At 41.8% G+C, this 70,723-nt stretch overlaps 5 protein-coding genes across 6 annotated transcripts in view; 4 read left to right on the top strand and 1 right to left on the bottom strand.

The window, feature by feature from the left end:
- Positions 1-6,104, top strand: part of LOC128504979 (B2 bradykinin receptor-like) — a 14,095-nt gene extending 7,991 nt beyond the window's left edge. The window contains exon 2 of the mRNA XM_053475257.1: positions 3,783-6,104. Coding sequence (XP_053331232.1) covers positions 3,787-4,887 — 1,101 coding nt within the window. The 5' untranslated portion in view covers positions 3,783-3,786 and the 3' untranslated portion in view covers positions 4,888-6,104. The remainder of the gene's footprint in view (positions 1-3,782) is intronic.
- A 4,740-nt stretch (positions 6,105-10,844) lies between these two features.
- ATG2B (autophagy related 2B) lies at positions 10,845-36,719 on the bottom strand. The gene is made up of 42 exons (XM_053475261.1): positions 36,264-36,719; positions 34,543-34,705; positions 32,386-32,535; positions 31,602-31,704; positions 31,367-31,529; positions 30,660-30,839; positions 30,301-30,397; positions 29,644-29,826; positions 28,896-29,050; positions 27,796-27,901; positions 27,028-27,289; positions 26,556-26,706; positions 26,344-26,436; positions 25,975-26,163; positions 25,511-25,784; positions 25,309-25,411; positions 24,744-24,939; positions 24,109-24,251; positions 23,542-23,696; positions 23,164-23,336; positions 22,900-23,050; positions 22,241-22,443; positions 21,921-22,001; positions 21,282-21,388; positions 20,472-20,564; positions 20,228-20,298; positions 19,976-20,043; positions 19,464-19,634; positions 19,160-19,301; positions 18,280-18,482; positions 17,760-17,989; positions 17,338-17,446; positions 16,952-17,146; positions 16,711-16,812; positions 16,135-16,213; positions 15,557-15,746; positions 15,073-15,142; positions 14,431-14,513; positions 14,085-14,206; positions 13,843-13,997; positions 13,224-13,373; positions 10,845-12,021 (listed from the first exon to the last, which is right to left on the bottom strand). Exons 1-42 carry the CDS (start codon positions 36,423-36,425, stop codon positions 11,791-11,793), a joined length of 6,207 nt encoding a protein of 2,068 aa, XP_053331236.1. The 5' UTR covers positions 36,426-36,719; the 3' UTR covers positions 10,845-11,790.
- Positions 36,720-37,064: 345 nt separating this feature from the next.
- Positions 37,065-38,438, top strand: GSKIP (GSK3B interacting protein). The gene is made up of 3 exons (XM_053475301.1): positions 37,065-37,195; positions 37,454-37,714; positions 37,889-38,438. Exons 2-3 carry the CDS (start codon positions 37,457-37,459, stop codon positions 38,048-38,050), a joined length of 420 nt encoding a protein of 139 aa, XP_053331276.1. The 5' UTR covers positions 37,065-37,195; positions 37,454-37,456; the 3' UTR covers positions 38,051-38,438.
- Positions 38,439-39,896: 1,458 nt separating this feature from the next.
- On the top strand, positions 39,897-49,609 carry AK7 (adenylate kinase 7). The gene is made up of 18 exons (XM_053474610.1): positions 39,897-40,018; positions 41,494-41,679; positions 41,972-42,080; positions 42,301-42,395; positions 42,903-43,013; positions 43,551-43,634; positions 44,235-44,323; positions 44,526-44,616; positions 45,123-45,200; positions 45,628-45,777; positions 46,040-46,168; positions 46,394-46,502; positions 47,030-47,158; positions 47,469-47,537; positions 47,693-47,890; positions 48,021-48,241; positions 48,733-48,891; positions 49,500-49,609. The coding sequence occupies exons 1-18, from the start codon at positions 39,932-39,934 to the stop codon at positions 49,536-49,538; spliced, it is 2,133 nt and encodes a 710-aa protein (XP_053330585.1). The 5' UTR covers positions 39,897-39,931; the 3' UTR covers positions 49,539-49,609.
- An 890-nt stretch (positions 49,610-50,499) lies between these two features.
- On the top strand, positions 50,500-66,595 carry PAPOLA (poly(A) polymerase alpha). Of its 2 annotated transcripts, XM_053474608.1 has the most exons (23): positions 50,500-50,659; positions 53,054-53,218; positions 53,399-53,465; positions 53,960-54,041; positions 54,408-54,517; positions 55,459-55,512; positions 55,822-55,933; positions 56,375-56,464; positions 56,554-56,692; positions 57,256-57,328; positions 57,695-57,815; positions 57,938-58,022; positions 60,228-60,281; positions 60,616-60,735; positions 61,690-61,799; positions 62,025-62,146; positions 62,444-62,583; positions 62,802-62,890; positions 63,463-63,677; positions 63,913-63,966; positions 64,052-64,111; positions 65,341-65,382; positions 65,588-66,595. In XM_053474608.1, the coding sequence occupies exons 1-23, from the start codon at positions 50,652-50,654 to the stop codon at positions 65,681-65,683; spliced, it is 2,208 nt and encodes a 735-aa protein (XP_053330583.1). In that variant the 5' UTR covers positions 50,500-50,651; the 3' UTR covers positions 65,684-66,595. The 2 variants fall into 2 exon arrangements, with proteins under 2 accessions (XP_053330583.1, XP_053330584.1); XM_053474609.1 differs by lacking the exon at positions 65,341-65,382.
- The last annotated feature ends 4,128 nt before the right edge of the window (positions 66,596-70,723 follow it).

Below are 70,723 nucleotides of genomic sequence, written 5' to 3'. Positions count from 1 at the left end.
CCGGTGCCCTTGCCAACAATCATTGTATAGATCGTCATCTGTAGAGGGGCTTCTATTCTCACTCCACAAATGGATCTTTTACTTGGCCCATGATATATTCATATTTTCCTTCTTGTTTCTCTTTTTTTTCTTTGCCTTCTTTGGAATTTCCGTTCTTGGTTAACCTTTTGAAGGATCAAACATCGAGCAAAGTATTGTTTTAAAAAAAACAAAAAATCTGCATATCTTAAAAGAAGAAATTGGAGTAAAGACCACAATCCTTCTAAACAGATTTAGGACCCTCAGCTAATACGACCTTCCATCATTTACGTATTAAAGATACCGTTCCACTTAGAAAAACATTTATCATCTAGTTTGTTAACAATAACAATTTCAGTATACATACAAAGTCTGGTTGCCAGATTTTGTACTGTCTCTGCAGGGAGATTCTCGGGATGTGGATCCTTAGAATTATTTTTCTCCAGGTGTGGTCACCCTAGCATTACTCTGCCTGTCATCAGTACACGGATATGCCTTCCTTGATCAAACAATGTGGTTTTCATCAGTCTAAAAGCAAAAGAGATTAGCCAGTTTTACAAGCTGGGTCTATCCGTAAAATACACATAATTTCATATAGCCACAAAAGGCATACCTCCCAACTGTCCTATTTTTCACAGGCCAGTCTCAAATTTTGGGCACTGTCACATCATGGGAAATGGGAATCATGGGCTGGTTAGGGAGATCAGAAGCCTGGACCAGCCAGTGGCTGACATTGCCACACACTCACCCCATCTGCCTCTTCAGCAGCAGATCAAGTGCTGCAGCCTACATCATCAAGTGGCCGCTGGACTTAAAGCGTCAGGGGCGCCTTGACATCTCCAGTCTGGACCTGTCAGGAGATCTCCACTGACTGGCCAACCAAGGTGGGAAAACAGCACAGGCTTCGACCAAAGCTGTGTGGTGGGATACAAGGTCCTGCCCCGCCACGAGCCACATCATCACTAACTATGCCCCCCAATGAAACTGCCCTGAAATCTTGGGGGCTATGCAATAAGGATATCATGTAAGAAAATACATTTTAAATATATGTTATATAACGTTAAACACTTTGTTTTTTGGAGGGAAATAATTTTAAGAGTTGTCCTCTCTTCGTATTAAAATATATAACTTGCAATACATTTGAACATCTGGTTTCCTCCATACGTGAAATAAATATTTACTAACGCTTGTGATTCAGTCACTTTTACTTCCAGTGAGTCACTGTGGAAATCTGCAAATCGTAGTTTATCTGACAACTTCTTCGCAAACTGTTTATTCCGAATCAAGGCATATTCACTTAAAATAGAGTTATTTGTTGAATTCGATATTTCTCTTCCTCCCTGTGTTTACCATCCCTTGTCATATCAAAAAAAGCCATAAAGTACACAGCAAATAAAATCATTTGGTTACTGCAGCATCCGCTGTTTGAGGTAGCCTTCATATTTACACGATTAATCAGCGCGGTACTAAGTCCCTTCTAAAGAGCTTGTTAAACTGCGGACAAATAAACTAATGGAGATTTATTGCTGTTGGGTTTAGGAATAACAGCTTCAAATAGTATGGCTAACCATTCGAACCCAGAAACAGGAGATATATATACATATAAGTGGCAATTATGCCTAACACACCAGGCTTTGAGGTTCCACCTCAAATGAAAAATTGATATCTTGTGGAAAGTGTAGAAGTACGCCACTGGAGTACCTACATTTCAACCCAATTACTGAGCTTGTTTCTCCAAGAAACCGAGGCTTCCCGTGGAATTCTAGAACACAGTTGGAACTCAATTCTGTATACATGTCTTCTACTCAAATTTCGACCATTTAGGGTTCCAAGCAGTTGCTTAATCTGCTTATACGGTAGCGCCACCCCTGGCTAACATAAATGTGAAGAAAGTGGCAGCTACAGTTTTGTAGCCATGGAAAATAATTCACAACTTACACCAGACATACATATATTATGGATATCAGGTCTCATGGCTGGATGCTTCTCCATCTTCTAACTTGAACCGCCATCTTGCATTATGATGGGCGGGTGCGACCATTCTAGCAAAGCACAACCGTTCTGATCACTTTAACCAAAAAACCTTCAGTTTGACCCATTCCTATCCCACCATTTAATTATTGGTTCATTGTCTCTTCGTTTGTACTTTTCTTGTTTTCTGAACAAACTGTTAGTAGCCCTCCTCCTCGTTCTCCTTTCTGACATTGTTCTTCTGGAACCAAACAAAACAAAATTTGCCCTAAAGCATGAATAATATGGTGTGAGGTGAAAGACAGTATACATGAACAGTGCAAAGATTCCCTTTTATTTATTCATTTTTTGTTTCATTTTTCCTTTTCTTTCATTGAATCGGTCAGTTTGAGGTCTGGCGTTTATAATTATTATGAAAATGTGTAGGTTTGCGGGTTTTTTACAAGAAGGTTTTGAGTATATTTCCGTCAGCCAGTTTGGTCACAACATTGGTATTTGTGTCTCGTTCTAGAACTGAGTTTTATTTTCATTTTAACTCCAAGAACTGGTATATGCCAGAGGACAGGAATGAAGAATTAGCCAATAGGTTGGCCCAAATTCCTAAAACTGGAAGGAGTTTCCGTACGGAAGTGTTGAAATCCTGGAAATGTTTATAATATCCTCCCACAACATGTCTTCTTCATCACGGCTCTACAATTTGTTTACAGTAGATGATATTATTTGCATTTACAAATACCACACTATCACATGACTGGCAATGAATGAGCATTTCAGGATGATGTAAAAACAATCTGGCAAAACTTGCTTTTAGGAAAAACTACAGCTTGGAAAAAAATAAATTCAGTACGGGGGAGAGGTGACGTTCCAGCTGATTGACAGCTCATTTAAATAAAAACCCCTCAATAAATCAAGCCAAGAAATTACTGCCCTTCAGTCTTGACTACCTCCCGCCACCACGAGTCCCTTTAAAGCTACGTAGAGCCAACCCATCAGCCTAGATCTCATTTTCAGCCCCTTCTTCTTAAAAAGGGCTGAATAAAAAAATAAAAGAAATAAAAAATAACATTCTTGGTCACTTGCATATGGCCGCCAGAGGGTTATTGGCGTTGGACTCTATCAGCCGGTACAAGGCATCGTGGTACCATATTACAGTCTGGGACAGTGTACACTAATAAAGAGATATTAATTCCATATAACAGCTTGTGATATAGTAAGGTAAATGCAGGTCACAGCACGGCCATGTTAATATTGTCTGTAGAGAGGAGAAAAGGCACACTAGTGCCAATCCATAAGTAGGTGCTAGGGTATATCCCAATTGATTCATTAAATATATAATATAATTAATTAAAAAATTATATAAATCACAATAACTATGAAGTGATGCGTACCTGGAATCTCTATTAAACTCTAATAAATCGTGGGGGAAAAAGCAATGAGATGAGGTGGTAATGCCCTTTTTTGTTTCAAGAAGTGACCCTTAAAATATAAACCCCCAAGGACAAATCAGGTTGGAAATCTAGGTTTGGTTTTCAGCAGAACATACAAAATGAGGGGTTTATTCATTATTATTATTTACGACTTTTAGGTCGCAATTCAAGGATAGTCTGGTAGTCGTTTTTTTCCATTTAAGAGATTAAAGCTGGCTTTTTCTAAGAATCGCCTTGCATCAACATTGCTTATTATCTTTAACTGCTATGTTGGGAACAGTAGTAACCTCTATCTCTTTAGTATTCCTGATTTTATTTTCTTTGCTTTTCCAGTTGTGTGAAAAATCTTATCTTTCTGTTTCGCAGGAGAATGGAGCTGTCAGGAAACGTTTCGGAGAATATCGTATTAGGAACCGGTATCTACAACGTCACCCAGCTTTCTGAGGCGGAGGATGCCACCTGCACAGATTCAGAAAGGTTTTCTTGGATATTTGCTTACCAACCGATATATATGTGGGTCATTTTTGTCCTAGGGTTTCTAGAAAACTCGTTTGTCATTGGTGTGTTCCTGCTTCATAAGAGTCGTTGCACGGTGGCCGAAATCTACCTTGGAAATTTGGCCGCTGCGGACTTAATTTTCGTCTGCGGCTTACCGTTCTGGGCGATCTACATTTCCAATGAGTTCTACTGGCCTTTTGGCAGCTTCCTTTGCGTTTTCATAAATGCGCTGATGAAAGTTAACAACTACGCAAGCATTTATTTCTTATTGATGGTCAGCATTGACCGATATTTTGCGTTAGTGAAGACCATGTCGACCGGACGCACGAGACGGACCAGTTGCGCCATGTATAACTGTTTGTTCATCTGGATCCTTTCTGCCATCATGAGCATGCCCAAAGCTGCATTCAGGGTTGTCCGGTTTGTTCCAGCATTAAACACCACCGCCTGTATCATCGATAGCTCAGCAGAATGGCATATTGCCTCCAACATCTTGCTTAACCTGATTGGCTTTGTTGTTCCGCTAGCCGGTATCTCATTTTGCACGTTCCAGATCATAAAAGCTCTGACGAATAATTCAATGCAGAAGTTCAAGGAATTTAACACGGAAAAAAAGGCGGCGCGCCTAGTTTTTGCTGTCGTCTTTGTGTTTTTTATCTGCTGGCTGCCGTTCCATTTTTTTACCTTGCTTGATACCTTGGATTACCTAAAAGTGTTCCCCGAATGTGCGATCAATCAAGTCCTAGATATAGGCACTCAAATTTCAACTTATATTGGCTATAGTAACAGCTGCATCAACCCTCTGCTCTACGTTATGGTGGGAAATCATTTCAGGAAGAAGGCCGTGGAAGTCTACTACCAGTTTACCCCAAGGAAACATAGACCAAGAAATCTATCCCTCCAGACAGACTTTTCTGCAGATACTGTGCGGACTTCGATTTCGATGGGGCAACCGAATCGGAAAATATTTTGATTTGGCCGTTGTGCCTCCTGGCAGGAAGAGTTTATTCATTAATGTACATAGACCATACACTGACGTTAACTTGGGACAGTTTTTATATATTTACTTTCTTTTTCTATCTCGTCTTTATAACTTTACCTTTCAAACCATTGGCACTGAAAAGCAAAACATTGTAAAGACTATTCTAAGAGTTACTCTTTGCAAGTCACTATGTTCCGACATGCCATTGTCACATTTAATAGTAACAAAAACTGGTAGCCCCGTATATTGGCATCTAGAATTGAGGGTTGTAGCTCCTAAAATGCTTGATCGTAGGCATAAAGAGTCTTTTTCTCTAAAAAAAACCCCCAAAAATCCTAATTTATTGTCCCTGATATAATGGTCTCTTTTTACAGATTTACCCATCAGTATTGTTTTGCTTTTGATAAATCCTCTTGTATTTTGCAAATGTTTCAAATTAAGAAGTATTTAGCTATGGTGTCCAAATACTCCTTCTGATGGATTTTGCAGATGACCAGGAACATTGGAAAATATTTATAAACAGTGTTGCAAAGTGTTCTACATGAAGAAATCAGCAGCGTCTCCCCCCCTGTTTCCATGGTGATTGCACTACTTTTTAAGACTTTACCCCAGAACTAGTCTTCATAAATTTGTTTGGCCAGTGCCTCTTTGAAGAAGTGTCACAGTTGACCTGTTGAGTGTTCATAAGGCAAACTATCGATGTGGACACACATGCAACATTGTAGCGATTGTGGATGGTTGGACATCCATACGGGGTTCCGGAATCCAATCTATGCCAAATATAATGCAGTAAGGGATATGGACAATAAGGGGTGCTGAAGCTCCCACCGATGGACATTGATTACTTAGAAGGCTACTCGAGAAGAAATAAAAGTGCATTTTGTAAATAAGGAGTTAATGTGCGATCTTGTATAAGCTGCAACTTAAAGCCACCATCCGATGATGGAGGAATGAGGTATATGCAAATATATTACAGATTTATTATATTGTTAAATCATTATAACGTAGTTGAAACATATTGCGGGCAGATGTATTGCACTTGTTTGTACGTAATTAATTTAAAGGCTTGTTTTATGTATCTCCCATCTGCTTGGGGCCTCCAAAGAGCTAGATTTTTTTTTTCATGCGTGACTTGTGTATGACATTTATGTATAATGTTAATTAGGTGTGTGATTAAATTAATGTATATATAAAAAGAATGCATAATGTTTGTTGACTCAGCATCTGGTACATCTGATCTCCGGTTGTGACATACATTATTTTCACAAACATTGCATGGGCACTCTGTATCTGAATTTCAGAGCCCGGAGCTTGGAAATCTGGCAATGATGGAGTAACACTGATGATATTCTACATGCCGTTGGGTGCGATCTACCTTATTTTGTATACATTGGTGCACTCTATATGGGGTTTTTTTCCAAAGACCTGTGAGATGGCTCCATGCCAACTGGGTTGGACTAAGAGAAGATACTCACTTATCCAATGTAGTCATCTTATTTGTCTGCTTGGCTCAATTTAACTCAGTCAGAGGCCGACCAGGTATTTGCCCTGTGTGCCAAATGGCCAGTCCAGGCCTGAACATATCTGTAAAATTCTCTTCCTAAGGTCCTGATAGCAACACGGAACACATTAGAATGGAGTCACCTGCACCGAGATGCCCTATCCATTAGCAATTCAGAAATTGTTAGAAGTAGCGGGTATATCGGAGGAAGAAATATACACACCTGATTCATGTTTTTGCTCATAAGCACCAGGCTCATCAGGGGTAAAGGAGGTCTAATGGCTTACGGGTAATATATATATATATATATATATATATATATGATACAAAGGTTCTACCCTCTATGACTTGAAGGCTGACTGTTGTATGTTTGGTCCTTCAATACCCAGGCTCAGTAGACCATTAACAGACAAGTTAAGGCTATCAAGAACCTGGCTATGAGGGGCTACAGCCCCCTGGAACTGCCGACCTACACCTAGTCAACCTAGGCGAGAATGCGCCACTGGAGAAACGGGGACTATACCCAATGCCAGGTGCTCCTAATATCCTGTAGGATGAAAATGGGAGCTTAATATCCATTTTGTTCCTCCCAAGTTTAAAAACTCTCATATAACTTGTAGCAAATTATCATTCCGAACACAGCAGATAATGTGTACTAACAATAGATACTATAAATTAATTTTTCTTAATGTATTTTATATATCTGGGTGAAAAAATAGAACATAAAAATGTTGCTTTTTAAAAGAACATAGAATTTAGCATCTAAAAATAATTACTAGAAATTGTTCCTTCATTTATTTTTTCCTTTGCAAATGTTATCAAGCTGTAAGTGGTGTAATTATCCCGAAGGAGAAAAGAACATTGGGTTCCGTAAACAAATTGCATTATTCCGACCAACTGGCCGTGTCTTTTTAGGTAGAGAAGTTGGTAGATTGGATTTTCTTGCTGTCTACACATGTTCTCAGAACTGTGCCATAAAATCTTGGGTTTCCTACAACGAAATATGCAAATCGCTTTGATCACAGTCAACATCTAATGAAAAAACAACTAGTAGGGTGACTACAACCATGTCCAACCCTATAAGCGAGTGAGATCACCCCATAGCTGGGCAGGTTGGGAGGTTAGGCCACTTGCCCTCCTTTTTCCGAATAACCACCTTGTAACGGTAGCTTTTTCACTTCACTGGATCAGACAGCAAAAATCAGAGGATCTCCCAAACCGGCTCATGCTCCCCACTGCCTGCAAAAGTGGCACAGTGTCCAAAAATTGGGACTGTCCCACGAAACCTGGGACTGTTGGGTGATATGTCCAAGTGCTTTCAGTTATTCCTGGAGAGTTCCCATTTATACTTAATCACCATAACAACAAACTGGAACATTCTTGCTGGTTGGACCATTGGAACTGTTGTTATAGCAACAGTAATAAGACCATTAAAAAAAATAAAAATAAAAAACTTTGCACATTTGCATGGATGGCAATTCCCGATTTGTTTTAATTACTCTGTATTCAGCCCAGGGGCGTACCTAGAGTATTTGGCACCTGGGGCAGATCCTGTATGTGGCACGCCCCCCCCCCACTTTAAAACTGCATAGCTTCTATCGTTATATACTGGCACAGAAATTGAAGGTGGTACAGCATTACTGTTATTATTATATACTGAGGCAGACATTGATGGTGGTACAGCATGACACCTATCACTATACACTGAGGCAGACATTGATGGTGGTACAGCATAACACCTATTACTATATACTGAGGCAGACATTGACAGGGTACAGCATAGCACCTATCACTATATACTGAGGCAGACATTGACGGTGGTACAGCATAACCCCTATCACTATAAATTGAGCCAGACATTGACAATAGTGCAGCATAACCCCTATCACTATATACTAAGCCAAACATTGATGTGGTGTAGGTCTACCACTTCATTGTCTGGCTTAGTAGTAAGGATGCACCGAAATGAAAATTCGGGACCAAAACTGAAAATTCAGCATTAACTTGGCCGAAACTGAAAATGACACCCCCCACCATAAAAAAAAATCTCACAATTTTATTTAAAGTAAGTAACACACCAAAATTGGACAAAAAAAACAATAACAATATTAATATATATATGATTGTTAACAGCAATCACACTCCTATCATGCCCAGGCATACCCAGATTCCAGCATGTACTAGCTGATTTGGCATGATAGGAGTGTGATTGCTGTTAGCAATTATATATATATATATATATATATATATATATATACACATATATATATATATATATATATATATATTGTTATTATTATTGTTCACATGTGAACTCAGCACTGGAGGCATACAATCAGACATACAAATCCTCCTCTCCCTTCTCACTATCTACCCTCCCCCTCTCCCTTCTCACTATCTACCCTCCCCCTCTCCCTTCTCACTATCTACTCTCCCCCTTTGTAGTTAAAGGCAAAAAGGTTTTGGACTTACCATCCAGAAGTCCTGCGGTGGGAGCACGCCGCCTCCATCTTCCTGCTCTGCCGCGGTGTGTGCTGCTTCACTGCTGTGCGCCGGTATATGACGTCATGCTCCGGCGCTCACCATGACATGCCGGCACCGCGACAGAGTTAGAGGCCTCGTGAAGGAGACTGAGGGGCGCCGAGTAGTTGCTAGGCACCACTCTCTCTCCTCCGTGTAAAAAAAAAAGTTACGAGGCTGCCCGCGGAACGCCCCCCTCCCCCCGCTCGGTATGCTACTGATTCAACTACTGAATTGTATGAAATGCAAATAGTTAAGATTGTCCCATGTATATACATCAACGCCTGTTGGTACCATTACAATAACATAGCAATGCGAATTATGTAAAGTGAAGCCTACTTAGAATACGACGGCCGGATATTACATGGGATTTGAAGTATTACGGGAACAAGGGGTTAAAGCAAACACAGACAGCCCTCGGCTAACGTAGAAAAAAGCCGATTTGCGCAAACAATGTATGGAATTTAAGTAACAATGCATTGATTACTATGGTGATAAGTACTCTTTGGACCAAAACTGCTGTTTGTAAATAACCCCCTTTATATTTTAGGGCTGTGGTTATGATCTCGTATCGCCAAATTAATTATTAGCCCCCGGGGCGATGGTGTTGGAACAATTTGTTCCTGTGCAGTATGTGGCCACTTGGCACCCTCTGCTGGTTGTTATTGGAAACAAACTCAGAAACTGCATGGAGCTTGTTCATGACGAGCTGCTTTACGAACAGTGAGGTCTACCTCAACTTTGTCCGAGGATCTGTCACTTCCTGTCCGAGGATCCGTACCCTTCCTGTCCGAGGATCCGTCACTGTCACTTCCTGTCCAAGGATCTGTTCCCACATTAAAGTTATTGATGGTTGATAAGTATAAATAACAGACTTCTTGCAGTTTCCAGTTTACTTCCTCTAACCAGGGCTTTGGGGATACTTCATGTTTAAAACGGAGATAATTATTCTCATTCTGTATTATAAAGCACTTGGAGCAGCCATCTTCGCTTCCTGTTTTTGCGACTTGCATTACTCTTGGCAATCAAGCATTTTTCCGCAAAAAACATACATCACATAGAAGTAGGTTTAATAATGAGGATAGCTTACAATTTTGAAAATATTTTGCCAAATTGAAATTAACTGTGTGACAAGCGAATTATTCAAAATTACAATAGAAGCCGAGATAATCATAGATTTATTGTAACTCCCAGTACCATCATCCTTTCAATCTTCGGAGATTAAACAGGATTTTACAATGAATACACCGTTCAAACAAAGTGCTAAATAAACGCTTAGTCTCGACGACGTGGAGCCAGGAAAGAAGAACAGATCGCGGCATTCTACTAGAAATGAAACAAAGGATGATTCTTGCATAGGAACATACATGGCTTTAACAGGTAACATGTGTAGCATATATAACCCATAGCTGGCATCCCAAGTCCTTCTGGTCCCCCCAAACATAGAAACACACACGCTAGTGTTAAGAAAACCAAAAAAAAAAGTTAAAACATTAACTTTTAAATATAAATAAAATTGGGAAAAAAATAAAAAAAAATAAATAGATCATCATGGGTCAAAAGGAAAACGAGAAACCTCTACAACTGGACGTTGGTGTTGATGGCCATATGGAGGCCAAGTTGGCAACGCAGCCTCTATTCTTATAGGTTTATTTGAATTGCCCCATCATTTTACACTGGATCGTCTAACCCCCCCCCCTTCCCTTTGATTATTTGGTGAAATATGTATATAATTGCACCCGGCAGATAACTGGGTACCCGAGGTCTTGTTTCTGTTGACGACCAACTACTCACGACACTATCAGCCACCCGCTGGGATTAATCTGGCCTGCCATGGATCTTGCACGACTTAGTCTGCATGCAAAGAGAGCTCTATTTTTTTCTTAATTTCTCTACAGATGTTTTTCCCCACAAACTGTACATAATGTCACCAAAACACAGTTTTTATTCACACTATAAACATGTACAATTTACAGACAAAAACAAAGGACAAGGATGCCAATGTACCGGGGCTGCTTCCCCCCCCCCCCCAGATCCAGCCACCTAAACATCTACTTACGACATAAAACAATTAACTAAGTGCAATGCAAAAAAAGAAAAGGGAAAAAAAAAACTTGAGATCCTTAAACAGACGCTCCTTAAACTTCTTCAAGAGGAACAACCGCTCCTCAGAGCTTTACAGTAACCGACTCGATCTATGTGTTACATTAACGTTGTTTAGGTGTTTGGCCGTTACCTTTAACTTTTAATAACTGTTTTTAAATGGAGTCAAATCTCTCATGTGCTTTATACATGACCCCGGGCTCCACTTCCCAACCGACCAATGTATGTTGCGCCTAAAATAGTTTACATTTTTTACGTAACTTGTGAAAACGAGCAGGCATTGAAACGCCTCAATCCTTCAGAGATTCGATTTGTGGTTTGCTATGGACCCTGTAGATGACCTTTATTAAACATCTGTTAAACGCAACACATAGACCGCGTCTTACACTCTAATAATCGAATAGGTGATGGTTGTTCTGTGTGTCAAATTGCAGAATAGGTTATTAAAGAGATTTCTTTTTTCTTCTTTTTCTTCTTATTCATGTTTAGGAAATGCTGCAAGCAAAGAATACACCACCAGCTGAGAAGGGTCCAGACAAAGCCGGAAGACAGTTTGAGAAGCAGACAGAATTAGCCTTTTCTTCCTTCCCTAATTCCAACAGTCTGTCAAGTTTCAGGAAATTCTCGATGCGTTTTGTTCTCTTGACTTTTGTACGTTTGCATGTCCTGAGCCAAGTTTGCCGAGAAACCCTGATCCATACCCAGCAGAAAGGCTTCATGTCAACATGAGCCACAGACCCTCTGTCCACCTATACGCCGCCCGTTCCAATCTATCCTTCTTCTAAGCGCCATTTCTGTGACTCCTCTTCTCGGACATCTGGCCTGATCTGATTCCGCATGCCGCCCAAGACATTGGAGGTTGCCTCCGTCGCAACTATTAAGGGTTTCACCACCGCTGGTGGGATCTGTCTGAGAACTCCTCCGACGGCGCCAGTTACTCCTCTGTTCTCATGCTCTCGAGCTGCCGTTTCATAGATTGTCTGAGCTGTATCAGTTATTCCCTAAAACCATAAATGGAAAAAAAAGACCATCAGCTGAACGGCAGAACATTTGTGAAGCGCTCCTTTGCTTTAAAATGAGTCCAACGTCTGAAATCACGCTTACAGAAAAGGGGTGTGTGTGTGCTTACGTGAAATATATCTTATAAATAAGAAAAGTGTAGGGAAGAATACTCACTTTGGAGACTAAAAGAAAAACAAATGTCTTAAAGTAGCTGCTGTGGCCTCTTCCCAAGTGGACTCCTCATAAGTGGTTACACTGGACTATCCAGACATCCATCCCTGGTCTGCATGCTTTCATCCAACTACTTCTCTAGTTATCACTAATGTCTGCCATATCTCCTTCTCTTACAGGTATGACCATAACATATTTGATTTGAACCCCTCATCTCCTGCTGTTACCCCTGTTTTCCACCCGGTATGTCTTTATCCTGCATGTCTCCATACCCTGCTGCTCTCAAAGGGTTATATTTGGTGCCCTCTAGTCTCTCTTAATTGCATTTGTTAACCAAGGTGTGAAACGTCTGCCTCTGGCATGCAATCACCTTATCTGACCACTTGCGAGGCAGTCCTATAAATTCCCAGGCCTCACTTGGAAACAAGTTCCATCAGACTTTCTGCCTCGTACGCGACTTTCAAAACCTCTCTGAAAACCCACCTGTTCAGGGAAGCGTACAACATTCCTTCCCATTACTCCCAGCCATCATCAGAATCAAAGCCATCTGAACAATCCACAGCTTCAACACATCATCGGAACCAGATCAACTCATCCCCATCCAAGCCGTCCTCTCCTATTGTCTCACTCCCCTCAACCACCGACTAGATAGTAAGATCGCAAGAGCAGGGCCCTCTTCTCCTTTGCACCAGTTTGTTATCGTATGTGTTATCGTATGTGTTATCGTATGTGTTTATAAATTGTTCTACTGACTGTAACAGCGCTGCGGAATCTGCTGGCGCTTTATAGATAAATGTAATAAAATAAATATATTTGGAGAGCCATACCTCTGACCTATACATATTTTTGATCAAGGAACATGATTATTGTATTGTTAGTACACAGAACATGGGGTGGAATACCAGCAAGCAATGACAACACAAGCTACAGGCGTGTTCAATTCCAAACATTCCCATTCACCTTAGAAAGCCCACATTTTATAAGACAGAATCTATATTCCTAGATCTAAAATATAATAATGTACGTTTACCTCTTTAACCACGGTGTAAGCCTTGGCAACACCTTCCCTTAAATCTACAGGCTGATGTATCATCCGGTGGTGAGAAAATCTTTTTGCTTTCTTCAACTCCACGGGACTCGGGCCGGGGGACACCATGTCGTACGCCGTCTCCGCTGCAGCCTGATGAACACAAAATAAGCGGAATATAAATCAGTTAACACTTCCTTGAGTAAAAAGCAAACATAGTTATGACGTAGTCCAATAAAGCTCCACTAATGAAGAATGCATATTCTATGAGTACCTAAATAGTATTAGTCTTTAGCAGATGCAGCACTAGAGCTGCAGTGCTCTGCCCATCCATGGACCTGCTTTCACTCCACTTTTGGCTTAGACAGCCAATCAGAGGCGGGAAAAGCAACGTCACGGAAATCAATGGGAGTGCTTTCTGTGCATGCGCAGGGGAGATCTCATTAGACTCCCTAGAACCAATGAGCCAGCACCAGAAGTGGCTGGTGGTAAATATAGTGCGAGTGCTCTGGTTGGCTGGAGACGTGACATTACCTGAATGGTCCGTATAACCCTATTGGTTGGAGAAGTGACATTACCTGAATGGTCCGTATAACCCTATTGGTTGGAAAAGTGACATTACCTGAATGGTTTGTACAACCCTATTGGTCAGTTCAAGTGCTGCCATGGCGGTGGAGGTTCCAAATGATGCTGCCCCTCTTTGAAACCCTCTCACGATGCGGCCATCTTTCCTGTACTGCTCTATTGGCAACCAAACCAGGTCCTTTAGACCTTGGACTAAAAAAAAAAAAACATCTGAGTACCAGAATTCTCAACTCAATAACACAAAATTAAAGGCATTATTTAGGCTCAAGCGTCCCTCACCAAGCTGTACCAGGGAATGCATCGGACCCACACCTCCCAAAATGCCCGGGAGCTGATGTTTCTTGATGTCCATGAGCCACTCGTTAATGGCGTAAGAGAATAATTTATCCACCCCTAATAACCTGCAAGAGATTAATGATATAATCGGAAAATGTGCTTCTCATTCAACTTCTAAAAAAACTTCAACGTTACCATGAAATCTTTTGTACAATATACTTCTGTATAATACACCGATAATTTAGAACAAGATGTAAGAAGCATTGTGATTATACTTAAGATTTTAGAGCAACAACTTCAACAAAATACATTTGAATTTCGGTGTGAAAATACTATTTTTTTTTGTTACCCATGTCGATAGCAGAGCCTCTTCAGTTTTAATTCGGAATTGTTCAGCTGAGCGAGTCCAATTAGAATACCAGTAAACGTACCCTGATAATAAAAAGTCACGTGCTAGGATGAAGACACACTGGCAAGAATAAGAATACACTTATAGAATTAAAAACATATGTATTTTTTTCTCCCCATGGTGGGCTTTAAAGAACACAATTACAAAGAAAATAGTTTCTTGAGAAAAAAAAAAAAAGCCATGGTCTGGATTTAAGCATTTATTAATGGGATTATAATACGTTCTTTGGCTTTTCTATTTTAATCAAAACAATTAGGAGAGCGGGCTGCCCAAAAACTGTTAATTATTTTAAATTTTGCATCGAAGCACATTAGAAGAAAAAATAAATATATAATTTTTTATAGCTGCCAAAACGCTTTAGATACATCTCCGCAGAACCTTAAGTCTCTGGCCGTTCTAGAGCACCAAAAGGTCAAGGAACGTGGACAAGTGTCAACGCCGCTTCCTTTGGCATCAATGACTGGAGCAAATTAGAAAAATGATGTTTTTAACAATCCTAAAATAGGGATTTATTTACATTAGAACTAGTAATAATAGCAATGCCTGGAAAGGGTGGAGATCGTCACTAAAACAGATACACACCTGGTCCATTGAGACGTGTTTTCCGTGATAATCCAACCTTATGGGAACTTCTGATGTGAATCGGAATTCACTAAAACAAAACATTAAAAAAGGGAGAGAGAATAATGACTACTGTGTATTTAATAAAATACGGGAAGTATTAAGAGGAAAGGGAAACATTAAGAAGAAAGTAGGAAAGGGAAACATTAAGAGGAAACGGAAACATTAAGAGGAAAGCAGAATATTAAGAGGAAAGGAGGAAAGGGGAATATTAAGAGGAAAGGGAAACATTAAGAAGAAAGGAGGAAAGGGGAATATTAAGAGGAAAGGGGAATATTAAGGAGGAAAGGGGAACATTAAGAGGAAAGCAGATTATTAAGAGGAAAGGAGGAAAGGGGAATATTAAGAGGAAAGGGGAATATTAAGAGGAAAGGGGGAAAGGGAAACATTAAGAAGAAAGGAGGAAAGGGAAACATTAAGAGGAAAGGGGGGAATGTAAATGTACCGGAAGAAGATCGGCTGATCGTTGAAGGTTGAGGTCTCTTCCATGTTGTCATACACCACTTCTGAAGGACAGACTTTGCCGTTATTACCCCATTGAGTTTGCCCCAGGAATGAAATGACTGGATTTGCTCCTTGGGAGCTGAGGTGTTTTGGCAGACTGCACGTCACATCTGAACCGGGTGCTCGTTTTACTAAAAGAACAAACCAATCAGACAACAAAATTAAAATCATCAGAGAATCTGCCCCCAATCATGTTGTGGCCCTGTCCGCTGCTCTGGAATCAGTTGAGTTATTTCTGGGCTGTTTCATGTTGTAAAGTAGGTTGTAGAAGCTACAGAGAGGCTTTGAATTTATCTAGAATCGTTCATTTAATATTTCATGTAATAAAAAAAATCTGCACCACAATTCCATAGTTTATATTGTAACTGTTATGATATTGTGCTATTATTGTGTTATCTGTTTCTGAATTCTCACAGAATGATTTGACAAAAAAAACAACAACAAAAAAATTATTAAAAAATGCTTTACTAAGTAATACACCTAAAAATATTACATATATAGATATATATAAAAGTTTACCTTCAGGGTCTGGCGTAACCAACATTTCCACTTCGGTAGAAAGACTTGTAAAAAAATCCTTCAGAAAAAATAAGGCATCCTTGATAAAATGAGAAGAGATAATGATTATAAAAGATGTTTCATAGGAAATAGACCTTGTTTTTGAAGATAAAAAAAGCAATTTCTTGAGCAATTAAAATATAAAGGAGTCAGAAATCCCATCACTCCTGTGTTCCAAAGTTACAGCCATTAACAAGTGACCCCAACATTTGAATATATATATATATATATATATATATATATATATATATATATATATATATATATATATATATATATATATATACACACACACATATACACACACACACATATATATACATATATATATACACATATATACACACACACACACATATAATCTCCTAGACTCTATTTAATTTGTAAAAATATGAATTGTTCAAAATACAGGAATAAATTATGAAATTGCCTTTTGCTTCTCTTTTGAAGCAGGTTCTTGCTACTTTGCTTGTGTGTCAAATTCACCTGCTTGATGAATGCATTTTACGTAACAGAAAATAAGGGCTTTTAAAGAACCTGGTCAATATTCAGACGGAGAGGCATCAGCGTCACCCTCAGACAACATTCCTGCGGAGAATGAGCCGATTCCGGTCGCACGTGTAGAGCTTTCACAGTTAACTGCAAGAGAAGAACATTTTCTCAATAGGGGACATCCCGAGGAAACATATATCTTTCCTCTTGGACATAAAATCAAGTGCTGTATACAGTGGAATCCATCTCCTGCAGAGAAATAGAAGATTTGGGGAGCGCGGCTTACCATGTTGGAGTGCGCTTTCCTTGGCATTTCCTTGCTGCTGTATAGGTGAAGGAACTTATTCATTTGAGACGAGGCCAAGCGGTCCCGGATCTCCAGATCTTGCACTATAAAAATCTGCCTCGATGCCGGCTGTTCGGGTAGCGGAGGTACCTGTAGGAAACCTCCGTGTGGGTAAACCTCGTGCTGGAACTTTATCTGTGGGGCAGAGACCGGACACGTCACGTTTACAGCTCAACAAGATCTTCACCCTGATAAAGTACGCAGATCCAGAGGTTATCAAAAGTAACATCTGATAGATGGAAGGGCCGGAGTCGTATAAACGGACGGAGGATCCTCATTTACTGTACACACAGAGGATGCGACAACAGACAGAAACCTCATCTCACCTTGGTAAGCTGGATTTCCATCAAAAGATCCTGGTTCCTTCCACGGCCTCCGCGTGTTAAGGTGCTTGCACGCCTTGTTGGGGTACTTGACGGAGAGCTGTGAGGACTCCTTGGGGGGATGGATGTGCGAGTATATAGAATATTATCCGTGTATCATTTAAAAGGCACAACACTCACACGGCTGATCTATATTCTATGACGTGTAGCAAAGGCACATGCAAACACATTTTCATGGTCCAAGGCTAGTCTATGTCTCGTTGGGACGAGACCTCTCTCTTTCTGCTCTCCCCTGCACTCCCCACCATGTCCCATGGGCTGGCGGGTTTAAAATATAAGTACGAGTATATGTATATGATTATCTTCTGCTATCATATAACATTTTATAACAAGTAGAAGATTTAAAACACGTGGAAGATACTTACATGTAGTTCTTAGCCGGCGAGGCAGGAGGGAAAGCGCTACCGAAATCTCTACCCCCGTAAAGGTGCCAAACGAGTGAGATTTCCTTCACGACGTAACGGACGACGGGCGTGGGGAAGTTCACCGGGGCTTTGCTGCTGTCCATCTTGTGCTTCGGAAAGCTGAAATGGTTCTCTTTAATCACGATCGGGTCATCCACAAGCTTTCTCACAGATGGCTCTTCATCCTTATCCTTAAGAAAATACCCCTCGTCATGGATAGATAACAGCAATACGTATAAGGGGGCTTTTTTCATCTCTACAAGGCCGCATCCAGCAAGTATATCCACCGTTGGGCAAAACTTTTGCAGACAGTGATTTAGTACATAAAGCAGAACATTAGATCTTTAGAATAAGGGTGTGTTTGCTTAAGGGGCTTCGAAGGCCATTCTGGACATAAATATTACTACTGGATACCAGACTGTTTCTACTGCAAGGAGCATTCATCGAATATTTAAATGGCTTCTCAGAGCCCACGTCCTACCGAAACAGCACTTTTTGGGGCGTCCAGAATACAGAAGTCGTCGCTTTCAGAAGGGGCGTCCAGAAGCGCGTCGCTTATGAGATGGGGAGTCGCGGACGCAAACGTAGGGCTGGACTCTTCCGACACGTTGCCGCTTTCATCAGGGAACAGGAAGAGATCCGAGCACGGCTGCTCTTGGGACTCGGGTCTACCCTCTGAAATGCCTTGATGAAGCAAACACAGTTGTAAAGATATATAAAGGAGTCAACGGGAACCTGGCGCCACTCACCCTCGTATTCTTTGTACACAGGCTATTTGCCATTATATTTCCTAAAGCTGCCCTGACGCATTATTAAAAAGTGGTTGAGCCAATCGGTGGCAAAGAACAAGCCGGAGTACCAACTCGGCCCGGAGTCTTTTGCTTCTCCTTACTACATCGCGGAAAATAAATCAGGGAAATTGAAAGTTGCTGTGCCATCTACTTGGTTTAACTTAACAGTTTTGCAGCATTACAAACATCATTTCTACCACTGCTTAATGTCCAAACCCCTTCCAAGTAAAATATTGCCTTATTCATAATCTACACGGAGGATATTTATCATAAAACCGAAAATAAGGCACAGATTTTTAAGAAACAACAGGAGGATTTGCCCACCTGGCCCTCCATAAATATTGAAGACAACGAGGGCATTGGATGTGCTGGACCAAGTGCAACGTGGGCAGAGGTAACGCTCCATGTGCCCACGCAAGATGAAAACGCTTACAGAACACGCCAAGGAATTTGGGCATGGTCAATCCCCGTTTTTTTTTGGTCTACCAAATATATGATTTATTTACAATCTCAGCAAACACTGAAATGTGTTAATTGAGCTTAATGTACGGCATGTGTGGCCACAGTTACCGTTAAGCTGGGGTTTTGCGGGAGAGCCCGCGTGATGACCGTCTGTATCTTCCATGGCGTCGCTCATTAAATCTCGCAGGATCTGCTGGTCAGCCTCGGCCAGCATCGGGCCCCGAGACGCACGTCCACTGCTTGTGTCGGCCTGAAAAAGAAACACGTGGAGACCATTTTTAAGTTGCTTTAAGTCTCATTTTCTACATCCAGCAACTAAAGAATGCCTCCGCCCGCATCTATGCAATAAACGCAGTACATGTGATAAATAGCATGCAGCTTTATCTATATCATAGAATTAGGGGTCCCCTGCCTTTTTGCTCTTCCGGTGGGGTCCGGGTGATGTTTCGGTTCTGGCCGGTGGGTTCAGATCGCCGTAGCTGGCAACGTACTGGATCAGATTCATTAACGCGGCGCAGGAATCGGAGCACGTTCGGATATGAATCACGTCGCTGGAGCAGTGCATCTCAAATCGGGGTTTGTACTGAAGAGAAACAAAGAACAAGGACTGCAAAGTTATCTATTTGAAAGGGAATTGCCATTCAGAAAGTAATCGCAAGTTAAAAAGTACTTTTATTAAAATAATATAAATACATTTGACTGTAATCCAACACACCTTTTGATGACTATAAATTAATTATTTTTAGCTCAAATTCAAAATGGTTTTTGATAAGAAGAAGAAGCCCATTTAATGTTAGTATTTTAACGATGAGAAGCCACACAGAGCTGCATTATGAGACATTATTACAAAACTAAGGGGGGGGGGACTGTTGTCTTAATTGTGGATAACCGACAAGAATTGGGTGAAAAACACCAAATATTCACCTTTTCGCCAAATTTTATAGCTTGTATTGTCAGTTCAAGAAGCCCCATGTCCACGACCCGAACGTAATCTGGAAAATGAAATTATTTAGGATTTGAATCCATTTTCATAGCGTACAATAACACGATCAACACAAAAAAAAAACACCATAGAGTCACAAATCAGCGAGTCCAGTTCCTCGTTGCGATTACAACGCTGCGGAATCAGATGACGGCGCGCAAATACCGCCATCGGTGACCTATGGGCTTCCTCACCTCGGCTTAAATTGACGGCCACGGCGCTGCACTTGTCAGATAAATGCAGGGCAGCTTCATCCAAGATGATTCTGAAAATCGAGACGACAATCAGGACAAAACGCTGCAGACAGACCTGCTCACTTAATGTTTACGCGAAGTGGAATAACGCCCACAGCGCCACCTGCTGTTCGCTGGACTCCAGTGCTGGAAATCACAGGCTTATTTTTGTGATTTTTTTAAAAATAAATAAATGCGTCGTTACCGTAGGTTGGTAGAAGATTTGTCCAAAGAAACGCTGCACGAAATACTGAAGGTTTCTACGGTGAGAAGAGCTCTTGTGGGCAAGAACAGTGGCCTATAATTGAGAGGATAAATATAACTCAAATACATATAAAATATACATTTTCTGCCCCGAGGGTGGGTCCTGAGGTTTGGGTTTAAAAATAAGTTATTTGGCTAATTTATCTTTAATTAATACAAAGGACAAGACAGAGTGGAAATGTCCACATGAGCTGTGTTCTTATTATTTTTTATTTAATAATATCAAATGAAATTATAATAATATAATGATAATAATAATGAAAAATAATAATAAACGTAGGAAACATGTACCCCCCAGCTGTTATATATATATATTTTATACAATATGGATTACGGTATGTAGATAAAAATTGACTACCCTCGATGTCAACTTTTTTGTATATATATATATATACACATATATATATATATATATATATATATACACATATACATATATATATATATATATATATATATATATATATATATATATATATATATATATATATATATACACACATATATATATTTACTAGGAGATTTTTGATTTATTTTGTTAAAAGAATGAGGTTTTTAGAAGACAATGATGGCAATAGCATGATGGGATAACCCTAGAATCCATTATAAGATTCCTGGACGCCCAACATAATAGCGAGTGCTATTTTATCAATTCATTTCATAATGGTGTTGGGTCTTCTACATGATTTCCATTTCCAAATGCTGGAATACTTTTCCCTTTTATCTATTGGACATTTTGACATTCCGTTACCTGTAGTCCAGAGCACAGTTCCACAGGTGAATATGGAACGTGGTAATAGATGCAGGGGGGTTATAACCCAAGACGGGCTCGTCCGAAATATTCAGAAATTGCAATATCTACAATGACGAAGAATAGAAGGGAAAAGAATTAGCTTGCTTAATATTCATCAGCATTTTTGTAAAGGCTTTAGAGGAGAACTTCATGGAAGTCGCTAGGTTTATAAAGTTGCTTGATTATAAAAAGGACATAGGTGCTGATATTTAGCTTTCTATCTGTATATAAAAGGTCTTTTATTATACTTTGTCCTCATCTTGCCTTTCTATTTAGGGTCTGACTCTTTTTCTCTCACCCCTACAAGAATACAGTTTCACTAAATTACAGACACATTATTTTTGGCAGTCCAGATAAAGACCCCTTCCGCAAGCTCACAAAGCTTTACAAACAAAGCTTATACGAGCAAAGAAACTTGTCTTCTTATGAAGAAAGAACTTTTCCTTTGGAGTGCCGGTATGGGTGGGATTAGTCCGGTACAACGATGGAGATTTTACATTTCTAATAACAAGATGATAAAAGCCCACCTTGGGTTTTGCTATCGAGTCGGCTATTAAGGCTATTTACACGTATTGTTCAGCCGTGAAGCTGCGTTACCTGTTCGTGCCAGGTAAGGGCAGACGGAAGTACTCGGTGCTGGAGAGTGGCCCCGCGGAGTCCGACGGCAACAAGGAATTCCTAGGAGAAAAGGGGAAAGTATTTGGTTAATGTCCCCCGTGAACTGCAGACCCTCACAATCCCACCATTCAGAGGAGGAGAGGGCCGGTGCTTTACATTATATGGACTCCACAGAGGAGCGTGTGATATATAAACTAAGAAACAAGCTCTAGATAAACCCAATGCCAGCAGCATCCGGTTGGGCAAAGTATTTCAATATTTAGATGCTTCAAGGATACGTTAGGAATGTATGAGCCCACCTTGGTGCTGCTGTCGGATTTATCAGACTGGATTTTCACGGCTACGGTCAGCATGCTCAGGGTGTCCATCCCCACTCCGTTGGCGGCAGCGCGGCTGGAGATCCCATCCTCTTCAGAGGAATAGATGGTTGGTTCAAGCCAATGGGGCCGGGTGATGGTGGGCAACCGAGCCTCGGTTGGCAGAACTGTTCCTTCTAATATGCCTGTGTAAAAAAAACATTGAAAACATGAGCATCCAATTCATCCATTAAATGTTTATCTCTGAGAAGAAGGATACTATAAAAAATGTTCGCATCTGTCTGTGTTTTCTGGTGTGACCGCCACTAAGGCTTTTTCCCCCCATATATCTCCGAGCTCTATTCAACAGATCTGTCACTAAGGTCACCTGGCCGTTTTCACACGCTCCTGCCCCTTTAAGTAATGTACCGCCATGTCCTAGAATACCATCCCATTCATACAGGTGGGTGATCAGGGCTATGGTCCGGCATACACGGGGGGTTGGATGTGGGCTTATGTGTGAGCCAAGCTGGAGTCACCTGTCATGTATTGAAAGTCCTCATGTACTTTTATATGGACGTTGTCCAAAGTACTGGAAGGAAAGAGGCAACAAGAACACACACACAGACCAGCACCTCTGTATATAGAAGGACTCTTTTTACCTTGATGGTAAAGGCTTAGACAGTTTGCATGGAGACAGACGTAATGTTTATCTTCAAAACCTTCGTATCTGGACACGCTGAACAACGAGCCGTTGTTAAACTCCAGCCAGAATTCCCCGTGTTTGTTTTCCATTACGCTGCCGTCCACGTGCTGTCAAGACGGCAGAAAGATTTGTCATATCTACTAGTAAATGTATTCATTCATCAACGTTTTCTTATTCTGCAGCTTGGATGATTCAGGCTCTGGACGGGTTACGGTTTTACCTTTACATCGGTGAACAGAGAGACAAGTCCATGGTTCACGTTTAGGAGGACGGAGAGGAAACTTTGAGAAGGCTTGTTCTGCAGGTCCATCTTCTTCTTCCTCCGAAAATGGTAATTGGAATCCAGAACATGATCGAACTGCAAGGGCTCCTCATCCGAGCCGCTGTCCTCATCTGTGGGAAAACACAGCGCTTAACGCCTATAACCTATTTACACTCGGAACGATGTGGCCATAGGTAACGTTGCACTCAAATATGGCTGATACTGCACACTTAGTGATTAAACACTAAGTACAAAATCTATACAAAGCCTAGCGTAGCTCATATCTGGAGAAGACGGAGACATTCAATTTGGCTCACTTGGGTAGGACGACCTCACCATAATGAGTGGCTGATTTAAAGTGGCCGCTGTCTTTGGTAAAGGTGTTAATGAGCTGGCTGGCAACGGACAGTCCTATTCCGTAAGACAAGTTTTCAACGGTTTCCACGGGAGACGGTGCTGTAGGTTCCCACAACAGTAAATCGTTGCTTACCCTGGGTAGGAAAAATCCTTTATTCATTATAAAAAAAATAATAAAAAAATAAAAATAAAAGGCTATCTTGACTTCAAACTACATGTATATTTTAAAAAGTATGTGTTATATGACAGGTTCTTCTAAGGTAAACATACAAGCAAATAATTTCTTCAGTCTTTGCTACGATGTAGATCTCTAGGGTGCCAAACACCTTTCAACATCTGCGTGAGATCCATCACCTCCATTTGTAATTTCCAATTCTATCAAGGAGCTACCTACCAAGCACATGCGCCAGATATCCAGATCCGCACCTGTGGTCTAGTGCTTTGTGTTGCACCCAGTTCCTTCATCCAAGACCCTTTTACTTGATCCCACAAACAGAACATGGCGCCATTTCTATAAACCCCCCTTAAAGATCAGTACCAACTCACCTATTATACAGCTTTTCATAGAAGTCTTTGTTGGGGAGCATTAGGAACACGCTCGGCAACGTCAGCTCCAGGATGTAGTGGGAATTACCGATTGCCTTCTCTTGGAACTCGGTCATTTCAACCGCATCGCCGGGCATCACCATCTGGGAATGAAAAGCCGACACCACCGATAAATTACAGAGAGCACACGCTACTAAGGAAAACACGGTGGGAAGTCTGCATGGGGGGGGGATATATAAGGGAAAAATAAGGGGCCTATGGCTTTAAAGAACTCTCTACAAAGATTAAAATGTTAAGAAATACAGGATTATAGCCTATGGAGGGAGCTTGCGGTTCCCCTCCCTAATAAAGACCAGCTCTTTGGGGTTAGCCGCTTCCCCCTGTTCCTTGGGTCATCTTCATCCCACTCTACGCTATTTAAGACTTGACCTGTCACTATGCCAAGACTGGGGGAGAGCTCAGGGTAGCCTGCCCCGGGAAGCCCCCGAGAATACGCATGCACAAGCCATTCAACACATAAGAAAACCGACAAAATGATCGGTTAGCCAATACCCTTTTTAGTGTTTGATTACATCGAAGCTGTCATTCTGTACGAAGCAGACAAGCGCAGGAAAAGTAAAGTGAACCCTGAATACCTCCTCATTCTCAAACATGACTCTCCGAGAGGAGAAAGGGGAAGGCTCCGGCCGTTTCAAGTCACACACATCTTTTAAAGAGTGCGAAGCACCTTCTTCGTCCTCCTGAAAACGCCCGCTCTCATCATCATCCTCCTCAGCAGCGACTCTCTCTAGGATGGAGTGCACAGTTATGGGGTTGATTTTCAGTACAATCCTGAAAGAAGAAAAAAAAAAAAAAGAGATAAAAGAATAAAACAAAAAGAAAAATAGACTTTCAGCAAAGAAACACAGAATGTGATGGCAGATAAGAACCACTTGGGATGTGGGAAAAAACAAAAGGAACACTTAAGTTACTAAATTTTTTTAAATATTTTCTCCTATATATTATGCGAAAGAGAAAGCATTTTTTAAAATTATTATTATTATTAATGTACTTATCTCGAACCACAAACATTTATACACACTACTGTCTAAAATAGGGAGATAAATATTATCAGGAACTAATCTATTATTACTATAGGCATTGTTTTCAAAGAAATAAGAGGAAAGAGATGAATAAAAATGATTAAACAAAGTCGTGTACCTTAGCCAGTCAAAGTTATCAGAAGCCACCATATCGCCTCCTTGGCTAGCGCATACTCTGAGGAACGGGATCTGAGGACTATCATTATCCTCTTGAAAGGCACCTTAAAGCCAACACAAAATGCAGAACGGATTCAGTGTCCCATGCGAAGGTCTCATGTGAAACTATTGACCTAACCACATAAACCAAGACGTTACCGTACCGGTTAACTCTTTGAAGGTAAGTTCCAGTTTCGTTTGTTCGGGCGAAGAACCGCCAAAGATCTCGGTTTTAAACTCAACGTCAGACGCTTTTAAGTGCAGGATTTCCTTCTGGAGAGATTTCTTGAACCACGGACCTCTCTCCTGGTCCGATCGAAGGTCGGGAATGGGGAAGCGCACGGCGAGATTCAGCACCGGCGCCGACATCAGTATGGAAAAGCGGGTGTTGGCAGGAGAGCGAGAGTCATCCAAAAAAACCTCGGCAAACGCTTTGTGCTGGAAGAAAAATGGACACACGGGATACAGAAAGAGCTGTTTAAAGGGACAGCAAGAATCACATGTAAACACGGATCACTAACATATCCAAATTAATCTGCACCACGAAAAATGCCTGTACTATGACAAACAATCCGAAGCCAAAGCGGCTTCTAAATCATGTAATCGCCCAAAGATAGCCAGTACTTACCAGGCTAATATGCTTGTTGTAAGAGGAGTAAAGATGTGATGTCATCATTTCCACCGTACCCAGTTTCTGAGCTTGTAGCAGGGAGTTCAATCTGTCCACGATGCTGATATCCAACTCGCAGAACGCCGGAGCGAGCTGAATCTGTAGCTCCGATCTTTGAGGGGCAGAGCTCAGTCTTCCCGAACTACCCTACAGAGAAGCAAAAACCCACGTTAACACCACCGAATTCCTTTAATACCCATTCTCTATCTGAAACCGTTTATAAATGGAACAACTGGCCTAACGGTAGCAAGCCCAAACGGCCGATGATTTTTCACCTACTTAAATCAATTGAAAAGATTCTGGTTTTACCTGGTTGTACCATCTTACCTGAGGTCCTCTGCTTTCAGTATGTTTATAATGGAGATGGACACATGGGGAGGGACACGAATCAGACCCTTTATCATCCTGAAATTTTAGCAGCTTTTGGGGAAGAAATAAAAAGAAAAAGTTTCTTCATCGACAGAACACCCAGAAGGTTTGCCTTGGTTTAAACCTCTGATCCATCACATACAACGTAGAGAGAAAAAGACGATACGTACCTCCGTGTATTGTGGGGGAAAGGACTGGGAATCACCGGGGAAAAGGCACTCAAGAAGTTCCGTTTCCCCAATGCACACGTCTGTGTTGAAACTCCGCAGGCCGGACCTTTGACGTTCCTCGTGAGCAATTTTAATCTCTCTTCCCATGAATCTGGTATATACAGCAAATAACACGCAAATTAAAAAAATCATTAAAAAAATATCTATAAAAAATAATAAATAAAGGACGATTTTGGACTGCAAACTCACAAGAGCAGGACCCCCTTTCTCTAGTACCTTAATCTTATTGTCAATCTGTATATTGTCCATTTAAATGTTAGTTTTTTTTTTATTTATTTTTTTACTGTCCCTCTATTGTAATAGCGCTCTGGAACCTGATGGCTCTCTATAAATACATGTAATTGATTAAAATAATGTGAGGAAAATAAGGCAGTAGGTTCAGAAAGCAGTGTAACGTTGGTTTATCCAGTACCTGAGATGATCGTGAGAACAAGCCCCGGCAAAGACGTTTCGTAGACCGGAGAAGTCGTCTTTTGCAAAAGACTTTGGATCCATTTTTTCGATGTGACCGAAGAAATCAACAGACATGGGTTTGAGGCGGCTGGGGCTCGACGTGGTTTCCGTTGGGGGCAGCGGGTCAATATGGAGCACGGAGACCGACAGGGACCCTACGACCAGTCTGAAAACCAACTCGGGTCGGGATTCATCCATTGATGCAGATCGGGTGGGAAGCGCTGCAACCAAAGACAACAAGGTTTCAATCTAGTAAAACATTTGGGTCAAACATAAAAAATTAGTTGCTAACCAGCTTCTAAAATGAACGGCAATGCACCAAACTGCTAATAAATAGGTGGTGGTGTGTCCTGGAACCTTCAGGATGTTCTAATCAAACCAAATCACAGACCTAATCCAGAGCTTTCAGGTCTTCTGACACATCAGCTGAAGTAAGACTGGGGATTCTATACTGTGGACTTCGGGATGATCGGGGTACTTACTGTCCACCACAATTCCCTGAAACTAGTTTCATTAATACATCATTTTACATCATTTGATTCCCTTTAACATTGAATTTAACAAATAATAAGGTCATTCGGGTGCTATTTTACTTTTTTAATTAAATGGTGAATTTTGTGTAAAGCAGCCTAACATATTCTAAGTTTAATGCCCTGTCATTATTTCGGTTTCTGGCTAGGAAATATCCCTGGGGTTTGATTGCAAATAAAGCTAGTGAACTACTTACCGGCCCTTCTGAGTGTGTTGTGATGGGAAAGGTGAGGTTTAAATGGTGTCCCTTTAACTCCAAGTTCCCCTAATTTGCTGTGCTCATGATAGTCCCCCCATGTTCCCTTTGGGCAGAAAAGAGAAAAAGTACAGGTCACCTTGTATCGTGGAATAAACAATATTGCGCCGTCTAGAAAATCAACCAATTACTATGAAAAATACACTTTTACATTATATAAATATATATTTTTTGTAAGTATATATTTGCGTATATATACATATTTTTTGTGTATATTTATATATATTTTTTTTATTATTTTTATTTTTTTGTGTGTATATAATTCTTTTTATTATGATTTTTATTTTCTTATGTGTATATAATTTTTTGCGTGATATTTTTATATATCTATCTAAAATGCTTTGATTTTTTATTTGTCCAATTTATCTGTTAACATCCACTACTTTTTACCAATTTGCCTCTTTTTTATATTGCATAAATAATGAATTTAAAAAGACTTAAAAAAATTTAAATTTAAAAGACAAAATTAAAGTTTAAAGGTTAAAGCTAAAAACAAACTTCCAATGTAATTCTTTTGACTATATAAAAATTTTTTGCATTTGCGAAGGTGTAAGAGGACGTCCTGAACGAGTGACAAACGCCGCGTTATCTAAAATGATTTAATTACAAATGTAATTGGCAAAAGCAGAAATAAAATCATGCTGTAACATGCGGTATTTTGTGGAATGATCGGCGTTTGGAGCAAGGTGTGCCCTAAGAACGTCACTTTTTAAACTCATGTATTATAACATCTAGACCTTTTCTAGACCTGTTTTGGGGGCATTTGGTTTAAAGGAAAGGGACTATTTCACCTTCTGCACTTTGGCATCCATATAATGGATAGCAAAAACATTACAGGGGTTTACCCTGGAAAATGAATTAGGAAAGATTACATACCCAGCTTAAACGTTTACAATTCTGTTAGCTGTACCTTATATTCTAAACAATACGGTATTGGTTTAAAATGTTAACAAAAAATGACATAACTGTGACTTTATTTTGTTTAATGGGACCTAAATGCCATTAAATAAATGCAGGGAAAAGAGATGTGTTGACTATACCGTGGCGGTGCCCAGCGGTGAACCGGCAGGGGTGGTAGTGTATGTGCTGCTTAGAGACAGATCTAAGTCGGCTGTTGGCGGATCTCCAAGGGGAGGCAGAGAGGCAAGACTGTGGGACATGTCCATGTCTGCCATTGAGAAGAAGACTTCTTCATCTGGGTGCGGAAAAAAAAACATTTTGCGTGAGTTTGCATTGTAAATAATATAAAACAAAAACATATAAATAGACTCAATAACAGGGCATATATTCTAAACGATAAAAAAACTAAATATGGTTTGGTTAATTTTCATTAGAATAAAATAAATACATGTAAAAAAAAAAATCACTAATTTGGAAGAAAAAAAGTATAAATTTATATATATATACATATATATATATTATACACATACATATATTCACACACATATTATAATATATATATACACACATACAATATAAATGAGTATCATGGAATTGATACCAAATGTATACAATGGCTATGTTTAACCCTTTCTGATCCACTTCACTGGCAATTCCAATGCTCTGGCATTCATACATTTTTAACTACTCGTGTGATCAAAGCAACATGATACATGAATGAATCCAATCTGCAAAGATTAAGGATACGGTTCACCGAAAGAACTAGAATGGAATAATTTACTTTTACTATACAAAATGTCAACGTAATTAACGTCTAGGTGGAAGAGCACCTTTAAGGTAAGAGTGAAAGTCACCTACAGTCGGCTTAGAGGGGGAGTTGCTTCGTACCGTGACTAGAAGGGGTTTTTGCGGGGTCGGTTTCGTAGAAGCTGTGTTCAGCTGATGTCCCTCCAGAGAAAGGCTCCTTTCTTAAATATCTCTTCAGCTCCATCTGAATGCGAAACTCGTCCTCTTGCTGCATCGGCCGGTTTTTTCGGTCTTTATTTGATAATGCCCCCCCAGCTGCACTTTCTGAAATAGAAAGCATCCAGTTACACTCCCTTACCATAATATTCGACACAATCCACCCTAAAGAATGGTATTGAATTCCTTACTTCTCCATAAAAATAGTTATTTAATCCAACAAATAATTATTATTGACTTGACAGCTTTTAAGCAGGCGTTAAATAATCATCCACCTGTCATACGGTAAAGACGTTAGCTTTATTGGTTTAACTAAATGGCATTCCATTGCAAGCTTTTGAGACTACTTAGGTCTCTCCTTCTGGTATCCAACCCTCCTGGCTTCAATATACCGCTGATTGAACCATACATTTACACAGAACCGGTCAAGCTCTTCACTTCTTCATGTATAGTGACACCAAGAAGCTGAAAGCACGGCTCTCACGTTAACTCAACCAACCCCATCGTGTTACCACCGACAAGACGATTAGAAATTCATCATTCACTGAACAAATCCTCAAAGGCTGGCTGTGTTCACGGTACCTTGCCCTGAAATTGTTGCCAACATATCCAGAAGAAGGTGGACTTGCCGAGGCGAGAGGAAGAGATGGAACGAGTCGATGCGTCCGTCCACATCGATCTGAAGGAACGCAAGAGGAGGAACTCAAGAAGTGGTCAACGCACACGCCATGGGGACATGCTGTCAATCTAAAATCAGGCTTTCTAAAATCACTTTCTGACAGGTCTGCTTTAAGTTGCTGCTTAGCATTTGGTGGTAGCCGACCTGTTCAGGTCTCCGCAATGGTGGCCACGGCTTTGAGACTATCTGGACGTAGTCTGGGGTCACAAGCATTAAAAGAAAAAAAAAAAAAAAGGGCGTGAGGTATAATGGAAACATTCACCTTTGCACCAGGGAGCACGTCATTCTGCTTCAGAACGAGTCCCAGTTCTATTTTGCCGAGCAGTGTAGCGATTTGCACCGGGTCTGAAGGAGCCACTTCGGGGACGGTTCTTGTGAACTGAGGATGCGGCTCAAACGCAGGTTTTGGGTTCCAGCTGGGTGACAGTTTGGGCTCGGTTTCCTTTTAGATACAAAATAAAAGTCATAATGACCTAGCTGAGCAACATTTGGAACTTTCAGGCGCTGAGGACTATGACTCCAAGGTGCACAGCCGCCATCATAACAGCTGCCTGAGCATCATGGGAGAGACTTACTGTGGGCCAAAAAAAAGTCCTACAAGAGGTCACCAGAGCAATCAAAGGAATAGTCCTGTTTAATGGACCATTCCATTGTTTGCCATGGAGGACTCCAAAGTCAACAATAAATAGAACATATTCTTATACCCTTAGGATCTTATTTCAATAGACGGTGGTGTTTAAGAGAGCCCAAAAGCTGAGAGCCATGGGTGTCCAAAATGCTGTCTCGGGAAGGTACTTCCTGTCTTGGGAAGGTACTGCTGAAGTTCTGTCTTTGTGGGCAGCCATGTGTTGGAAAAGATAGTAGATCCCAAAAAGCAGAGCTTTGGAACATCTAAACTTCCATACGTGGCCAAAACAACATTCCAATTCATTCATTTGGGCCATTAAACCTAGTGAAGAGACTCTTTACCGCTTGTGAAGAGGAGTACAGAGGAGAGGACTTTGCAGAGGCCAGGAACTCATCCCAAAAGACCGTAACCCCGCTGAGCTGCAGCGATTTATGGGCGAATGCAGACGGCTGGTGTACGTCGATGCCAGAGTGTTCATCTGCCGACTCGTCGGAATATACCGTTCTACGAGAAAGATCATGTGGTTTAGAGATTAATCATCGAGTTTCTGCGTCGCGGTTCACAGGACGCCCTTACCTGCTAATTCGGATTTCAAAGGCTGTTCCCGTTTTGGAATTTTCAGGCACGTTTTCTATTCTAAACACGGTGTCAACAAACGTGACTCTGACCCGTCTTAAAACTGGAGCACAACAAAAATAAAGACCAATTAAGACAAGGAAAAACAATGTTGGCCATACAATAGAACAGTTTGGAAGCATGTTGTTATGTTTATGCAACTTAAATATCTGGATACGACTAAAAGACCCCCGACCGGTCCCCCCATTTGCCCAATTCACTTATAAACATACTTCTGCTGTCTCTATACACGTTATTCCTACTTATGGGGCTGTAGAACCCGGTAATCCCCTCATACCCAGCAAACATTCGGAGCTCCTAGAAAAGAGGGGCATCAGGAGGGAAAGAGGGGCATCAGGAGGGAGAGAGGGCCACAGGGATCTGGGTCCCAATAGGGAATATGCCACTAGATAAAGGAGTAAAAGAAGCTGCCACCACTACAGACCTGTCTCCCTAGGAAGAATAAGTCACCGCTAGGTATCCCCATAAGTCCAGCGCCCCGGGCACAGACCAGTCATTTGGCACACTAGATAAATGCCCTATGGGCTGGCCAGGGAAAAGACCCATCCAGTCTGCAAGCTCCTAACTTCAAAATTTTGATTTTCTGCTTAAGTTCTCCTTGTATTTCGTTACTCCCCAATAAAGTAGCCGCCCGGATCAGAGCGACGTGTTCACGAATATTACTATCAGTGTACTGCATGTACAGTCAAAGGGCAGATTCTGTACCGTTGCCCCTTTTGCTCACCGGTTTCGATGGTTTCCGCAAACTTCTCCAGACCCTCAAAGGGTTGAGACGTTTCCTGCTCGTCTGTAAGCTTCTGGCTCAGACACTCCTTGGCGAGCTGCATACTGCTGGTCATGAAACTTGACCAATACATCGGCTCGGAGCCCGAACCTGCCAGGCAGACGCAAAATAAAGTCACAAACTTCACTCCAATTAACGAGTCAAACTCAGATTTGAAGTAAGCTTCTTAACCCCTTCAATCCCCTATAGACGTACCGGGACGTCCAAAAAACGCCTATTAATAAACCCCTTTGGACGTCCCGGTACGTCCAGCCTTTCTTGCAGCATCAGGGACACATCCCTGCCGCTGCACGGGAGACAGCCTGGACTCCCCACTGACAGCAGAAGCCGGCATCGCCGGCTTTCTGCTGTCCGATCTCCTGTAACAGCTTCCGGCATGAAAGCCGGTAAGCTGTTACATTTCAAACTGCCCGTTCGCGCGATCGGGCAGTTTCAAATGCCCGATCGCGCGATCAGGTATTCCCTTCCGGGTTGCGTCACTGCTGATGTAACCCGGAAGGTCATCGGAGGGCAGGATATGCCCTGCGGGGATATCCTGCCCTCCGACGAGGCACAAACACTGCGATCTCTATGCACATCCGTGAGGACTTGCATAGAGATCACAGTGTGATCGGTGCAGGGGGATCGCGGGGAGGGGAGTGAGAAACCATCTCTCTCACTCCCCCTCCCGTCCTGAAACAGAAAAGCAGAAAAAAAAGTCTATTAATTTAAAAAATAATAGTAAAAAAATTATTAAAATAATATAAATAATACTAAAAAAAATAATAATGTGAGCTGTGATGTCATTGTGACATCACTGGCATGTTCAGGAGGTCCCTAAGAGGAACTCTAACCATTTTTGTGTAAAAAATATATATATAAAAAATAAAAAAAAAAATTAAAAAAAAATTAAAAAACCTTACTTCCCATTGCCCTAGCATAACATCAAGCCAGTATAACCCTCCTGCCCCCGTTCACAACCCTCAAACCCGTTAAGCCATAAAGATTATACAGAAATTGTACACCTAATAGTATGCTCCCTGGTGCTGGGAAAGTCTGGACAATCTATATAAATTAGATATTTCTGAAATCAGGACACCTGAATTAATAAACTTGGCGGGGATTTTCCATCACTTTACCTAATTTTGTGAGGATTCAGAGGGAAAATAAAAAAAAAAAAAAAAAAAAAAATCAGGTTTTTTTTCTAATCTTCGCTAGTTTTTACTAAATTTCTCATTCTAAATTATCAGCTAATCATCCAACTATGGTATCAAACGAAAGCTCTATCTCTCCTTGAAAAAACAATATATAGTTTATATGGGTACACTATTCACAGGAAAAGAGAATCATCGCTAAACCAACATAGCGCAAAAATGGCAAAATTGCTCTGGGCTTTGAGGTACCAAAAACCCCCGGGATTGAAGGGGTTAAACTAAGATTAGTCCAATAATAATAATAATTATTTATATAGCGCCATCATATTCCACAGCGCTGTATAATAATGTGGAAAGGTTCTTTCAAACAGGGGTTGAAAACTACGAGCCAATTAAGGAGGAACTGTCCCATCGTCTGTGATAGGTGGGGTGTTATTTTTTTGGGGGGGGGGTTATTAAGTATTTTGCTTTTAACCCCTTAATGACAAAGCCCATACATGTACGGGCTCAAAATGCATTGTTTTCAATGGGTTTAGGGACCGCTCATTGTCCTTAAGGGGTTAAAGAGACACTCTGGCCATCAGATGCACTTTAATGCATGTGACAGCTAAAAGGTCCCTTTAAATTTCCATGGCGTCCCTTTTGCAAATACATGGGGCGGGCGAATTCCTCCAGCTCCGATATCCCATCCGCCAAAGCCATGGATCACCCATTTTAATAAAATTTGACGATGCCTCGGCCGGCGGCGACCCGCTTCTCTCTGTAAAGCTATTATTACAAATGGTTTAGGACGAGGCAGCAGCTCTCAAATAAAACAGAGCGTCCGTCCGCATCACCAAGCAGCTCGTACACAGCTTGTCCTTCCAGTTACCCTTCCTTGGGGCAGCTCACCCCACAAATGTACTGTAACGACTCTGATGCACATAATCCTTCCGCTCTCCGTAATATATTTGGAGTTACTCACGTGGCCGCGGTCTGGGTCTGAACACCAACTCCAAGCCTTTCACCTCCAGCGCGCAGTGATCCTGCAGCAGCGAACCCCACGGAACGGACAAGGAAATGGACTGTATGAACCCTTCGCTCACTTCCAGGGGCACGTCTGCCGACTCCATTATTTCGTTAAGGCTCTGAAAACACACAAAGAGGAGACCGTTGACGCAGGATTTCTATTTTTTGCCTAATTTGTGCCGGTTTTTAGCGAACCAGAATATATATAAGAAAACATCCCTGGCTTAATGTAAAAACATTATTTCCGCTGGTGGGTGAAGGAGATGTACAAATAAAACACATGCAATGGAAAGCACAGTTTGTCACGTCAGGGGTTAATTAGCATAGACGGCCACCGGGGCGGCATGCAGATTATTCAGTGACATCACATCATCGTCATCACATCATCATCTGGTGTATATACAGAAAACACAGGGGTTATGGTTATGGGGCACTCCTAGTGCAAACTGGTAAAAGCAGTGCAATCGCCATAGCAACTAATGGAATGCTCTTGTTGACAGATTCGCTATTGGAATATTATCATTAATAATAATAGTAATAGTAAGTAGCAGGCACTGTAGCTGTGATGCTATGTAATCAGTATCATTATTCACACCAACTTCAAAAAACATGCATTTTTTTTTCTTCCTAATAACTGAAAAACAGATCAAGTCACATCTGTGAATAAACACGGATCTAAAAATATCATCACGGCTGGAAAAAGATATCCGAGGGGTTTGCCAGCCAAAAAGAAACAAGTTGGGGAGGGGGGAGAGTTTATTGCCAACCCCATCTACTCCGTCCATCAATCAGACTTCCAATAAACATAGAACGTGGCGGCAGATCGGACCCATTCAGCCCGTCTGGTCCGTCTGTTTTTCCTGCTGTAAACACTCAGACCTTAATCGGTCGTCGGTCTCGTCTTCAGGAGTTAAATTCCCTTACTGTAGCCTCTACCACTCCTGCTGGGAGGTTGTCCCACGTATCTACCACCCTTTTACTAAAATATGCATGTTACAAAATCAGAAAATTCCACTGAAATAAAAAATATGAAAATAATGATAGACTTCTATTGACTTGACCCAAAAGACGCAGTTTTTATTATTTTTAACCCTTAATACTTTTTTCCTCGGACAAGGACGGCAACCGCCATCGCTGTCACTGCAAACTAAACTCATTTTGGAATCTGTCGCTTGGATCTGTTCCAGTAATCCTCCTCTACAGGATCTCCTAATTAATTAATCTCCTTCTCGAGATCTCTCTCGCCTTTCCTGCGTTGGAAGTATTTTGGACCGAGGCGGGTTTTAGCGCAGGTGGTAACGTGACTAACGCGAAAACAGATGCATCGCTGGAAAACAGATTCTATTTCGGATTTGTTGCTCAATGGACTCCATTAACACTTTAGATTCCAGTTTCAAAACCGGGGTCATCTTGGGCTATCTGACACCCGGTCCAACGGGCTTATAAAAAAAGGGTCCCTAGGTCGCACACTATCAACCAGCACTCCGTGGGTTAAAATAACGCAGGGCGATGGATACATTCTGTGGTTACCCCCCAGTGGGAAATGACGGGGTTAATGGCACATGCCAGTTATTTGGATCTGATGAACGCTGTGACACTAAGGGCCAGGTGCTTAGGAAACGGGCCGTGGAGATGAGAGGGCCCATGGCCCCATGCATGCCTATGTACAATGCCTACCCATTTGTCCAGGGGCACCTGTGCCAGGGAGCCGGTGCCCTGGTATAAGTCCAGCGTGAGCTGCTCCAGGCTGAGCTTCTCCTGCAGGAAGTGGCCCAGGTATCTCTGCAGCAGGTACCTGCAGGCCCTCTTCTTGATGGACTCTGAGAAGGGCCAAGGCATGGCTGACACCGGGGAGTGAGATCGCGGCAACCCCACTTCACTTGGTCACTCAAGAGTCCACTCGGGGCCTAGTAGCAGCCGTCCTCCCAGGTCAGCAGGGTCAGGCTTTTAGCATCTCACTCCAGGCAGCACGCGGGCCCCTGGCTGCCCCGTCTCCGGCTCTGTGTACGACGGCAGCGGGACGCTGGGCTTTGCCATAACACCCGTTAAGGAGCAAAGACACCCACGGGGAATACACCCCCCACCTCCAGCCCACAAAACCGGCTCAGCTCCCTGCGGACTTCAGACATAAACAATGACGTCAGCTTCCTCACGGGAAGTATATGCCCAGGCAGAAGGCGCCATCTTTGAAACTGGCAGCTGTCAAGTTTTGCTATAATTGTTTGCTGGTTTCCTATATATTATAAGCAAGACAGTTGTGACTATTATTAAGTTCGTTTATATGTTGGAAATAGTACACAGGTATTGGGGTGCTTTAGCAAACATGAAAATAACTAAGCCTATGTTAATGTAGTCTTTAACGCGTGTTGTTCATATGTTATTAAAGTTTTATTTGTATAATATCTCAGCAGAAACAAATTCTAGTACTAAACTGACTCCTGGCGACGGAAGCTGGAATGTGGTTGGGGACTCTGGTATTTGGAACTCGGCAAGGAGGACCAGACTTTGCACAGTGGCGGAAGTGACGACATTCTAGCTCCATCCTGCCAAGGTTTGTGTTAATTGCACGGTAGCTGCGCATCAACCCAGGAATACATTTTTACTGCCAGGTAAACAACGAAGGAGATGATTAGGTGTTCGGAAGACACAGAATATATGGGCTATAATTTATAAGAGGGAGCTTTAATTTAAAAGAGGGGAGATATTAGAACGAGAGGCCATAACTTACATCTAGAGGGTGAGAGGCATAGATGTAATGTATGGGAGTATTAATTTGCAGAACATGAGGTAGATACGTAGCACAGCATCCCAGCAGAAGGTGGTAAATGCTGTTACAATTCCTTCCTTCCTTCCTTCCTTCCTTCCAGACCATGGAAGTTGACTGCAACCCGATGGAATTGCCCATTAACCCCATCTACGACCAAGATCCTGAATTCAACGATCTGGAAGGGACCGAAGTGAAAGACATGAGGCTGGAGGCTGAAGCCATCGTAAACGACGTCTTGTTTGCCGTCGGGAACATGTTTGTCTCCAAAAACCTGCCGTGCGCGGAGGACGTGGCCTACATCAACGTGGAGATAAAGGAAGGAACCAGATACTGTCTTGAGCTCACGGAAGCCGGCTTAAGGGTAACTGATGCTGATATAAGCCATGTTTATCCGTGAGAGATGCATAGCACTGCGTCAGCGAAAGGGCAGAGATAAAATAATGGGGAGGAATAACCCGATCAATAGGTTTTTGAGTGATGCCGTCATTATAATGTCTATTAAAGACGTTAACGCTGATGTGCTCTTCTCTTTCAGGTGGTTGGCTACTCCTTCGATCAGGTGGACGAAGAGTCTCGCAATCCCTACCATGAAACTGTTTACTCATTGCTGGACACCCTCAGCCCGGCGTACCGAGAGGCGTTCGGAACCGCCCTACTCCGGCGGCTGGAAGCTCTCAAAAGAGATGGACGGTCTTGATTGCTTAAGCAACTTGATCCAAAGTATCCGTCCTGGATTTTGGAAGCTTGCCATTCGTTCCTCCGCATTCTGCTGGGTGCCGGCATGTTTGTGATTTGCTCTAGTGCGTCTTGGCGCTCTCAAAGATTTAAATGCTTTTTACTGTCTTTTCTGGTTTTTTCACTAAAGTGGGAATCTGCGGGACTTTTGCGGTCTCAGCTTGCCAACCCTGGTAAGTTTTTCATCTACATGATGCCTAGTTTAGTCAGTTAGGACATTAACTATGCATTATGCGGGGCCGAGCCTCTCGCAGGAGACGCTGAATGGGCTCGACCTGTCATACTGCATTGCTGAAACCGCAGATGTCTCCCGGACCCGCTTTAGTTAATAAACCCCCTTTTGGTGTGTCATGTAGTGTAACGGGTGCCCTATTAGCTTCGTGAGGTTATTAACTCTTTTGCAACTTTGAGGAAGTCGGGGGAAAGTTCTCTGTACTGGGACCGCTATAGCATGATGATGATGATGATGATGATGATGATGCCGCTGCGAACGCTTACATGTAACTGCATATGATGCGGCTCTATAGATTTCATACTGCATGTCTGTAACGCGTTTGCTTTCGTCTGCGATCATATATTCATACCGGGAACTTCCTAAACAAGCTGACCCTGATGCTCTTGAAATATTAACCCTTTAATGCCCACCGTAAAGATTCTAGGTAGTGACTCGCCAAATGTGTTGCCCAAATGGCTCTGATTCAGATCCTCGTGGAAGAAAATATTATTATTTAAAGATACAGGTTGTTGAGTTTCCTGCTTTCGAGCGGAGGGGGGTGGGTATCATCCATAACATATGGGGCATTAAAAATAACATTATCCAGGACAATAAGGATTTTAATGCAGCTCCCCACTGTCCTTCACCCTTCAGAGACAGCTGAGATCATTGGAACAGTCAGTCCTGAGAGCGTTTAGTCAGGGGGAGGGCGATGTCAAGAAATCCAAAGTTTGGCACTTTCTTAATGGTTATACTATAAAAATGATTAGAAAATCTAATTGGATATTTTTAATAGCGATTGCCCTGCTAAGATAAGACGCTGTAATCATGGATTTCGCAGTAACAGTACAGTATTTATGAGATGCCCTCTGTGTAAAAGCTCTGCTGCAGCAGTCCCACTGATTGTATTTATTGACAAACTTAACCCAAGCCTGGTAATTCGCATAGAATGTTTCGTTTTTAACAGTAACACACGGAGGGGGATTTGTTTTAAAAAGTATACATGTATCTGATGCTAAATTGCAAATAAATTTATTTATACTAAATTGTTTTGTGAAATGTGTCTAATTATTACGCAAAAAAAATGTTAATCTGAGCGTCTTAAGTTTAATTGTAATAAAAGTGTGTTATTAAAGCTGGCCTTCCACTGAAAAAATACTACGTTGCTGACGCTACCCGAAAGAGTTAAGTATTAACTATTCTGACCCTGCGAACGGTGATAGAAATCCCTTCGAAGCGGAACATTTTGCGGTCTGGCTAACCGTGATGGGAGTTGCAAAAGACACATGGAGTGCCTGGGGTATACCTTGCTCAGGGGTAACCAACCTGTGGTTTTCTGCCTCTGTGATTTAAACTGGGGGCTTCATTGGGGTTTTTAAATAAAGTTTTAAATGTTAAATGTGGAGCAGTTACTATGGAAACCAAACAGAAGGTTCCAGCCAATTGCTCTGCCCCAGTGCGTCTGTTTATAAACATGGGCCAATGTGCCCATTCCAGCCAATGAGAGCGCAGGTAGGATCCAGGCGTCCAAAGCGCTGCCTGTCCAAAACCCGGCTGAGAAGGACCCCACATGGCAACGAACTTGTGTTTGCATAGCAACGGTGTCAGATACGGCTCTAAGCAGGTAGAATGGCGGAGGAACGAGCAAAATCGCTACGATCCAAACGGATCTTCATCAATCACCTTGATTCATACGCAGCCAAGAACATTGGCAAGGTAGGCAAAGAACTATTTGTTTCATGGCGGGGTCCGGCTGTACCAGGATGTGGTTGGAAGGAGTCCTCACTGACCCACATGGACAAACCAATCCGCTTCCTGCGGGAAGCCGGGCGCCTCAGCTGCTGCAGAACCTCTTGTGACACCATCTGGGGAGAATTATCATAAATGCATGTGCATCTGCAGCAGGCTTAAAGTCTATAGTTTCTGAATGAGTTATAAATCTGCCCTCCCTCTCCTTTTGGTTGGCAGAGGATGATATTTGCCCCTATAGTATAGCTATAGGGAGAGACAATTGCCCTAGCCTTGGGCTTGGAAGGGGGAAAATGCCCTTGACTTTAGATTGGGAAGGGCAAATAAGGTTAGCCGTGAGAGAAAACTGCCCCCGAGTAATAGAGATAATTGCTCCCTAAGATGATAATAGAGTATCCCCCTCTGCTTAGAATGGAAGGGGTTAATGCTCCCTTCCGGTGCATTTACTGCCCTCGCCCAGGGGTCCCTCCTGTTTTTAAACCCCCTTTTTTAAATAAAATTATATTTTAAGAGCAGAATAGAGTTAGAATAATGTGCTGTTCATATAAAAATAAGTCCTTTTCCTATCAGCGACACTGTGAACAGTAAAGATCCCCCGCCGTTAAAGTTTGGGGTCACTGAGCTGTTATCATGGTAAACAAGGACATTTCTAGCTGTAAAACACACAGAAAAGGCTTCAGATAAGAGCAGCCCAGGAGACAGATGGCCCCCTCCCTCCTAGAAACGGCCCTTACGAGGGTCCCGGTGGGTCCTTGGGACCCAGGCGATACTTTGACGGGGGCGGCACTGCGTCTCTGTGGCAAGTGAGTTGTGTGTGACTGTGTATATCCGTGTCTGTCTGTGTTAGTGTGTCTGGGTATGTTAGTGTGTGTCTGCTATGTATGTGTATTTGAGTATGTTAGTGTGCGGGGGGGTATGTTACGTTGTGTGGGTATGTTTGTGTATGTCGGCTTATGTGTATGTGTCTTGGTATGCTAGTGTGTGGGTATGTCAGTGTTGGTGTCTATGTATGTTAGTGTGTGTGTGTGTCTGGAAATGTTACTGTGTGTGTCAGTGTCTGACTGTGTGTCCAGCGTGTGTGTGTTAACATGTCTGGTTGTGTTAGTATAAGTGTCTGGGTGAATACGTGTTAGCGTGAATGTCTGTGTATGTTGGTGCGTGTCTGGGTAAGTGTGTGTTCACGTCACTTCACAATAAGTTTAATTTTAGTAATCGTGACTGGGTGGTTTTGGTGGGCATGGGGGGGGCAGTATTTCACCCTTAGACTCAGGCAGCACAATGTCCTGGGCCATCCCTGCTCCCACCAGCCTAGCCTGCTACATACAGCCTGATAAAACACGGCACTTCTTGATGCATCAGTTTCCAAGAACATTTTAAACCCTCTGATAATCAGAATGTTCCTTTGATATGTTTGTGATGACTGTTCTGTCTCTGCTTCGCAGTACCTGTCTGCTTGTGTGGCCGGCGCATCGCTTGAGGAACCCATCGCAGAGGGCGAGGAAGAAGATGACAAATCAGTCCAGGAGGACACGTCATTCAGTAAACCAAAGGAGGGTCTCTTTCAGATCGTTGGAACTCTGTCAAACCCCAACGGTGAAAAGCTACATTTTCCAGTAGAAACATACAAGGTATTTTCTATCGTTTTTGTAAATGAAGTTGGAAAAAATATTTCTCTTGCTCCCTGAAGCACCAGTTCTTATGATGAGTAATTGTCTATAATGAAGAGGTCCACTATCACCTGTGCTGAGTATTCTAGATGGTATGAAGATAGCCAAAGAGCCTAGAACATTAGATGCCTGGTCTCCAGAACACAATGATACTGGGTCCGCTCCTGGCGACACCAGTGTAACGGGGAGAAAGGAGGGGACGCTTGCTGAGGAGTTACTGTTTACCGCTAACTTTATGGGGTTTTTTTTCCAGATCTCGGGCAGGGATGAGCTATTGAGTCACCTTCTCGAGTGCGACATCATTGTTTACAATATTACGGAGGACGAATCTCAGATTGACGAGGCTTCTTGGGCGGCATCTGGTTAGTACAGGGTTTCTTGCGCCTGAGCAGCAAAGTGTTTGATGGTCGCTCGGGGCTGGTCTATGGCGGGACTTGCGGAGCGAGTTGCGTACCTGCTCTGCTTTTGGAACCAGTGAAAAGCTTCACATGAGCTCAATCAACAGTGGCTTCTTTTCCCGGAAGTCTTGTGCAGTTAAGGATCCTAAAGAAATGTTGTCCTTTTATTCTTTCTTTCTTTCAGCACTTCATACTGAGCTAGAGCGATTTGAGAGCCCCAAAATATTTATACTGATATCTACTGTCATGACCTGGGCCCGGAGTAAACCTCTAGATCCAGTAAGTACAATGCGTAGTTTGTTTTTGGTAAGAGGATATTTGTATCTTTGAAGCTGCTGTCCCACTTGTGCTGCAGAATTTATAACTAAATGCAGCATTAGATATAGCATCTCCAGTACTGCTGAGTGGAACAGCAACTTCGAAGGGAAAATAAACCTCAGTATTTGATTTTGCACTCATCGTGACCTTGCAAGTAAAGCATGTATGTAAGTATACACGGATCTCCATCTGTAAATAGTATGCTCAATGCATGACTTTGCCCCTTGGTCATTGACAGCATATCGAACCTTATTTACTTAACATTTAAATTTTTTTTGTGTCAAATAGAACTTTCCTTTTCTGCTTTACCTCGAGAAACCTGTTAAATTGCAGATTTTTATTCTAGGCCTTACACTGCCGTTCAAAAGTTTGGGGTTACTTGTCAGTTTTGACATGTCCTCAATTACATCACGCAGAGTCCTATTATTCTTGTAAATACATTAATGTTTATCATTAATTTGCCTAAAGGATGATCCTGAAATTCCTTTCACTGAAGATGACTATCGAAGGAGAAAGTGCCACCCCAATTTTAAAGATCACATTAGTGCCGAAAAACTTGTAATTAAGCTCGGGAAATCGGTGAGTATGCAAGAGTGGTATTCACTAAAGTCACGGCTACATAAACCGGGAAATGTTGGCAGATCATCTAAAATTGTTGCTTTCCTCCTGGACTTGTAGTGAAGAGATCGTTTGGCTGCATTGTTTAGGTGACATTGGCCCTTTGGTAGACCAGCTGTCCATACCTCTATATAGCGTCAGTCCTGAGCTCATAAGAGATTGTAGTACTGGATACGACTCCATACATCATGACATCTATAGACTTAAAGCCATGTGAGCAACTCAGGGGACGATTCTTCATTCTGATGGTCAATACCTAGTTGAGATTTGCTTTCATATTCAGGCGCTCTATGTGATTAACGCATCTTGGAGATTTTAGTTCCCAGTTTTCCTAATTAATATTTATTTTTCTTCATCAGTTAGAGGCACTGTACCTTAGATAAAACATCAATTGCCCTTTCTAGTATGGTATGCAAACAAACATTAGCAGCTTATTAGCAGTTGTTTTAATTATTACTAAGAAGGATTTAGTAATACTCTTTTTTTTCTTCTTTGCAGAACAAAGGCAGATTCTCGACGTATGTAATTGCCTCTGCGCTTCCATACGGGGCAGGAGAAGGGATTCTTCACACGTTTTTCAAAGTGAGTGATATTAGGTATAAGTATTTATTCTACCTGTAACAGGTAAAGTAACCTACTGCTGAAGCTCTTTTCTCAATAAAGCTGCCTCTCCTCTGGATAATCTGGTCATCTGCCAACTTTTGGCCATCTAGTTACAAGCGGCCGCACACCTAAAAGACCAAATCTGCCTCTTGAGTGATAGCAAAGGTAATAGTTTTCACTCAAGAGGCAGATTTGGCCCTTTAGGTGGCGGCCGCTTGTCCTCATCCAGCCAGAAGATGCACGGCAGCAGCCGCTGACCTTAAAACCCCAGAATTTAAGTTTCTAGGAACTATATTATTATTTGTTATCAACCTTTCCAAGGAAGCATATCAATCTCTGGGTGTCTTCCTACCTGTAGCCATCTGCCCGGCCTCAATTGCCCTTGTTGGCCATCAGCTGTCTTCTATAACCCTACCATCACCGCCATGCACTAGAAACTCTAACATACCTGTAAGATGTGGCTGCAAACTTACCTCTGACATCTGTACAGCGCTACGGAATTTGATGGCGCTATATAAAACAATAAATAATAATAATAATAATAATAACAACATCTGATGATTGCCTTTCCTTTTCCAGGAAGCTTGGCTCGGAGAAACTTCAGCACTGCCTGTCTTTGGAGAAGGTTCAAATTACATCCCATTCATTCACATCACTGATTTGGCGAGGTAGTTTTAACAGTATAACCTTTGAATTTGCGTAAATAGTTCCTAGGTATATTCTAACCTCTGAAAAAGCTGTAGGTAACTGGCAGTTAAAGAGAAAAACCCCTCTGTAAACTCCTTAGGCTCCTTAGGCATTCTGATGTTTAAAACTTGCGCTTAAATTGTTTTTTAGCTATACATTTTTTTTTTTTTTACTTTGTTTTAGCGTGGTGCAAAATATTGTAGATCAAAGACCGAGAACTCACTACCTTGTAGCTGTGGATGATTCACTGCACACCCTGGAGGAAATTATTAAGGTAACGGTGCCTTTTAAACCCATGTCATTGAACATTTGATCCATCTAGAATAATGAAGCCTATTTAACCTATTTAATTGTACCGTTGCACGTACATGTGCGCCAGTCATATAAAAGAAATCTTTCAAGTATCAATAGAGCAAGACGCTAATATTATATACACCATATAATGTTGTGCTATGCAGATGTTAACCTATACACTGTGGTGGGTCTTGTCATCAACCATTCTTAATATTAAGAGCACTTTAAGTTGGTTGAACACCCAGTAGCAATATTGATGGCTGTATATTCCTTTAATATCCATGGCACCCAACTAACTAAAAGTTTTGCGCACGGAGGCAAAAGTTGTGGAATGAGACGTGTTCGAAGAACTCATTGTTGAAAATGAAAAGGCATGTTTTGAAGCTCTGATGATTAACGCCATATGGATTTTAGGCGGTGGGTTGATTGAAAATCCACTTGCACATTATAATTCCTAACTCATTCTTCCATCGTATTACTCGATAGTGTATCAGCGAGCATCTCGGAACAGGAAAAGTGCAGAAAGTTGCCAAAGAGAACGCGTTCCTCAGGAAAGACTTAACGGTGCGTAATATATTAACTTCAATAAAAAAAAAGTACATGAAGAGTGAAATTATGGAACATATGTATTAAATGTACATATAGAACACCTTTAATCACTTCCAGTGGTCAGAGTGTTTTTTTTATTATTATTTTGCTTTTAAGATAATGACATTTTGTGTCCAGTGACTTTTTTTTCACATGTAATGATCAGTGGCATATACTGGCCGTGGCTGACTGTCCCTAGGGTGGTAGATCTGGTACGTGGCAACCTCCTCTTCATTATTGGGCTCGATTGCCCAACAAGTGGGCTCCTGACGCAGCGCCGCTCAATGGGCCGGTTGTATAAACCAGAGATCGACCTTGGAACTGGTTAATGTACACTATGGGGGTCTGTGTCTTGTATAGCTTGCACCATGATACTAAACACAAGTCTTTGTGTGACTTTCAGCAACTAAATATTGACCATTTGTTGGTGAATCTGAGGATGGAAGCTGTTTTCTTAAAGGAGAATTTCAATGTTAACTGGGTCGCGCAGACCGGTCTGGTGGAAAACATCGAGTCCGTGATCCGGGATTACAAGGAAACCAGGGGGCTTCTGGTAAACCTAATCTCAATATTTTTACTATTTACTTCATTTAAGTATGAACACTAATGCAAAAAGAAAACAAATGTTGGATTTCCGAACTCTTGTTGGTGAGGACTAATATCCGGCACAGCGATAATGGATAGGAAACGACTATCCTTATCAAAGTCTTTTATATGGTCTTCATGGATCTTCCCTCGTTCCCTTAGCGTGCCTGCCCGCCGCTCTTTGTCTCATTCCTACTTATATACACGCGCACATGTCATATCTCTTTCAGCCTATCAGGATCTGCGTTCTTGGTCCGCCAGCCGTTGGGAAAACAACGGTGTCCGAATTATTATGCAAACATTACAAACTGCATCACATCAAAATAAAAGATGTGATCGCGGAAGCCATTGAACGACTGGTAAGTACGCAAGGGGAATTATACTTATTCGCAATTCCACAAGCGGCCGCCGTCTGTCAACGCTGGCAACTGTACCTCTTAAATGATCAAAACGTTGGTAGTGTTTCAGGTAACCTTCATTTAAAAATGGTAATCGCAACGCGTTGTGTTTCTGAATCAGCATTATCTAACGGATCACTTTGTTTGCCAGAAACTGACGCTCTTTATCTTGTTCTGTGTGCCCAGGAAAGGCTGGTGAAATCTGCAGAGGAGGAAGAAGAGGAAGGGGAAGAAAGTACAGAGAACTGGCAAGAAATCTTGGATGGAGTGAAAGAGAACATGGAACAGAATGGAGGTATTGAACGTAGCTCGCTGTGCTTCTGCTAGTCTTAGATTAAAGGGACACTCCAATGCCCCAGAGGGCTTACGTTGTAAGTACTTTCAAATGCATTATTCAAAATGTAAAAAAAAGAAAATGGACTAAGAGAGAAGCTGCAGATGCAGAGCTGCAGCTTCCCATCAGCTTCATCGTCTGATCTTTCATACTGTTGATTGGTTGCCTGAAACAGCCAATCAGTGGAAGGAAAGTTCTCCGATTGAAATGAATGCGAACACGTTCTGCACATACACATGCGGTCTCGTTAGACCCCTTCCCGCAGCGTTCAGAGCCAGTGATGAAGCAGACTGGTGGTAAGAGTATCGTGTACATCGGCTCGGGACATTCTAAAGAATTCCCCTTTATGTTAAAACAAGTAACACTAAGTGGCCCACTAAAAGGTATCACTACGTCCTGGGGCCAGTACACAAATATGTTTATATACTCATTAAGGTTATCATTCCGTATGCTTGGCGTTACATCCGTATAAATGTTATATTCTATAGGACGCCTGGATGACAGCTACGTCATCAAGTTTGTAAGGGAGAAGTTAAAGTCCATGCCGTGTCAGAATCAGGGCTATGTTCTTGACGGTTATCCCAAGACCTATGAACAAGCAAAGGAGCTTTTCAACTGTAAGTATTGTCACTGTACACATTTCACAGTCCTTTCAAAAGTAAAAGCCATGTCATCCAAATAAGCAATGTATATGTATTCTAAACCCATTTTATGTATCTCAACTTCATGTTCTTATACTCTGCATGTTTTTTCTCCTAATCCAATATATCCCTGATATATCTTATTAACAAGGCGATCTTATTGCCTTCTTTGTATAGCTAATCTGATAACTTGGGTAAACATTGACGTATCGTAACTTGTTCTTGAGGACTTTAATGCTGATTGAATGAAAGGTGCATGACTATGTATCTTATTTGTGTTTCCCAGTGGAAGAAGGGGGCGAGGAGGAGGAAAGCAGAGGAAAAGTTCCTAACTTTGATAAAACCATCACCCCAGGTTTGCGTACAAATGAAGCGATATTATGAACTTGTATCTAGATCCACTTCTCGTAATATCTCGCTGGATTTGACTCTAGCATCTATTAAATTGGTGTCTGTCCAGAGATCAAGGCATATTTTAAGGCTAAATGTTCAGTTTTCTTTAATTTGCAGATTACGTTATTTCATTGGATGCCTCTGATGAGTTCCTTAAAAAGCGAGTAATTAACCTTCCAGAAGACATAGTAGCGGGGACGCACTACACTCAGGATCGATTTCTGAGAGCTCTGCTCACATTCCGGGACTTGAATACCGAAGACGAAACCGTCCTCAACTATTTTGATGAGGCTGAAATCCACCCACAGCACATAGGTAGAATATCCTTTTTTGGGGGGGGAATAATTCATTTTTTGGGACAGTTTAAAGGGGCGTCTCCCATACTAGTAATAGAAAATGTTGTTGGAATTCCTTTTTAACGTTCAACTTTGGTCTTTTTTTGTAGATGTATCTAAAGACGATGACCCTCAGTACAGGGAGGTGCTGAAGCACATAATTAAGGAAGTGGGAGAACCTAGAAACTATGGTTTGACACCCGAAGAAGTCGCAGAGCTAGAACTCAAGGCAGCCGAAGAATCTTTGGCCCGGGAGGCAGAGAGAAAAGCCGAGCTGGAGAGGAAGGAGGCCGAGGAGGCTGCAGAAAGGATGGCACGATGGGAGGAATGGGTATGGCTTTGACCATCGTCTGATGACCATTGGGAGAGTTGGTCTCATGGAAATAAATATTAAATATATAATACGTGCAGCAGGTTGCTGATGTGTGGGGGGGGGATGTTTTTTCTATTGAAAGAAATTTTTGATGATAACCACAGCTGGAGACATCAGTACGGGGTGCCTTTTTAGAATGACCATTAGTGGAGGCAAAAGGGTGTGACTTTTTTGTGAGGTTTAACCATTTTTCATACATTTATATTATATTTCTAATATTGGATTTTTTGTTACACATACTCTGCAATCTATTCCGGTAAATAATTTATACATGCCGTATATATATATGTAGCCCCAAAAATATGGGCCAGTCCATGGGTTCTTCTGGAATTCAACATGTTAAGGACAGTAACATCAAGTGCTGATTATTGCGTTGGTTGTCATGACATGTTTGTGATGATACAGCTCCTCGCCTTACTGCGTGGTTGAAGACATTTTCTTTGTTACAGAACCAACGTCTTGAAGAATTAAAAAGACAAGAAGAGAAACTCCTGGAGGCCCAGTCTGTTCCTTTACGAAACTACCTGATGAGGAACGTCATGCCTACCCTTATGCAGGGCTTGAATGAGTGCTGTAAGGTGAGACCAGACGATCCTGTTGACTATCTGGTAAGTATTTGGGGGGGGGGTAGTCAGGGTTGGGATGGAAAAGATGTGACCAGCGGACAGATCCAGATAGCTAAACAGCATTCCCTCAGCCCAGAGGTAAAAGGACTGCCTGAAGGGTAGGCGTTCAGCTGCCATACCACAGGCCTGTAATGCATCCTGGTTTGGACCCCAGAAATTTTGGGGGTCTGGCAAGACAGTACTGTTGGGAGGTATGCTAATGGATAGAGGATTCTCGGGTAAGTTAAATACCTGGGGGAGCTTTGCCTTCAGTGTCTCCCCAAGACCTCTCCCTTCCTTGTCCTATGAGGCTAGGAAGGGGGCCAGCTTAAGCTTTAAATATTTAAGGTGCATTTATTTAAGGTTATTAAGTGTAAAGTACACGTAATAAGCTTAGCTACAAATGTAGTCGCAATGTTACATAAATAACCTGATAAAGCCCTACTCCCCAACCGCGTCCCTGTCCATTCCCACTAAAACATGCGGCCATTTGAAATGTTGGAGGATACGGTATAACGGTGTTTAAACTCCCGCGGCGTCCTAGTGGATTCACCTTTTTCACATGATATCAGAAATGAATTATTTATCAATGCCTTTTGTTTTTTTTACAGGCTGAATATCTCTTCAGAAACAATCCCGACTTAGAATAAGGGCATCAATTAGAGCGCGAAGTAATAAAAAATGATTTAATAAAACTGTACACAAGAAAAGGTTAACTAAATGTCTGTGTTTCTGAGTCTTTCTTGTGACTGGATAGTCTACTAAGTGTCATAATCCCAACTTTATCTGAAAGCGTGGGTACATCAGGGGAGAGCTGGTCTATAATTCTTCAAACAGGGCCGATCCGTGTTGGACCATCCCACTGGCGAAGGAGGGAAGATGTAGGGGTTTAAGTGACCCCGTGGTAATAGTGACTGCTCACACAGTGTGAGCAGTCATAAGGAACAAAGCTGTACGAGGCTGTGGAGGTATGGCGGTGTGATTGGGTGTTGTATGTATGTATGTGTGTTTTAGAGTGTGTATGTGTACGTTTGTGTTTTAGAGCGTGTATATGTAAGTGTGTGTATTAGAGTGTGTATTTGTAAGTGCGTGTTAAGGTATAAACGTTTCGCTCCACTGATCGACTGCTAGAAGCAATGAAAGCGCTCTCAATACAATTCACAGCCCTTGGGGTATAGAAAGGGTCAGGTGCATATGGAGCATGTGGATGCCACCCCCAAAAAACATTCTGAACTCCTAGAAAAGAGGGGCATCAGGAAAGGGTATCTGAAGCCAAAAGAGAGACGCTTGGGAGGTGTGCTTGTGACAGAAGCTACCCAGCAAATCTATAAATGGCACATGCTGCTAAACTTTTAAAGAAAACACTTCAATCCATTCCAGACACAAACGCTGGACTACTGACAGCTCATTGGGTATAAAGCGGTCACGTGCGTAATATGAACCTTCCGGAGTGCTGCTTCCGGCTGTTTGTTATAATATGCTGTTGCTAAGCAACCACTTAGCTCAGAAAACTGAAAACTACATTCCCCGTTAGGCTGTGCGAGTGCGGTTTGCTCTTGGCACTTGAAGTCCAGCCCCTTACCTTGTGGCGCAATAGACGTTACGTGAACGTATTCCAGAACGTTGCTGTGGTAGCGACGGGCGCCATGTTCGGGGAGATGGGAAGCGTTTAGGCGGTTGGAGCGGTTCTTTGTTGTTGTCGGGTCCCCATTTCCCGCTCATGCTTCGTGGCTGCGGCCTGTGACTGGCGGACCGGGGGCACAATGCCTCTGTAAGTATAGACGACGGTGAACTGGGCGCCTTGAGGTACTCGCGGGGCCTTGGCTTCGGCTGCTCGGCATCCTGCCGGCTCTGGCCGTCCTTTGTGTAGCTGGGGCATTCGGACAGGCACCCGGGGCAGACAAAGCAGGCTACAGGGGAGATCATTTATAGGGAAAGCTCCGGAAGCGAACCCAGACGGGCTCCTGTGTCACCAGGCCTGAGGGTGACGTCATTTCCAAACGGTACTCGAGCTGCGGGTCATGTTTACTGTTGCCATATCGGCCATTTAAAAGGGGCCATGTACACGTTATCTTTGGAACGTTAAGTTTATTGAATTTTCCGATCTTAATGCAAAATATGCAGCAAATAAAAGTGAACAAATTTGGGTAAAGTGTGTGCAAGATTATTTAGCGTTACATTTAAGTCAGATTAACGAGAAGTTGCTCATCAAATCACAGAAATTGCTGGCAGATCAGACCCGTTCGGCCCCCGTCTGTCTGTCTGTCTGTCAGTCATTCCTGCTATAAAGACTCTTTATTTGTCGTCGCTCTTGTATCGGGTAGCCGTATACCTATATATTTAAGTTCTATTACCCTCTAATGTAAATCGGTTAGGGAGTCAGTTACGCCGCAAACGATAACGGGAAAGGAGGAGAAGCTGATTAAAATAGCAGCCACCCATGAGCGGTGAATGTGCTGGAGGATGCTCGGTGTGTGGGTTTTATGCTCTGTTGTGAGACTGTCCTGAATCACGCAGCATTAATGTCTCTTTAATGGGAGGTTTGGCATCCTCACTCACGCTGCAGCAGCTACGATCGAGGATCCTTACCTTGGATCCACTTTCTAAACAAGTCCAGCATTCATGAATACGGTGCCTGCTTTGTTCGTCCGCGTGAGTCATTGAGGAGATCGTTTCAGGTGCCCCGGTACACCTTCACCTTGCAGTGACTGCCGGCCTGCGTTACGAGCCACCGGGTAGCCTAACTCCAGTGTGTCTGCGGCTGCATCGTTCTTGATGGAACTGGCAGCTATCCGTGGTTCTTAAAAGGATAGCGGGCCATTGGCACACAGGAGTGGTGGGAGTGATAAAGGGCCGTTGGAGCACGGGAGTGGTGGGAGTGATAAAGGGCCGTTGGAGCACGGGAGTGATAAAGGGCCGTTGGAGCACGGGAGTGGTAGGAGTGATAAAGGGCCGTTGGAGCACGGGAGTGGTGGGAGTGATAAAGGGCAGTTGGAGCACGGGAGTGGTGGGAGTGATAAAGGGCAGTTGGAGCACGGGAGTGATAAAGGGCCGTTGGAGCACGGGAGTGGTGGGAGTGATAAAGGGCCATGGGCACACGGGAGTGCTGGGAGCGATAAAGGGCCATTGGAGCATGGGAGTGATAAAGGGCCTCTGTATGCCTATGAAGAGATTCCATTAAAATTTCTGATCTATTTCATATAGTTTTAATAGACTGGCTTTTCTTTTAAAAACAAGGACATTTCTAAGTGACCCCAAACCTTTGAACAGTAGTGTAGTTCAAAACTAGATGGATTTTGTTAAGTCCAAAGTTTAGCATTTACGTTTGTTACACGGTAATTGTTTTGGTCACGGAATATCGAGGTAAAAGATGAATGTACGCATCTCGCTAGATATCTATCGCTATTCTGAGGCAGACAATTGCAAAACTACAAGTCCATTAACTCTTAAGTATGATGTATGAGCGGTACAGAAATAATGTTCTTATGTAGCCCAACAAGTTCTGCGGCGCTGTACAAAAGGGATTGTGCAAAACGGCGTTTAAACAAAGGCAGATGTTGCGCATGTCACGCACATTAGAGTGTATACATCTTTTATTGCGCACCTTTAGGAACCCTATCGTAATCCATATAGCTTGTGTACTGATATAGTTGCAAAGGATGCATATTAAAATACTTTGTCGGTGCTTTCGTATACGTTCTTAAACATTGTGCAGCTTATCGCACCTTCTCCGTGGATGCACACAGGGATCCTGTCGGACCCTTTGGGATACTCATGTGAACCGGTTTTGGGGCGCAGTGACAGCAGCTGATGGTACCGTCTCTTTAACTGATTACGTGGTTATCTTGGGTCTCCTTAAGTATATTTGTGTGAAACGTGCCGCAGAGCCGTGTGAGGAGCGCTGCACCATCGTTGGCAGTGCACCCTGTACTGCCGTCTGCCAGAAGATGGGCAGCAGTCACCAGGAAAGTGAACAGAACTCTCCAAAAATATCTGGTAGTCATAACGCATATTTTAAATAGTCAACCAAATTATGCCATGTACGCCTCTGTGCCCGGCTGCAAAAAAAAGGGAAGCAAACACAATAACTGTATAGGTCCCCCCAAGACAGGAATGATTATGCTATTACTGTATTCTAAGTTGTTTTTTTTTTTTTTTTCTTTAGTCCACATGGGAACCTCGGATCACAGCAGCCACAGAAAAATTTTGGTATTACCTCGCCGATTAGTTTAGCATCACCTAAGGAAGCCGACTGCACCCTCAATCAGAAACTCATTGAGACGTTAAAGCCTTTTGGCGTTTTCGAGGAAGAAGAGGAGCTGCAGCGTAGGTTGGTTTGCTCTTCAGTACTTGTTACATTTTAATTTGTATATCAAAGGTTCATTTATATCCTGGCCGTTATCTACTTAGTGTTCACATCTGGCTGCCTGCGCTTTCTGGAGAAGGTTATAGCGCTGAGTCTCTATGTTTGCCTCGGTGTATTTTAACTGACTGCCTTACACTTTTGCAGAATTTCCATTCTTGGAAAATTGAACAACCTGGTAAAAGAATGGATACGAGAGATCAGCGAGATCAAAGTAAGTTCTGTTACTATCTCGCAAAGCGACTGTGTTCAGTCTATGGTATGAGTCTGCGGTAAAGATACCTTAAGGTTCCAAGGACCTTTAAGTGCTGTCACAAAGCAGTCAATGTGGTTTGAGTAGGAAGTGACATGCAGAGGCCGCATGACTTCCTGTAGTCGTTGGCTCCATGCCCATCTGTAAACTAATGTTCATGCCGAGATATAGAGCGCAGCTGCTCGGTGCTACCTTGCTCGTCTTGGCACTGCGTTGCTTTCGGACAACCCAGATAATAATTGAAGGCTTATCTCTTCATAATGTTGAGGTGCATAGGTTGAGATAGCAACGTATTTTGCTACTGGCTTTAGTTAATAAACCCCAAAGTCTCTAAATGCAGAAATGGTTGGCGTGGAAAGTGTTAAGCTTTTAATCACGTACTTTGGTACTTTTGGTACCAATAGTCTTACAAGTGTATGACGTTTCAACTTAATATTATCTGCTTTCTCCTATAGAATCTACCACAATCTGTGATTGAGAACGTTGGTGGAAAGATTTTTACTTTTGGATCTTACCGACTGGGAGTTCACACGAAAGGTAAATGTGGGATTATGCCGTAGCATTGCGTTTAGATTTGATTAATATGGAATGCTTTACTCACTGCATTTAGAGTTTTGTACCTCCATTCAGCTCTGTGATGCATGGATTAGCAGCAGAATTTATATTTATAGTGAAAGCAAGCATATAAAATAGTTATTTCATTTAATACATCATTTGAAATCCCATATATTGTGGTAGAAAAAAATAAGCAGTCAGTTGTATGAAGATAATCTTAACACAGAAAATGCAGTTTAAGATTCATATTGTTTTGCAGATTAAGCCATGTGTACTTTTGGGTGATATATGGGGGTATCGGGCAGACTGGGTGGGCCAAATGGCTTCTAACCATTGATTTCTGTGTAGGTGCTGACATTGATGCCCTGTGCGTTGCTCCAAGACATGTTGATAGAAGTGACTTTTTTTCTTCCTTCTATGAAAAACTGAAACAACAGGATGAAGTCAAAGACTTGCGGGTATGTTTAAGATGTGAGCAAATGCAAAGCACTGCATGTCTAAACGCTATTGATTTCCTCTGCAGACAGACGGCGTATCATTACGTCACGGCTGCAGACAGGGCATAGATCTGTCTGAGCAGTGGTTAAAATGTTTTGTGTGAAGCAGTCTATTGCAGGGCTTGGCAAATTGATCATTTCCTAATTTCTTTTTTTTGTCAAGTTTTTTTGTATGGTTACTTTTTACAAAAAAAAGAGTACATTGAAATAGAGGTCAGAGTAAGGAGACAAAACCTAGTAACTAAACGAGAAAAAAAACAGAGGCAAATGCCTGAAATGATTCCATCCTGAGCCAAGAAATGAGGACCAAGATTCCTTCCCAAACAGAATAAAGTAATGACTCCCATGAATGGGTCTGCAATCTCAAGTAGAAGCTGGGAGATCGGGAGAAGAATAGCGGCGTGCTCCTTAGTCTCCGGGCTCTAGTAATGTGCCGGGTAGGCAGAGGAAAGATGGAGAGGTCGAGATTTTACGTAATTTAGGCCGGTAGGGCCACTTGGCATAGGGCTCTCCAGAGGAGATTCTTTGTCTCGCACTATTGCAGGGAGAGTATTTCCACATCCTTTATCTACGGTTCAGTATGATGTATACATGAATATACGAATACTGCTGCTAGTGAGAGCGATGACAGCTAAAATCTGAGATTTGGGGGCTGGCTCCCAGCTTGAGACGTGTATCGACATCCATGCTGCTTGCGACTTGCTCTTGGAGGAAATAATTTACTGGTGTGTGTCTATTTCCTCCATGAACCGTTTGGGTCTTCAGCTGGAGTCAGGTGGAACCAGACAGGGTTTTCTGAACCATAAAGTGTTTACTAATCAGAGGGATATGCAATAAAATGCACAACGTACATACTGTTCTGCTTTCAGTGATATTGTTTATTTTGTGTTCCTTCCTACCAGGCCGTGGAGGAAGCGTTTGTACCCGTTATCAAACTGTGCTTTGATGGAATCGAGGTAAGGAAATTTTTTTTTATTATAGAAATGGTGGATGCTGTATTGTAATGTAGCCAGAGTAATAAATGCATCCTGAATCCATTCGCAAAGGTTTGCCTGCTTTTTCATATTTGTAACATAGGAGAGGCAACGGCAGCTAAATATCTTTGGGATAACCCATATTTCCAGTTTTTGTGCTTTTCGACTGATGTTAACATGTTACTTCAGTCCTCTCTGTCTTCTAATTAAATGATATCAAGGAAAGCAGTTGGTTTATGAAATATATTGGGTTTTCTCGCTTTTGACATAAGCTGTAATTTTGTGTTTCAGATTGATATTTTATTTGCGAGACTTGCGCTTCAAACTATTCCTGAGGACTTGGACCTCCGTGATGATAGTCTACTGAAAAACTTGGACATAAGATGCATACGAAGTCTTAATGGTAAGAATTAACGGTTTGAGCTTTGACGTGGAAATTCTTTCGAGAGTTTTAGGTATGAAAAAAAAAAAAGTCCCTGAAGTTTTGGGACGGCTTAAAGATATGCTTGGCATGTAAGTCCCATTGAACTGATCCCATCATAAATGTTAGCGTGAATCGCAATATTGGCATGTTTTATACCCGAAAGTGGTGTATGTTGTCCTGGAAAAAGCATACAATCTATTATTGATATACATGTGGTATAATAATAATTCAGTCCATCAGACAGCCTACAGAGCAAAGTTCATTTATAAAATGCTTCATAATACACCACTTTTTTCTGTTTCTAATAATCCCTTTCTTCTAATGGGTGAAGTAAAAGTCGTCTTCACTGTATTTTTGGGAGTTCTTGCCTGTTTTCTGTGCCTTTCCAATTATTTGACCCATATATTTTTTTTTTGTCAGGTTGCCGTGTTACCGATGAAATTCTCCATCTAGTGCCGAACATTGACAACTTCAGGTTAACTCTAAGAGCAATCAAAATGTGGGCCAAGCGTAAGTTTTTAAAGTTAAACATTTTTGCTGAAGTAGTTAAAGTTTTATTAGTTTCAATGTACTAATTTTTTTCCCTTTTCTGTGTTTAGGCCACAACATATATTCTAACATACTAGGCTTCCTTGGAGGAGTTTCATGGGCTATGCTAGTGGCCAGAACCTGCCAGCTGTATCCTAATGCTATAGCAGCGACCCTCGTGCATAAGTTTTTCTTAGTATTTTGTAAATGGTAAGTTGTTTTTTATGATAAGTTAAAGGATTTATGTTGTTATTTAGTTAGGGCACTGGGCTTATGTGTTCGTCTGATTCTGAGAATTGCCAATGATGTAAAGTCAGAGTAACACTGATTTGGGTGATTGTGATACAAGTTCACAGATGTATTTAAATCACTCTGATTAGTTTTACAAAACATAGCAATCCAATTTCAACAAAAATGCAAAAATGAAAGAGCCTTTTGGGAACTGGGCCTTTTCATTTGTTGCTCCAATTACTAAACAGTTTTTTCAATTGATTGACACTGTTCATCTTATTCAGATAAAAAAACATGCTTTGTGTACCCAATTTAGTCATATTGAGGTTTTCTTATTTCCCCTGGCTTTTGTCATATGATACGTGGTTTTCTTTGAGCTGTTCTGTTTGGTAGAAGTACATTTTTTTTTTTTATGGGGAATCGCTACTTGAATGTGCTGCGTTTTTGTATTCAGTTTTTTTGGAACAGGAAAGTCAAAAATCTTAAATTATGTCACCAAGGGCAAACAACTTTTCTTATATTTGCAACTTGTCTCTTTCCAGGGAATGGCCTAATCCTGTCCTGTTAAAGCAACCCGAGGAATGCAATCTTAACTTGCCAGTATGGGACCCAAGGGTAAGTTCACGTGATTTGGTTTGGCTAGAATAAAACCTCGTATTGTTGTCAAACACTTGTATTTGTGGCCATGGGACAATTAATCTTTTCTTATTTACAGGAAATGTAAGTGAGTTGGTCTATTTATGCAGAGTTATTCATTGCAACGTATCGCTTACACCTCTCAATGCTTTGAGAATAGGGTGTTATCGTTATGCTGCACTTTACTTTGTGCTCTACGGTTTAATTCTGTTATTTTTTTTTTTTTTGTATTTACATTTTAACCATAGCTGTGTCATTTGAAACCAAAAAACCCTTTTGATCTGGAGAAAAAAACGACTTTGTACTAAGCACAAACTAACTAAATATTATTTACCTTTAAAACAGATAAATCCCGCTGATAGGTTCCACTATATGCCTATTATTACGCCAGCCTACCCTCAGCAGAATTCTACCTACAACGTGTCTGCTTCTACACGAATGGTTATAATCGAGGAGTTTAGGAAAGGTAAAGACCCTGCTTGTCTCTTGGAAAACTTTATTGCCAGGCTTTTAAAACTGCTTACTTTTTATGTCATAGCTTTATTTATTTTTTTTTTAGCTGACTTCTAGCTTCTTTCATTTTAATAGGTCTCGCTATAACAGATGAAATCATGATCGGTAGGGCAGATTGGTCCAAACTTTTTGACGCACCAAACTTCTTTCAGAAGTACAAGTATGTATGTTACAAACCGTATGATGTGGTTGGGGGTCGGATAATGTATTATGGGGTATCGGTTGCAGTAACGTTTTCTATTGGCATTCAGAGCTTTCAAAATTCCATGCGTTTGTTGGCAACGAAGTACTCAAGAACACCTATTTTTATTTATTTTTTTTACCCATATTTATTAAAAGGGTCCCCACACTTTTCCAAAGACTAAATTCTAGGAATTGAGTATTTTTTATTTTTTTTTAGAGCTAATTGAACGACAATTATAGGTTAAACAGTAAATCATGTACTTGTGCTGCCAGTAATTTGGGCATCTTTTTTAGTACATAAAAAAAAAAACAAAAAAAAAAACATGGCTACTTTACTTACAAGCGAGTGGTGCTCGATATAAGCAATAAATGCTACTAACCTTTTAACACGTAGTTTCAATTGAGTTTAGTTCTTTTTGGAACTTAGTATATTTGTTGCGATGCCCCCGTGCCACTCTTATTTTTACTTAGAATAACTGCCGCATTTATATGGGTCTTAACATGATAATACCCACTTTGCTAGAGATGATTGTTTTCTGTTAGTTTTTTTTTTTTATTATTTGATTTATTTATTTTTTTCCCCTCAGCCAGTACCTTCCATTTTGGAAATTATCTTTTTATTTGCATTTTCTGATTTGAGTTGCTTTGTGTATATTTTTCCCTTTGTATGCAAATAGTCAATAAATATATAAACAAAAAAAAAAAAAAAGAAAATGAAAAGAAAAAAAGTTATTAAACCGTGTGGATGTGTCTGTGTTTTTGATTCTGTGACCCAGCGCTGATTTACAGAATTCGCTGCAACAAATCTCCAGTAGAGGAAATGATTAAATTATATATATTTGATTTAAATACTTTCTGGCGGTATGTTCTTGATTAAAAACCCCTAGAAACTTTTCTTTCTGAAACACCTTGGGTGGTTAATAGGAATGTAAACCTTAATATGGTAAGTGGGTTTTTTATGTGAAAAAAAATAATAAAAATCTGAATTGGATGACAGGCCTACTTTAAGGATTAATTAATTACATTGCATATTAGGCAGTGTGTTTGTTTAATGTATATGCCATTTAGGTTGCCATCTTACCCCTTCGACTTGTGCTTTATAGGTTGGATACTTTTAATGGGCTGCGAGCCCTTCTGTGCTACCGCATATACATTGACATCGCCTCGTTTAGTTAATGCACTTGTTGTGTGCTGGAAGTTTCGAGTTCTCATGATAGTTGTGGGGTCCGTCTTTCATTCCGTTCACAAATCCCTTTGGCTAATGTGACAATAAAAAGATGTTGAGCTTGCATGGTGGGTCGTGTACTGGGATGGTGTTTTTGTCATAAGCCTAGTACTCTGACCGTTCATCAGAAAGTCCAGATTCTGTGAATGCATATATAATAAGTATTTAATTGGCAAAATAAGAGATTTGCTTTCAAATTCCAGAATTAGAAGGATTATCCATGATCGACATGCATCACTACATAGTCCTTGAGAATTGTTTGCATAAATGTGTCGTCTGGTGTAGTTAATAGTCAATGACCACCCTTTGGAAGTATAGGCACATTGCTTTAAACTCACGCGCACAGTGTGGGAGTAGGCAGCAGAGTTAAAGTTTCATCTCCCGGGCTTCACTTTACATCGTGAAGGGCCGGCTCCAGCGAGCTGCTTCTCCGAGAATAGCTTGGATGACGTTGTTTAAAGGATACTGAGACAGGTGAGAGTTCTGGAAGGTCGCCTTGCAGATTGAACGGTATGTTGTGCAGGAGCGCTTTAGCTCTTCTTGTCAGGGATGGTCCTTTATAACGTGTAGCGAAGCCACGGCTCTCCTGCCCGCTCCCGCTTGGCTTTCAGAATCAACTCTGGGCAGCAAAGCGCTTGGTTCAAAGTGAGCAAGAGAAGTCTGCTGGGGCGAGCCCTTAACCCATAACTGAGAAGGTAAGTTGAAATTGCGGTTCGACCTCCAGCCTTCTGGACAGGTCTGACTTATTTATAATAGATTTGGCTACAGAAGGTTGTCTGGTCCGTGTTTTGTGTGTCATCACCCGTGCAAATGAAACCAGATGGACTATGGAGTGTATGCACGTGGGTGACCCGCAAGAGCCTAAACGCTATTGAATTTTCGAGCCGACAGTGTTAGATGAAGGAAAACGTTTCTGACAGTGTTCAATAAAATAGCATATTGTCTTTATCTTCAAAGGCATTATATAGTCCTTCTCGCAAGTGCTCCAACAGAAAAGCAACATCTTGAATGGTAAGTATTAGAAAACTACATTACATGAACGTTCACACCCCATCACCGCTCCCAGGGCCCGCATATCACTTTAAAGCAGTAAGTGCCTAATTGTAGGTGTTTCATGTATCATTTAGCTATATAATATTCACCTTACTAGACCTTCGGGGGGGGGGGGCTTGACGCGGAGTGCTTTAAATGCTTGTTTTATAAACTGAGAAATGCTCCGATGCTACATCAGACGATTGTTAATGTCCTACAATGATCATTGTGTTTTGTGCTCCCATCTGTCGCACTTCTCTCATCTTCTGCGGACCTTCGTATGTGTTTATTGATTATTTGGATCCTCGTACAGGATAGGTTTGGTGGAATCAAAGATCCGCATCCTCGTTGGAAGCCTGGAGAAGAACGAGTTCATCACTATGGCTCATGTGAACCCTCAATCATTCCCCGCACCTTCTGAGAACCAAATGACGTAAGACGGCAACACCCTCGCCCCATTCAGACTGCTCCACTTTCTACATTTGGGGTGTATAACTTAAAGGAGATGGGGTGATATGTCGGCTCCAGCAGCATCCTGGTGTAGCTTTCTAGTAATATTCTTTAATCAGTCGCTCTCCGCTTATAACAAAAGCTGGATCTCGCACTGATATCTTCTGTTAGAGCATCGTAAATGTCTACGGGCGTCAGAAATCCCTGTTAATGAGCAGCTTACTCCTAGGGACTGTGATCATCATCTATTAAAATAACCTTTGTCGCTGTTAATGTTTAACCAACATTTTAGACTGTATTTTACATACACCATTTGACAAAGGATGCTGTAAATAATGAAACGTCGGTGGCGCGGCTCCTACTGAGCTTGCAAAACTTTTTGCAAAATGATGGCGGGGGCAAATAGTCGCCGTTAATGAGGCGCGATTCCAAAAGTTGGGACTGTTAATATAATGAGCAGATAAGATTAGTTTTCACTAATTAATTTCTCCCTCCTTTCTGGTACCATATGCAAATTTGGTGTAGTAGGAGATACAGTTGCATACGGCGCGTGTTTTCTGATGCCACGGTTTGGTACCATAGATGCAAGTTTTTTAAGCCTTATTCATTTATGGTAAAAATGCATGAAGCCTCTCGTGTGATCTCAGGTTTCCAGCTAGAAAACCGGGAGGTTTAGCTATAAAATTAACAAAAAATAGAATTACTTGAAGTTACCAATTCCCTTAGATCTTGGTGCTCTGATAAAAATGTTTCCGGAGCGTTTGCCTTCCGATACATCTTGCCTTAGTGCGCCGTTAACGTAACGTATAAATCGCTATTACGCTCATCTACAATCGGGCTCCGGATTCCTGTATCACTTGGGCGGCTTCGCGGAAAAAGGCTTCTTGTTTTCATGTTACTTTCTGTCGCGTAACTCATTCCCAAACCTGTCGTGCAGGGAAGAATTTCGGACAATGTGGGTCATCGGATTAGTTTTCAAAAAGATGGAAAATTCCGAAAACCTCAGCGTTGATCTTACGTGTGATATTCAGTCTTTCACTGATACAGGTGAGGATGCTACTAATTATTAATAAATATATATTTATCTATTATGCTGTACCTTTTTTAAATCTTCATATTACCAGATGTTTTGTGTGTGTATATATATTTTATTTATTATTTATTTTATTTGGGTCACACAAACTATGCTACGTTAGGGTTCGTCTGGTTTTGTTTAATAAATGACCCGGTTTTGTTCGCAGTTACTAAATATTTCCGTTCTATAATATCCAGTTTACAGACAGGCAATGAACAGCAAGATGTTTGAAAAGGACATGAAGATAGCAGCGATGCACGTCAAGAAGAAGCAACTCCACCAGCTTCTTCCTCATCATGTTCTTCCTAAAAAGAAAAAGGTAGGTCGTCTAGCATGCGGTTCTCGATCCCTGCGGACTCGTCTGACCAGTGCTTAGGACTCATCGCTTTGCATGTGCCGCATTTTCACCGTGGAGAGCACCAAATTCACCAGGCCTCCCTGAGTTCAGCCATTGAATCCGGGGGGGTCGTGTCCCGCGTACAGGATCAGCAGAGGGTCCTCTAGTGCATTCTGCATTGCATGTGGTCGAGATAACGGCACAGGTCTGCCCTGCAATCACTAATAATTCTTCTTGTTAGTCTTACGAAGCGCCTTGTTCTCGTTTTCTGTTCCCCAGCATTCAGTGGAAAACGTGAAGCTGGTATCTATGAATGATAGCCTTGATTTATCAATGGACAGTGACAACAGCATGTCTGTGCCTTCTCCAACCAATGCAAGCAAGACCTGTCAATTGAATACTTCTGGCTTATCTCAAGGGTAAGGATGCTTTGATACTAACATAATTGCGTCTCCGTCACGCCAGTAATGCTCTATGACCCTGCATTTCCAGTGTAAAAGCTTCGAAAGTACCCCAAAGCATTTATTCATTTCGCTTGCGATGCCATTTGCAAATTGCTTGCCTTAATTATTAAATTCCATATAAGTATACAAAAGTATATTAATGTCTATCTCCCTCACTCCTTCTTTTGAAACAGCTCAGTAACTCCAGTGTCCGTTTCTCTGACCAACACAATGGCTGCTGATGTCACTGCGCCCCCCAGCAAGGCCACGGAGAACTCAGGGGGTAAGAATAACATTTCTGTAGTGGTATTTAATTTACTTATTTTTATTTATAATGGTTTGCGTGTTAGTAGTTACTGCAGTGTTCCACTTTTTAATGCTGTGTGTTGAATAATAATCAAGAAGTTGGGGTTCAGCGCCCTATTGAATTAGTTTAATTCTTTGCCCAGACCTGTCAGAACTATAAATAAAACGGTGAAACGCAACTATCTAAAGCATGGGAGCTGATTATAGTATTAAATCATTTGCAGAATACGTTGTCACTGAGAGTGTTTGTTTTATTTTTTTTTTCATAATTTTATTAGCATTCGATTACAAATACAAAAATGTCAAAGGTTAGATCGTTATATTAATAGACAGTCCCAATATTAAATTCCAAATTTCATTTAATTGGGTGACTCCATCCATATTGTAATTCATTCATCACATACACTCTCGATCACATAGAATACAGAGATGGGAGGAAAGCACTTCGAATCGCCTCATTACAAAATGAATTTGCGCCTTTGTTGGCCTCCTAATAGAACATTTTGCATACGGTATGAACGGCACCTGACTCTCGTGTATTGGGTTTAGGTGGTTTTGATGGAAGCATTCCGGAAACCGCAGGGCACCCTGTCATTTCCACACCAAAGCCCGTGATATCCAGGGTGGTCTCCAGCACTCGCCTGGTGAACCAAGTCCCGAAGCCTCTGACGCAAGCGGTTCCAAAACTGAGTCCTATAGCGAGTGTGAAGCGGACGGGATCTCCCATAAAAGATGTCAGCCCCAAAAAAATCAAGACAGACGAGGTATTTGACACCGGGGTGTCTGCAGTTTAATTCAGAGGGTCTGCGTTCCTTTGGGTTTTAATTGACGGGGGGCTATAGTGTCGGACCTCTGGGGAGGGGCTGTTTATGTCTTGGGAGCTCACTATATCACTATAATATATATATTATGAGACGATGAAAAACATTCTGGAACCTGCTGCTCTGTATAAAGTATAACCATTTCACACCAGAAAACCGCTGCTGTTTATTATCACAGGGTGAAAATACTGACATGGACGAGAATGAAAAAATGGAGGTAGACGTCGTAAAGGTGAGCTGGCTTTTTGAAGGAGGACGTTTCTCGCTTGCGCGTGACGAAGGCGATTGATATAAAGTGTTTGTGCTGCTATTTGCAGGATGAAGAAAGCGAGGGAAAGTCTGCATCTCCCGTCCCGAGTGCGTCACCACCTGCTCAGGTAGGAGTCCACCTTAACCTTTAACTTATTGATTATATATTTACTTAAGCAGCATATTCACTTTAATGCTTAATTTGGCGTATTTTATTAATCTGGCCCATATTGGGCTGTGTCAGAGGGTCTGCATAGCATCTCCCCGTATACTCACTTGGCAGCCGACGTTTCTTTCACACGGGAAGATAAGCCAGGTATGTGGCAAGAGTGACGAGAAAACACATGATTGATCTGTATAGTGCCCTCATATTTAACGCTGTACACTGGTTAAACGCCGCAAGCAATGCTTTCACAAACAAAACGTGAGGATGGACCCTGCTTAAACACAATTACAATCACAATTTCCAGTATTTTCTTGCAGGTGGACCTCCTCCATTAGTTTTAATTTCCAAACGTGATTGTTAAACTATTTTTTTTATGCTTTACGAGCTCAAACTTGCACAAAGTTGAGTAAAATATAACTAGCTGACTTTGGCCATTCAGAGTAAAAGCTCCACCACTAGATGGTGCCCCTGTATAGTCAAAAACAAAAAAAATCTAAAGCTTTCTAAACTATTTTATTGCTCTATTTTATTACGTTTGTTTCTGGAAATATAGCCATAGCTCGGTCCTCCAGACTGTTATATCTAGGTCAGTGGTTCTTCGTTTAATTTGAACCCACCACGGATATTGGCTATAAGTACTGGCCAACCTAAATAGAATTACCAATAGGCTAATGCTCTGCCTTAACGCTTGGCTTGTATTCCAAAATCCAAATGCTGTTTAACAGACCATTAACTGTGCTGATTACCAAGCTTTGGAGCGCCTTAAACTCTTACAGGGTCCTTTAATGATAGAAACCCTCCATATGAACGCGTCGCGGTAATAGGGCCAGATCTACTTAACTCTACTTTTCACAGATTAGGTCCGCTACTTGGTTTTCGCAAGGTGTCCGATTTCTATTCTAAATGTCCTTACGAAGCCTTTCCTAAGCGAAGCTTTGCCTTTAAACATTGCCAGTCACATGCAGGTTATATCCTCTGTTCCTTTACACTTCAAAATGATCCGAGACCCTAAATCTTTACGACTCTTCACAGCAGGTAGAACCTGTGCACTGAATGCAATGTTTTCAGGTTTTATGCATTAAAATAACTTTAGCTGATTTAATTGGTAAACCATGAATATTGTGATTTTTGCCTGTTGCTCACCCAAAATAAAGAATCCGTTTTCTGTTAACTTGTACCTTTACCCGTCAGTATGGGGACCCATGGGAGACATTTGCTAATTCTTTCAATCAGGTAGGATTTTTTTCGCTTTGATTTTCCTCCTGTTAAGTTTGTGGAGCCGTTCAGCATCCGGTGACCTTTATCCCTAATTGCGTAGAAATCGCCTTACACTGTGTGGGATTTTATTTTGTTTCCCCCTTTTTATCATTTCTAACAGGTATTTATAACCATTTTACCCCCACCCCCTTGTTTTTTTTTTTTTTCCATCTTCTTCTAGCAATCACCCAGCACTGACCTGTCAGATATTCCTGTTCTGCCCGCTAATCCTATTCCTGTTATCAAGAATTCAATTAAGCTGCGACTGAACCGGTGAACAAATATCCCCCCGCGTTTCCGCCTCAGGGTCCACAAACAATCGCCGCCAGTCGTGTTCTCCGCTGCGCTGCCAGAGCCCCGAAGATCTATGAATTCAATGCGTTTTGGGTTCTTTCTGGGCCCCGACCATCTCTCTGGCAGGTCCGGGTCGGTATGAAGCACTACGCTAACCATACGAAAGGACCCATCGCTATACCGGAAACCGGATGAAACAACTGTATTTATATATCTGTACTGAGCATCCGGGCCGAAAATGATTAATGTAAATTTTTTTTGCAAATTGTACAATATATCTTGCCTAAAAACCTTTCTTTCAGCTGTTGCACTTTTATGTTTCTTTTAATTGTAGTAACAGATTTTAGACGTTTTTTTTTATCATTATTTTAGTTCTTGGTTTCATTCAGCTGCTACAAGTGTTGGCATGTTGGATCGCAACACTGGAAGTATGTTGGGGGGGTTTTGGGGTTTTTTTTGTTTAGTTTTTTTTTTATATGTATGTGGGCAAATTGGGAGTCAGATCATGGAGATGGTGGATTTTCGCCCCAATCAAGACATCAAGAGTTCACCCATGAAACCCCAAAATGCGTTTGGGTTTAGTTTTGTGCTCTATATGTTCTCGCGCCCAGAAAATCTTTTTGGCTAGGGTACTATTCAGGTTTTATCGAATGTAAAGGCCGATGACAATAAGGTTAGATCTAGACCGGTGGCCAGAGTCATTCATTCTGTGCTTTCCTTTACACATTCATTCACACATTTTTTTTTCTTTTTTACTAAAGAGTAGAGATTTGTAATCCATTTACCAAACTTTTGAGAATGAGCAAGGCTGCCGTTTGAATGTGCCTCGGTCACGCCAGCCCCCGCTATAAAAACTACAGCTGTGTATCAAGGGGTATTTGAACAAAAAAAATAAGTTTTTTTGTTTTACAAACTCTTTTTAGGGTACCCTGAAAGAATGAAGGGGTCGGGGATCGTGCTTGTTGCGCAACATTAAACAAATAGCTCGGCTGTGAAAATGAGACTTTGTTCCCTCGTTACCCCAAAGCTGAAATGTTCCCCCTTTTGGTTCCTTGTTGTATGTCGCAATCCTAACAGAAGCGCGGCTGTTTAGAATACGTAGGTGAAGTTTAGTGGGAAACATAGCAGAGTCTGATTAAAAAAGTTAGAGCTAGATTTATTGTTTTTTTGTTTAATATGCTTTCCAATTTTTTACGAAACCTTCTTTTGCTTCCCAGAGGAGCCGGATCTTTTTGCAGAATTTCTGAAGTTGGTGTGTAGCGGTTTCCGCACCTTTTTTCCCTTTGACTTTTTCAGAACTCCGTTCATCTCGCACGCGTATGTTTTTCCTTTCTGGGGCTTTGAATCGGGACTATACCGAAACACTTCTTTTCCGATCTAAAATTCTTTGGTTTGACTTATTGTGACGTGTACCTTTTTTTTTTTTTTCCTCCCCTGTACTCCTGTATTGCAAACACACACTGAAACATTCAAGCTATATTTTGTACTGTGTAGTTACGCCACTTAGGGTAATATCACCGGGCACAGCATCGGTCTTGTCACTTGTTCCCCGATCAGGATTTTTATTTCTGCGCGTTTCGCCCCCTCTATCCTTTGTAGGCTCCCAACTTCTTCTTTCACGGACTCGAGGATCAGACTGTTGCTTACGCATGATGTACGTATCGTCTTATGACTGGAGTTTGCTTTGTTTTATAGTATCTGTATTCCTTGTATTTTTCAAAGGCTATTTTGTAAAGAGATGATGTATTTCTCCATTGGATAAAGAACAATAAATCTGCACAGTCCCATGGTGCAACTCTTCCTGTGCGTTGAAATGCTTTGTCGATCAGGTTCACGGATCTTTTTTCCATATAGTGCATGATGGGATGGTGAACAAACGCCCTGATAGTCGCACTATTATTTTATACCGCCAACAATTTCTTCAGACCTTCTTACGGTTCAGACGATCAAAGGGTCTGACAAATCTAGAAGCTCACAGTCTAGAGCAGGGGTTTCCAACCACCGGGCCGCGGGCTGGTACCGGTCCGTGGCCTATAAGCAACTGGGCCGAACGATAGGGTGACCACATGTCCCGGAATCAGTGGCTTTTTTTTCGACGCGGAGGAGAGAGAGGGGCACCGAGTGGTTTTTGCTCATGAAGTTTTCATTAACCGCTCAGCGCCCCTCAGTCTCTTCCACGAGGCCTCTAGCGCCGGAACATGATGTCATATTCTGGCGCTCAGCAGTGAAGAGGGAGGGGCACATGTAAAGACGATATCTGTTGGAACTTTTACTGAAATGATCTGAACCGTGGTTGAAATGCTTAAGAAAACTAGCTACATCTTTATGGACACCTCATTGCGTTTATATGAAACTGCATGTAAAAAGCACAATTGTTTAGGTTGGCACAAATTCAGTTTCTTGGGGGGGTAAAGGGTTTATTTAGCTCACCTTGAAAATGGCGTATGGTTGCCGAAAACCAGCCAGGAGTGCAGAAACCTCATGGTTTTTTCTAATAACAGTGGACTGAGTGTTATGGATAAAAACAACTTTATTTGAGGTGATACTTTTGTTTTCTGAAAGCCATGCAGGGGTTACAAATTACAGATCTGTATCTGTTATTCGAGAACCCAGACACCCAGGTCAGTTTTTGGTGCTATATCCATAAGATAATCATGGACATCTTCAAATACAACTTACTTCACTGAGGGGATGGTAGATGAGCCTCCCAGCAGAAGTGGTAGAGGCTAATACAGTGAGGGCATTTAACCATGCATGGGGTAAGGATATGGCTCCTGAATCGAGACCGACTGATTCTGAGTCTTTACAATTCCAAAATAATGCCCCAGCGGGAACAAGGGTAAGTTACAAATAAAAACAAACCAATCCCGTTCCCGGGATCAAAAATGCCCTTATTATTACCCCATCCTAAACCATAACTGTTAAACATAATGTGTTTGTTAACCCCTTCATTCCCCTATAGATGTACTGGGACGTCCAAAAAACGCCCACAAAGAAACCCCTATGGACGTCCCGGTACGTCCAGCCCTTCGTGCAGCGTCAGGGACACATCCCTGCCGCTGCACGGGAGACCAGCCTGGACTCCCCCCTGGCAGCAGAAGCCGGCATCGCCGGCTTTCTGCTGCCCGATCTCCCGTAACAGCTGCCAGCATGAAAGCCGGTAAGCTGTTACATATGAAAGTGCGCGATTGGGCATTCCCTTCCGGGTTGGGTCACTGCTGACGTAACCTGGAAGGTCATCGGAGGACAGGATATCCCCTGCGAGGATATCCTGCCCTCCGATGAGGCACAGAGACGCTGCGATCTCTATGCAGGTCTGTGATGACCTGCATAGAGATCACAGTGTGATCGGTGCAGGGGGATCACGGGGAGGGAAGTGAGAAACCATCTCTCTCACTCCCCCTCCCGTCCTGAAAGAGAAAAGCAGAAGAAAAAAAAACGTTAGTCCATTTAAAAAATATTAAAAAAATCATTAAAAAAATATAAATACTAAAAAAATTATGTGAGCTGTGATGTCATTGTGACATCACTGGCATGTTAAGGAGGTCCCTAGGAGGACCTCTAACCATTACTGTGTAAAAAATAAATATAAAAAAATGTAAAAAAAAATTAAACTAAAAAAAAAAAATGATAAAAAAATTTCTTAAAAAACCTTACTTCCCATTGCCCTAGCATAACATCGAGCCAGTATAACCCTCCTGCCCCCGTTCACAACCCCCAAACCCGTTAAGCCATAGGCATAAAAATTATACAAAATTGTACACCTAATAGTATGCTCCCTGGTGCTGGGAAAGTCTGGAAAATCTATAAATTAGGTATTTCTGAAATCAGGACACCTGAATTGATAAACTTGGCGGGGATTTTCCATCACTTTACCTAATTTTGTGAGGATTCAGAGGGAAAATGTAAAAACAAATTAGTTTATTTTTCTAATCTTCGCTAGTTTTTACTAAATTTCTCATTCAAAATTATCAGCTAATCATCCAACAATGGTATCAAACGAAAGCTCTATCTCTCCTTGAAAAAACAATATATAGTTTACATGGGTACACTATTCACAGGAAAAGAGAATCATCGCTAAACCGACATACCCCAAAAATGGCAAAATTGCTCTGGGCTTTGAGGTACCAAAAACCCTGGGATTGAAGGGGTTAAAAGGTATAACCAAAAAAGATGATGTTTAAAAACACCAGTGTCACCAGTCCTACCATGAAAGGTATACGTCACTGTGACATGAGGGCATATGCCCACAGACGTATAACACTAATAATATCAAATCATATATACTGTTGATTGCTGCAGTCCTAACAACAGAAATAATTGAGTTATGACCAGTGACACAGGCTTATTAAAAACTCAGACAAATAGCCCCCCTGACATCAGGGCCGGCCAAAGACTTAATGCCGCCTGGGGCGAAGTTTAAAATGCGTCATTTTAAACTTCACCGACGCCCCGGTGCTTACCTTTAAAGACTCCTGCGCCGAGTCTCCCTGCTCTGCCACGGTGCCGGCTTGTGATGCTGAGCAACGGAAATTGACGTCACTTCCGGCGCTCTGCATTACAAGCCGGCCCCGGGACCGAACAGGGAGACTCGACGCAGAGGAGAGAGAGAGAGGGGGGCGCCGAGCGGGTAAGTGAAAACCACTCGGCGCCCCTCTCTCTCTCCTCCGGTTCAAAAAAAAAAAAAAAAAAAAAGCGCTTGGGGCGGCAAAGTGCCGCCCCTTCTAAAGTGCCGCCTGGGGCAATTGCCCCAGTCTGCCCCATTATAGGGCCGGCCCTGCCTGACATGTTCCGCTCCACAGAGCTTCATCAGAGGTCTGGGCTAATGGCTTCCAAAATGGAGACTGTTTGGCCTTATATCTCCTTTGTTAATGACATCACGGGTTAGGGGAGGGAACAATTCTATTGGACTATGTGGGTGATGTCATGCTTAGTTACCTTTAAAGCAATTGGCTGGGTTTGACAACACATCTAATATATCGACAACCATTGGATATGATTCTTCCCTCCCCTAATCCGTGAT

The sequence above is a fragment of the Spea bombifrons genome, chromosome 9 (assembly GCF_027358695.1).
Source record: "Spea bombifrons isolate aSpeBom1 chromosome 9, aSpeBom1.2.pri, whole genome shotgun sequence".
Classification (NCBI taxonomy): domain Eukaryota; kingdom Metazoa; phylum Chordata; class Amphibia; order Anura; family Pelobatidae; genus Spea; species Spea bombifrons.
The sequence above is the reverse complement of the archived record's forward strand: the minus strand, read 5'-3'. Positions and strand labels throughout refer to the sequence as shown.

What these genes read in the sequence shown, in the direction of transcription:
- ATG2B (XM_053475261.1), bottom strand. Translation starts at nt 36,425, where the DNA reads ATGCCTTGGCCCTTCTCAGAGTCCATCAAGAAGAGGGCCTGCAGGTAC. An exon ending in TAAATCAGCCACTCATTATG is followed by an intron (nt 23,337 to 23,541) that starts GTGAGGTCGTCC and finishes GTTTTCCCACAG; the next exon opens with ATGAGGACAGCGGCTCGGAT. An exon ending in AAATCTTCTACCAACCTACG is followed by an intron (nt 20,299 to 20,471) that starts GTAACGACGCAT and finishes CTCGATTTTCAG; the next exon opens with AATCATCTTGGATGAAGCTG.
- PAPOLA (XM_053474608.1), top strand. An exon ending in TGTGCTTTGATGGAATCGAG is followed by an intron (nt 55,513 to 55,821) that starts GTAAGGAAATTT and finishes TTTGTGTTTCAG; the next exon opens with ATTGATATTTTATTTGCGAG. An exon ending in ACTTCTGGCTTATCTCAAGG is followed by an intron (nt 62,584 to 62,801) that starts GTAAGGATGCTT and finishes CTTTTGAAACAG; the next exon opens with CTCAGTAACTCCAGTGTCCG.
- AK7 (XM_053474610.1), top strand. Translation starts at nt 39,932, where the DNA reads ATGGCGGAGGAACGAGCAAAATCGCTACGATCCAAACGGATCTTCATC. An exon ending in AGGAAACCAGGGGGCTTCTG is followed by an intron (nt 45,778 to 46,039) that starts GTAAACCTAATC and finishes TATCTCTTTCAG; the next exon opens with CCTATCAGGATCTGCGTTCT. An exon ending in ACGATCCTGTTGACTATCTG is followed by an intron (nt 48,892 to 49,499) that starts GTAAGTATTTGG and finishes TTTTTTTTACAG; the next exon opens with GCTGAATATCTCTTCAGAAA.
- GSKIP (XM_053475301.1), top strand. Translation starts at nt 37,457, where the DNA reads ATGGAAGTTGACTGCAACCCGATGGAATTGCCCATTAACCCCATCTAC. An exon ending in TCACGGAAGCCGGCTTAAGG is followed by an intron (nt 37,715 to 37,888) that starts GTAACTGATGCT and finishes CTTCTCTTTCAG; the next exon opens with GTGGTTGGCTACTCCTTCGA.